Below are 72089 nucleotides of genomic sequence, written 5' to 3'. Positions count from 1 at the left end.
CTTATGAAGAGTATTTATGATATTTAGAAATTAGATTGGATAAATACGATATTTCGATGTTTAAGAATAGCATATACGAAATTATCTCATCTACTTGTCTGAAGTATCAACCAAGCAAAAAATGAAATCACATAAACCTATCGCGTAGAGTCATTGATAGTTGTACCAAATCGGCTTGTTTTGACAAACTATACGAGGACCAAAGGTGTAATTTTGTCTAAAATATATTAATTCAAATACAAACTACCGCTAGTGGAAGACTTCAACATCTTTCTTTATCTATTAAATATTTAAATGTAGCAAAATTGACAATCACAAACGTGTCACACGAACTTCTTTGATTGTATGTATGTTTACTCGTTAGATACTTATAAAATCACAATTCACGAACCAAGGTATTGAATGGTTATGTTTGTTTCGTTCACATATATATTTTAAAATCACAAATCAAGATTTTTACTGCCTCATCAACTTTCTTTTTAAATGCAATTCCGATCATAAATCGTTTTATTGGTTAAGCATAAATGCATAATTGGTGCAATCTTAATTGTTTTATATGAGAATAAGTTAATTTGAATACTAATTTATTGATAATGAAGATAAAAAGAGCCACAAACATTTATTTGGGAGAATGAAAACATAAACGTCCTTTTCGGGGTCGAATCCATACTTTTCATAAAGCAGAGTGAAGCAAACCGTAAAATAACCTAAATTATATTAAGGGGTTGTTTGGTTGGTTGGAATACCTATGAAATTTTAGGAAATTTGAATCTAATTCCACCGGTTTCGTAGGTTTGGTTGTATGGGTGAGCATTTGGACCCAACCGATACCGAAACCAGTTTGGGAGGAATGTAAAGACTCTAGACCAGACAACATTCATTACGTGTGGTGCAATTCGATGAAGTGTATGGTACATTAATTGCATTGGGCCAGTACAACATTCATTATATATGGTACAATTCGAGAACAAACTAGTCCAATACTTGGAACTGTTTAAAAAAACGGAATTGGAAAATTGACAATCCAAGAATTGATAATCGGCCTGACTACATAAAACAGGTATTGATCCAGGTTTAAGGACAGGTTTAGGTCCAGTCTCGATGCTCATCCCTATATGGTTTAAGATAAACTTTCTATTCGGGGTCATTCTATCAAGAGTATAAAGAAATTTTAATTAAGATACGTTTTATTATAAACCAAAACTATATTTGGAGCAAGTTGTAAGAGCTTTTTGATTATCTTCAAGAGGTCGGGAGTTGGACGGTCTTTCTTTTTATTTGACAACCAGCTAGAATTACTCGGACCCAACCAATCTGCCCTACATAACCCGGCCCAAATCCATCCCAACTTGTGCTTATTTATAGCTTTTGACCAAATTTTATTTTTTATTACAATTTGGTCCTTTTATTTAGTTTGCCAAAAACATTTTCTTATTATAATGCCCAAGTTTTAATTTTTGTTATAATTTGTTTTTTTTTTTCAAAATTTGCCCAAATTATTTACAAACTTTATATTCATATGTTCTTTTATTTTTTACAACTTTGTTTTCATCTTTTTGAATCTTTTTACACCTTCTTTTACATCTTTTTTTTACAGCCTTTGTTTTTTTACAAAAATATTTTTCACAAAATTTTTACAAAGCTTTCACATATTTTTAGTTATAAACATTTAGTAAACCATGGTAAACGACTGGCTGGTCTAACGGCTTGAGTAATTTTTATTTGGTTTTACTTGAGGAGTTGGGGGTGGTGTGGGTCGACTCCTCCTTACTTTTATGACAATTTCAGTTTCCTTTATTTATCTTTATCCACCTCCACCTCCTGCTCCTTCCCCTAAAATGCCATTAAATCAACTTATGGACACCTCCACATCTCTTTACCCTTTTCGATTTCTCACCATCTTCTTTATCCCACACAGCCACACTTTGCTTACAAATCGAGCGTCAATGCAACACTGGCTACCACCAGCTCTCCTCTCATGAAGAAATCTGTATGGAGTTAGAAGAAGTGACGACAGAAGAATAGGACAAGTATAATAATGTGGATGTAGAGACGGTGTAACCTAAATCCAAGTTATTGTACCAGGAGGATTTGGTGATAAGACTAAGATGTTCACCGTTATGCACAGGATGAAGTTCTGGTCACCGCCCACCACGTATTCGATGAAATGCCTAGGTCGCTTCTTATGTAATGTTTTCATTGTTCTACCTGTACTTTATGTATGATTCCACAACAAAATTTCGCATTGCTGCTCTATTATTTGTTATCTCAAATCAATAATTGTTCGTTCTTTTAGTTTATATAGAATTGGTTATGTTAATAGTGATTGAAAACATGATAAGTTACAAAATATATCTGCACTTGAACCCACTACTTCAGGTCATTGGATGAAGACACATCAGGTAATTCTTAATGTTACCTTATTATATATATAAAAACTGGCGATATGTTTTATAACAAAAACAAGTAGCACCATTCATTGAATATGAAGATTTGGAGACTGGAGTGCATAATTCACTATTCAAAGACTGCATAGTTATTCTCAAGGGTGGAACCTCTTTAGGGCTTCAGTGTAATTAGTACTAATATCCTTCTCTTCATTCCCTTTCTTTTCCTGAATTTTAAAACTTGAGAACAGGATTTTTAGCTGTAAGTCAAATGAAAGTTTTTGAAATCATGAAAGATAATGGATGAAAACATATTCGTGTGGCTGAATTTGTGTATTGAAGTTTAAAAGGTATTTGTGTAATTTAACTGAAATCAATTGAAACAGTCCGAGTAATAACCTTGATTTATTGTTAAAAGAATTATTAAATTTTATACCAACGGTGAATTTCGCTTATGTAATTCAAAAACATATCATATACATGAATTTCACTTGAAAATATATAATATACATGAATTTCATACTATCACAACCCCAAATCTAAGGTTGAGGTTGAGGTTGAGGTTGTAAATACTTATCAATAGCTTACATAAGAGTCTATGATCATGCCATCATACATCAACGATAAACTTAAACAATGGAACTGTATGATACATCAAAATCTTATAGTGAAAGTCTACTCCAAGAAATGTAATTCAGACAACCACAAACTTAAACGTAATATACACTTACTATACATGGTAAAACAAACTGAAATCCCTTGAAGGTCTTCAACAACTTCTCCATACCCTTCGAACTTTAAGCTATGACGCCTCCTGAGATACATGTTAAGTTAAGTTCATTTCTGTTAAATTCATGATTTTCTAACTATAGAAAATGCTTCATCCACACTCCATAGTAAAATGTTGTCTCAGAAACTATATCATAACTCTCAAAAAGTAACATCCTTGTCATAGATATTATGATGAAGTAATTATAAATACATACCATGTTTAAAACATAGACTGACATCACATAACTAATGGACTCGACAAGTAATTTATCCAAGCTAAAATAAAAAGATTTATTCTTTAATATTTTTAAGTTAAATATGTTAATAAAACTTTCTTTGCTAAAATGCATATTTGACTTGCATATAATTTAACTGAATCTTTTGGCAAATGAGATAAATGACAAAAAACGCAACTAATTGTTGATAATACAAAGTTGAGATGTATGACAATTAATCTCACAAAGATATTGTTAGGATTACTTTAATTTAAAAATATAAGTTTAAAAACATATATAGAAGTATCATACTTTTTTGGATGACATACAGAAAACATTTTCCATTTGGTTGAGACTACATACATATAAACAAATTATTATCTTGAAAAATTGCTACCCGTTATTTAACGAATCATTGTACCTTAGTTTCTCCTTGTGTTACGAAGTGGCCTTACCCATCTGTCCTTCCTCTTTGTGAACCGATAACTATACCTTTCATATAGAAAGTTTCCAATAACAACCCCAACAACCAACCCACTTCCAATTCCACAGAATACAAAGATCCAATCAATTCTTTCACTCGGGAAGAAAGACTCAGACACATTGCTTGCTGGTGGAACTCTTGGCACCTTTAAATCTTGACCTTCCTTGGATAAAGTTCGTCCGTACAGTTGGGGATTCCCTATGTAAGAGCTCTTATCGAATGTATCAAACTGTTTTCCTTGTGGGATACGCCCCTGAAGATGGTTGAATGACACATTGAAGATGGAAAGGAATCCGAGTTGCACCAACTGTTGAGGAATTTCCCCAGATAGTTCGTTTCGAGAGAGATCCAAAGCTTCAAGATTTGTTAGGTTCCCTAAAGATGGCAAGATACTTCCAGTAAAATGATTGTTGGAAAGATTGAGTGATTGAAGGCCTTGAAGATCTTGGAGTGATGCTGGGATTTCTCCTTCAAATTGGTTACAGGATAGATCAATGGACATGACTACGGTTAAAATACGATTGTACTCTGTTTTGACACCTTTGTGTATTAAGGTCACCTCGTATTGCACATTTGTGAAGACGCTTTTGGAGGATATAATTGATTTCATAGCAGATGATATACCAAGATTTTCGGAGCTCATGACATGCCATGTTTGGAAGTAGTTTTGGTCCAAGTGACCACTGAAACTGTTGTTAGAGAGGTCTATGATCCGCAACTTAGGAAACTGTGAGGAACCTTGAATTGGACCATAAAAATTGTTGGACCGCAAGACTAGAACTTGTAGCTCCGCAAGACTTCCAAGCCAAGAAGGAAAGGCGTCATGAAAAGAGTTATCTTCAAGAGAGAGAATCTCTAAATTCCTACAATTTGTCAATGATCTTGGCAGCTGACCCGTAAATCTATTTTCGCTCAATTCAAGTTGTGTCAACTGGCATCCAGGCGTAAGAGAATTCATCATTTTGCCCTGGAAGTTGTTTCGTCTCAGACGCAAATACATCAACGAATTGGTTAAGATGCCCAAACATGAAGGAAGTGTTCCGCTCATGTTGTTAAAAGACAAATCTAACAGTTGAAGAGATTTCAATTCACATATCCACGGTGGTATTTCTCCTGTCAGATTATTATTTGAGACAGAATATTCAACTGTGGTTTGTGGTGGAACTGGTAGTTGTCCTTGTAGCTGATTATTACGGATAAAAAATCCTTCTAAATTTGTCCATGGGAGAAAATGAGGATGCTGATCAAAGCCAGTGATGGAGTTGCCTGAAAGGCTAATGAATTGTAATGTTTCCCGGCTGTTGTTCCAGATCCACACCGGTACCAGGCCATCAATGTTGTTGTGGTCAAGAAGTAAGGCGGTCAATTTATTTTGGAAGCGCAAAAAGGCAGGAAATTCCTTCAAGTTGCATGATGACAGTCCTAACCACTCAAATTCTGGTAAGGTGGTATTGGTGTAGTTGTTGGTGACTATTAATGATATCTTGTTATAACCTAACTCAAGTGTTTGGAGTTTGTTGAGTCCTAGGAACATGTCGAGTTCTACCCTACCACTGAAATTGTTTCTACCTAGGTTAAGATACACAAGACTTTTGAAGCTGGAAAATGTGTTTGGAATTGGTCCTTGCAATTGATTTATTTGAAGATCTAATACTTTTAGTTGGGTATGGTTGAACAACCAGGATGGTAAACGGCCAATAAGAGAATTTTTCCCCATACTTAACACATTAAGGTTGGTTAGGTTGGCAAGAAAGAGTGGGATTTCAGTACTGTTTGTGTTCATATCAGACACATAGAGTTCACTAAGTTTACCCAGCTTTCCAAGCCAATTGGGAAAAGGTCCTTTCTCAAATTTGTTACCATAAAGTGCCAAAACATCGAGATTCAAAAGACTTACCAATGAAGGAACTGAACCTGTGAACTTATTTCCACCAAGAGTCAAGACAGTGAGTTGCGTCAAGTTAGAGAGTGAACGTGGAATGTGGCCCGAGAAAGAGCAATTATAAAGGGACAAGACTGTCAAATGCTTGAGGTGGCTTATGGATTCTGGTATAATCCCAAAGAAACCTGTGAGAGGTAGTATCACTTCTTCAAGTAAGGTGTTGCCATGAAATTCAGGAAAGGAGCCAGTGAGGTCGGTGTTGTTCGCCAGATCAAGAACTTGCAACTTAGGTAACTCAAATATGGCCGCAGGGAATTCATTCTGCAGGGAACAGCTTCTTAGTTTGATTGATCTCAAGGAAGAAAAGTTTGCCAAGAAATGAGGTACAGAGGAACTTATCTCGACCCCAGAAAGATGGAGTTCTGCAAGTCCTGTTAAGTTTTGCACCAGCTTCTTCAGGCTAGGACTATAAAGCTTTAGTGAATTCCCTGACAGATCTAAAGAAGACAATCGCATCAACTGCGAGATTCCATTTGGGATTTGACCACTAAACCCAGAATAAGAGAGATCGAGACTTCTTATTTGCTTTAGACGACCAATCTCAGAAGGGATTTGAGATTCACCAAAGTAATTCATGGCAAGGTTGAGTCTCTGAAGATGAACAAGGTTGAAGAGGGTGCTGCTGGAGTTGATATACCCACAAAGAGAGCTCTCACTCAAATCAAGGCCGATCACATGACCATAGTACTGATCATGGTCATTGCTGCACGCCACCCCATCCCATGAACAACAATCAAAACTAGTGTTCCATGAATGGAGCACTTGAGAACCATGAGCAGCACAAGCCGCATCATGTTGATGAATTATGGTTTGTTTAAACTGAAACAAGGCTGAGCATTCTTCATCATGGCTTGTTGATGATCCAGTGCATGTTAGTGTCACCAACACATATAGAAGGGAGATGGTTTGCAAGAACTTTAAGTGATTCATGTATGGAGCCATGAATAAAAAAGGGGTTTTATTTTATAATTGTTTATGGACATGCAATGCTCATTATATATAAACCATGAGTAAGTAATGTCAACGTACAAGCATAACCAGATAATCACCATGGCTTTGGCCTGTGGGTAAGGGTGAAGGGGAACCAATAAAAGGTATAGCTGAAAATTCAACAAATAAAGCCAAAGAAAAAAGAATTTTGGAATTTTTAAAAATAGACCCAAGTACAAGAAAGAAAGAAAAAAAAAAGATCAGTATGTATTGCTTTTACCTTAATTAGTCGGTTTTTTACTTTCTTTGTCACAAATTTGATGGCAAATTGGCAATATTGAAAACTTTATAAGTTAATATGTGAAAAGTGGAAAAATAAGGGATGAGCCCCCCTTTAAATAACCAGAAGATCTATATCATATCAGTATGGTTAAAAAGGTGGCCTTAATTTATTGAATTGATTAAGTTCAAAACCTCTTTGTGACTAAGATTGAAGAGTTTGGGTTGTATAAGTTGTTTGAAAAATATATATAACGGGTTTTTTTGGAAGTGTTCTACAAAAATATTGTGTTTTAATCGTGTAAGTGATTAACTGTCCATATTTCCGGATTAGTTTAAGATAGATGTAATGATTCTGTCTTTGAAAATTGTCCATACTTAGTCGTAATAATAATATATTAATAAACACTTTAATATGTAAACAAAGTAGCAATTTTACAAACTTTACCGCTCTTATATACACCTTTCTTGTTCAAGAGGGACAAAAATAAAAAACAAAAAATTATTCATGCCGGAATTATAATTTTCAACAAAATAGAGATGAAAAATATAACTTAACGTAAAATAATAATAATTTAAATACAAACAAAATTTGAGTAGACTTATGGAAGACTTCAAAGTCTTTCTTTTGTCCTGTTAATTGTAGCAATAGACAACCACAAATGTGGAGGTAAACATCACCCCAACGTCTTTAATGGTTCATCTGTTTTCTTCTTAGATGTTTTTTCTTAAATCATAAATTAACGTGTCTGGTGGTTCATAAGTTACCATTTTAGATGTTTTTTTATTACAAAATACAAATCGTTGAATTTGTTAGATATTATTAGGGACAAATATGAAAAGAGAAATTGTCAGGAAAGTCATAATATTTTCAGAAAAGTTACACTTTAGCCTTGAGATTTTTTTAACATAAAAGTCTCGATTATTTGTAAAAACACGATAATATGTCATTTCCTATTAAAAGAAAAAAAAATGTTAATTTGGGCCAAAATGAAATAATTGGGACTTTTATGTTCAAAAAAAAACTTGGGACTAAAGTGTAACTTTTCCGAAAATATTGGGACTTTCCTAACAATTTCCCATATGAAAATAAGTTAATTTTGTGTTATACACTCATTTTGATACATCTCTTTACATATTCTCTTTATATATATTGAAGTCTTCATTTTCTCCATAAGAACTCTTTTATAGAGTAATCTATCGACACCGTATATATCTTACAAATATATCATCCATGATCTAAGAGAATGTGTAATCTTTTTCGAAAATATTTAGTTTAAATTAATTTATTTACTCGTTAACAATTGTATGAATGTGGGTTTAATCTATTATGCACCTCCATTGAGCAATTTCTTCCAAAAATAAAACATTGATTTTATATATTTCATATCAATGTAATTGAAATTGCATTAGGTCACTCATGACTACATTTCTTTGTTATTATAGACTTGTGTTGATTTGTATAACCTAGGGATATCAAGAGGGGCAAACGGGACAGGTGTTGCATACCCCTACCCCCCACCCCCCACCCCCCCCCCCCCCCAAAAAAAAATTAATAATAATAATAATAATAATAATAATAATAATAATAATAATAATAAAGGGATTTAATCATGTCCCCACCCCCATTTTTTTTAAACAAATACCCCTATACGTAATCGGGATCCTAACTGGACTTTTTCACATCCCTAGTAGAACCGCGCGGACCATGTTATATATAGGGTTACATTTTGTACTTTGGCTATATAATACAACTTATATCTATGGTTTTTTTAGTTGTACTATCATTTTCAAGCTCATAGATAATAATGCTCTCCCATCTACATGCAGGGGCGGACCTGGTGTGGGTTCCGAGGGGTCTTGGGCCACTACTCGATTTCTTCTCCTAAGGATAAAAACTTTCTACTGTCAACCACCAAAAATATTACCTAAAAAAACATATTAATAGATTATTTTTTATACATAAACTTTTATTTGAAATGATAACTAAGGATGATATGTTATGTCAAGTTCTAGGTTTAAACTTGGTGGCAACAGTTTTAATAAAAAAAAATTACTAATAAAAATGATAAACTTATTTCTACTATCAACAGGTACCAAACAAAACTTACGAATATATTATTTTTTACGCATAACTTTTATTTTTAATGCTAACTATGGCACCAAAAAAATAATTTCGATAAAATATAATAACATAGACCAAATAACGAGTTCAGTGTGATTTATTTTTATTTTTATTCCTAAAACAAATTAAAAGTTATTTTACAAAAGGTGGAGGAAGTAAATTATTGCAAAACTTTATTTTAGGGTCTAAAAACATAAAACTTCTTTTTGGGCCGAAATCTTTTATTTTAAAAGAAGATTATGAATGGAAACTGTAAAATAACCTAAAACACACGAACAAACAGCTACAAAAGACTTTAAAGGTCTTTCTTTTGTCATTAAGTGTAGCAATAGAGAGAACCACAAACAAGAGATAAACATCAACTAGACGTCTTAAATGGTTCATTTGTTTCCTTCTTAGATATATTTTAGAATAATAAATCAACGTCTTTAAGGGCTCATCACTTCTCTTTTAATTAGATGTAATTTAAAAAAGTTAAATCATTGTAATGGTTAAATATTATAAGCGATAATTTCAAATTTTTATATGAAATAAGTCAATTTGGAATATAACTTATTGGTAACGGATCAAATATGTGCGATAATAATAAATTATGAAGAAAAAAGGTCACAACAAGTTAAAAACTCGAAGTGAATCTAGATGCAAACAAAGTTAAAAAAGTCGAAGTGAATCTAGATGCAAACAGTATCATAAATTGTTTAAATTTTAAAAATGTAGATTATTATAGGATTAAGATAACTTTTAGTAATCATATTATTATCATTATCATTATCATTATCATTATATACTTATAAAGGAAGCATTTTTCCTTTCACCACATTCATTTGAAACTCTCATTCATTTTTCCTTTCACCACATTCATTTGAAACTCCCATGACTTTTCAATTTCTTTTAATAATGATTATAAGTTGGTTAATAAGGTTAAATAAATATAAAACCTAATGTGTAATCATATATAAACTAAATTTTAATATTAAAAGAATATATTTTCTTCAACTTGTAAAGTTATGTTTTTAACTTTTAACATATTATACTTAATTTATTAGGTCTAATAGGTTATTGTATGTAAACCATTATCATTTTAAAGCTACAACTTTTGAACAATTTGTATAAAATACTTAAATTGTTAATTTAAATATAACCTTACATGATCAACTTAAATATAAATTTTAGTTCAACTTAAACAATCTAAATAATATTTTGTAAATAGTTAAAAGTAAAAAATTGTAGTGTCTTTCTAATAATGATTATAAGTTGGTTAATAAGGTTAAATAAATATCAAACCTAAAGTGTAATCATAAATAAACTAAATTTCAATATTAAAATAATATTTTTACTGCTACTTATAAAGTTATGTCTTTAACTTTTAATATATTATACTTAATTTATTATATTTAATATATTGTTGTATGCAAACCATTATCAGTTTAAAGCTACAACTTTTGAACAGTTTGGACAAAATACTTAAATTGTTAATTTAAAACAACATTATTGGGTCAACTTCAATATAAATTCCAGTTCCATTTAAAAGACCCAAAGAATATTTTGTGAATGGTTAAAAGTGATAAATTGTAGTGCTAAATGCAAAACTAAATTGTAATATCAATTTAACTAAAATATTTCCTAGAGATATTTTTATAATCGTTAAAAGTTTTCAAATAAGTAACTTAAAATAACTTACAATAACAATAGTTAAAAATAACTCTATATAAATGATTATATTGTTATCTTTAAATTTTAAAAAAAAATGTTTGATGTTTTAAATAATTAGAATAATAGAAATTAAAACGTTAAGCAAATAAATTTAAAAAAATTAATTAACAATAACAACAGCTATAAATAACATTAAACCATAAATTATATTTAATTTTATTCATGAGTAACCCGTAGGTAGAGGTCATTCAAAAATTGAGATTATGCGGTTTTAATAGATGTATATATTATCGTATAATTCAAAATAATCAATATAATATATCAATTTAGTATACAAATTATTATATCAAATTTAACAACAACATTATTGTTATATTTAAAAAAAAAACATATAATTATAAAGATTTCAGCTATATAGTTCACATTCATTTGAAACTTCCATTCATTTGTCCTTTCACCACATTCATTTGAAGTTACCATGACTTTTCAATTTCTTTTCAATAATGATTATAAGTTGGTTAATAAGGTTAAATAAATTTCAAACCTAAAGTGTAATCATATATAAACTAAATTTCAATGTTAAAAGAATATATGTTCTTTTACTTATAATGTTATGTTGTTAACTTTTAACATATTATACTTAATTTATTAGGTCTAATATGTTATTGTATGTAACCCATTATCATTTTAAAGCTACAACTTTTAAAAAATTTGTATAAAATACTTAAATTGTTAATTTGAATACAACCTTACGTGATCAACTTAAATATAAATTTTAGTTGAACTTAAGCAACCCAAAGAATATTTTGTAAATAGTTAAAAGTGATAAATTGTAGTGTCATTCTAATAATGATTATAAGTTGGTTGTAATGTTAAATAAATATCAAACCTAAAGTGTAATCATATATAAGCTAAATTTCAATATTAAAAGAATATCTTTTCTTCTACTTATAAAGTTACGTTTTTAACTTTTAACATATTATACTTAATTAATTAGCTCTAATATCATTTTAAAGCTATAACTTTTGAATAAATTGTATAAAATACTTACAATGTTAATCTAAATATAACTTTACATGATCAACTTAAATATAAATTTTAGTTCAAAGTAAACAACCCAAAGAATATTTTGCAAATAGTTAAAAGTGATAAATTGTTGTGTCTTTCTAATAATAATTATAAGTTGGTTAATAAGGTTAAATAAGTATCAAACATAAAGTGTAACCATAAATAAACTAAATTTCAATATTAAAATAATATTTTTTACTTCTACGTATAAGGTTGTGTCTTTAACTTTAACATATTATACTTAATTTATTAGATTTAATATGTTGTTGTATGTAAACCGTTATCAGTTTAAAGCTGCAACTTTTGAATATTTAGACAAAATACTTAAATTGTTAATTTAAATATAAAATTACATGGTCAGCTTCAATATAAATTTCAGTTCCACTTAAAAAACCCAAAAAATATTTTGTGAATAGTTAAAAGTGATAAATTATAATACTAAGTGCAAAAACTAAATTGTAATATCCATTTAACTAAAATATTTCATAAAGATATTTTTATAATCGTTAAAAGTTTTCAAATAAGTAGCTTAAAATAACTTTCAATAACAATAGTTAAAGATAATTCTATATAAATGATTATATTGTTACCCTCAAAATCAAAAAAAAAAATGTTTGATGTTTTAAATAATTACAATGATAGAAATTAAAATGTTAAGCAAATAAATTTTAAAAAAATAATTAACAATAACACCTATAAATAACATTAAACGATATATTATATTTAATTTTATTCATTAGTAACTAATAGAGTATAATATAGAATATTCTAGATTTATGTATAATTGTTATTTATTTGTATAGATCCTATTATCTAGGATATCTTGTTGTAATCCTTTTATATATATATATATATATTGTTTAATAATATACACCAGAGATACGATGATTCATTCTAAATCTTTCATGGTATCAGCCTAAAACACGATTCTGGTCGTACCCCCTCCTCCTTTTGTTCTTCTTCTTTTGCTATCGCTCTCATGGCCACTGATGATACACCCCTCTATCTTTCAACGATCATTCATATGATCAATATAAAGCTAAACTCCACCAACTATTTGTTATGGAGTAAACAGATGTTGCCCTTACTAACCTATCAACAATTACTGCCTTATGTTGATGGTTCCTCCCCTAAACCGGCAGCCACCATTGTTTCCGGTGACACCTCCACTGAGAATCCTGCCTATGCCAAATGGATCGCTGCTGATCAGAAAGCCTTAATTATCCTTCAAGCTTCTCTGTCTGTAGAAGCTATGGTCGAAGCTCTAGGGTACAATACCTCTCATGCGCTTTGGACTGCCCTTGCCTCCACTTACCGCCATGATTCTCTCGAGCGCACTCACACCCTCAAGGATTCTCTTCGGCATTTAAAAAAAAGGTACCTCTTCTGTTGCTGAGTACTCTCATAAATTTAAAAGCATATGTGACCAGCTTACCTCTATCGGCCACTCTCTTGCTGATGATGACAAGTCCCACTGGTTCTTGTGTGGACTGGGTTCTTCCTTCGAGACATTCTCGACGACACAGCGCCTCATTACACCTCGCCCAAACTTCCGTGATCTTGTCTCCCAAGCGGAGAGTCATGAATTGTTTCTTCAATCAATGAGTGATTCTTCTGTGCCTCCTGTTGCCTTTAATACCACTTCCTCGTACAGGCCCAACAACTCTACCTCTTCACGAGGTCGAGGTCGCGGCCTCAACAATTCCTCTTGTGGCAATTCTCAACGTGGTAGAGGAAGAGGTACTAGAAGACCTCCTCATTGTTAATTATGCAGGAAAGATGGACATTATGCAAATCAATGCCCTGATTTGCAAACCTTTGCTTCACGACCATCTTCCCTTGACGCAAATCTTGCTGAGGCTTTTCAATCCCAATGTAACACATCTACTCCAGATTGGTTTGTTGACACCGGTGCATCTGCCCACATGACACCAAATCCTTCCAATCTTGATGGCGCTGCAACTTATAAAGGTACTGCTTCTGTGTTTTTTGGCAATGGTCAACAGGCTTCTATTTCTCATATTGGAAAATCTTCAATTTCCCCTAATATCTCATTGCTTGATGTTCTTGTGGTTCCCAATATTACCAAAAGTTTGCTTTCGGTTAGCAAACTCACCAAAGATAATGAAGTTGATGTTGTATTTTCTAATCCACATTTTCTTATTCAGAATCATCATTCCAAGGAAACTCTAGCAGAAGGAAGGCGTAAAAATGGCTTATACGTTTTGGATTGTGGTCACCTAGCTTTTTTGGCAAAATTATCTTCTAGATGTTTACATGCATCTTTTGAACTTTGGCATTGTCGTTTGGGTCATGTTTCATATGACATTATTTCACGTTTAAATAAATTGGGTTGTTTGTCTCTTACATCTATTTTGCCACATACGATTGCATGCTCTCCTTGTCAATTATCTAAAAATAAAAGGCTTTCATTTGATCTTAATGACCAACGTTCCTTGCATGTCCTTGATTTGATTCATTGTGATCTTTGGGGACCTTCACCGGTTACATCTCTGGATAGTTTTCGATATTATGTCATTTTTCTTGATGATTTTTCGAGATTTACATGGTTTTATCCGTTGAAGAAGAAATCAGATTTTTATGATGTCCTTGAAGCCTTCATTGTTTTTGTTCAAACACAATTTTCAAGCAAGATTAAGGTTTTTCAATCTGATGGTGGTACTGAATTTGTTAATAGTCGGGTTCGCTCTATATTTACCGCTAATGGTACACATCATCGTATGTCTTGTCCTTATACACCTCAGCAAAATGGAAGAGCATAACGTAAACATCGCCATATCACTGAAACTGGGATAGTTATGATGTTTAATTCTCATATTTCTGCTAGTTAATGGACACATGCCTTCAGCTCTGCTACTTATATCATAAATTGGTTCCCATCCAAGCTTCTTGACACTAAATCTCCATATGAGCTACTTTTTTCAACACAGCCAAATTATGGAGACTTTCGTGTGTTTGGTTGTTGCGTATACCCTTATTTGCGAGATTACTCATCTCACAAACTTGCTCCTCGTAGTTCTCCATGTGTTTTCATTGGGTATCATACCCAATACAAAGGATATCAGTGTCTTGATCCCTCTATGTGGCGTATTTATATTACTCGTCATGCCCAGTTTGACGAAACATTGTTCCCATTCTCTAATAACAAAACAACCACTCCTCATGCGAGCCTCCTGCTGTCCACCTATTGCGATGACTATGTTTTTCCATCTCCTCCTTCTTCGAAACCGGTTTCTTCTACCTCTGACTCGGCATCATCAGCAACCCCGTGTCAACTTTGTAGTGATCATCCACAGCCTCCTCTTGAGTCTGATCATTAGCAGCAAAATCATCCCCAATCGTCGGTCCATACCCCTCCTGCTTCGCCTCAGCACACGCCACCATCTTCTCCACCTGTTGCTACACCTCCACAAGGACATCCTATGATTACTCGAGCCAAATCTGGTATTTCTAAACCACGACATCGTGCTGATTTGTCTTATGTTTTGTCATCTCCTATTCACCATGCATTATTTGCTGCAAAAGAGCCTAAAGGATTCAAAACGGCTGCCAAAGATCCCAAGTGGTTTCAGCTATGTGTGATGAAATGCGTGCACTAAAATTAAACTCCACATGGGATCTTGTACCTAGTCCATCACATACCAACATTGTTGGTTCTAAGTGGGTTTTTCGTACCAAGTTTCATGTTGATGGTTCGATTGATAAATTTAAAGCTCATCTTGTTGCTCAAGGGTTTACTCAAGTTCCAGGGCTCGATTATTCTGCCACCTTTTGTCCTGTTGTTAAGGCTTCTACTGTTCGTATTATCTTATCTCTTGCAGTTCTTAACAAATGGCCCTTGCATCAACTTGATGTCAAAAATGCCTTTTTGCATGGTGATTTATCTGACACTGTCTTCATGGAGCAACCGCCTGGGTTTGTAGACTCACGCTTTCCTAATCATGTTTGTCGTTTAAAAAAGGCTCTTTATGGCCTCAAGCAAGCACCTAGAGCCTGGTTTCAACGCCTCAGTACCTTTCTCTTCAGTCTGGGATTCTCGTGCAGTAGAGCTGATCCGTCGCTGTTTGTTTTTAAAAAGGGTTCGACTCTTCTCTACCTATTAGTCTATGTTGATGATATTATTCTCACTGGCAATAATCCCTCTATTATACAAACTTTCATCACTCGTTTGAATAAGGAATTTCTTATCACTGATCTTGGAAAGCTTAATTACTTTCTTGGCTTGGAGGTATCCTATCATAACACTGGTCTTTTTCTTAGCCAACCGAAGTATGCACATGATATTCTCTCTCGTGCTCACATGTTGGATGCTAATCCGGTTTCTACACCACTTTCTACTACAGATTATTTCATAAGTCAGGGTACTCCATTTTCTGATATCACTTTATATCGGTCTCTAGTTGGTGCATTACAGTACCTCACAATCACTCGTCCTGACTTATCTTATGCTGTTAATCAAGTGAGTCAATTCTTACATGCTCCAATGGTTGATCATTTTAATGTTGTCAAACGTATCTTATGTTATGTCAAAGGCACTCTGTCCTATGGGCTTTCATTTTCTCATGCATCGTCTCCCTCTATTTTGGGGTATTCTGATGCTGATTGGGCACGTTGTATCGAGACACAAAGATCTACTTATGGTTACTCTATCTTTTTTTGGGGGAAATTTGGTTTCCTGGAGTGCTAAGAAACAACCCACCGTGTCTCGCTCCAGTTGTGAGTCGGAATATCGAGCTCTTGCCAACACTGCTTCAGAGGTTATTTGGATTACTCACTTACTTCGTGAATTATATGTTCTGCCTTCTGGACGTCCAACCATTCTGTGTGACAATCGCAGTGCTATTTTTCTTAGTCAAAATCCCGTTGCTCACAAACATTCCAAGCATATAGATATTGATTATCACTTTGTTCGTGAATTGGTTCTTTCTGGCAAGCTGCACACCAAGTATGTCTCTACTCATCTTCAACTTGCGGATATTTTCACGAAAATCTTACCCCGACCTTTATTTGAGGATTTTCGTTCCAAGCTTTGTGTCGGTCCTTGCCCACCTTCGCTTGTGGGGGGGTAATAGAGTAGAATATACAATATTCTAGATTTATGTATAATTGTTATATATTTGTATAGATCCTATTATCTAGGATATCTTGTTGTAATCCTTCTTTATATATATTGTTTAATAATGTACACTAGAGATACGGTGATTCATTCTAAATCTTTCAGTAACCCGCGGGTAGATGTTATTCAAAATATTGAGATTATGCAATTTTAATATATGTATATATTGTCATATAATTCGAAATAATCAATATATTATATCAAATTAGTATAGAAATTATTATATCAAATTTAACAACAACATTATTGTTATATTTAAAAAAACATATATTTCTAAAGTTTTCAGCTATATAGATGTAACGCCCGTAGATCCGGGCTAGTCAATTTAGAGACAATAAGCATCAAAAATGACTTTTTGATGGAAGATTATTTAGAAGGATTAATCTTAACCAAGTTTTAGTATATGTCACAAGGTTTCCGTGTATATAAAGAACGCCAAAATCCGAGTTATAACGAAGAAGTTATGACCTGTCGAAGTTTCGCGACAGAACCGGCACGACCCAGCGCGACGTAAATAGTGAATTTAAGGTAGATAGATATATATATCCTTAGTGATCTAAATTATAATTGAAGATCTCATCGATAGTAGTGCAACGATGGAAAGACGGACGAAAACGGAGTTCAGATTAAGGAGTTATGAATTTCGAACGGAGTTTTCCTGTCCCGACCTACTAAAGATAATATATAAGTAATATATTTATAATATATTAAAAATAAAGTCAAAATTAGCCAATGGAGTCTAAACGATAGTTGTAGAGCATAATCTCACCTTCGCGTCGATATAAAGAACGTCGAAAACGGAGTTCGTATGCGAAAGTTATGAATTTCTGAAATTCAGGGCGCGAAACCCCAAAACTGTCAGAGACCACGACGTGGCAAGTCCTCTGACACCTCCGGGAATCCCCCAGATGCAACTTGCGATGACGCATGCAGTGACGACCAAGCCCACGACATGGAAAAAGGTTGCCACGACGTGGCAAGGGCCAATTTTTCCCTATAAATAGGTAGGGGTGTGTATGGGGCGGTTTGGTTCGGTTATTGGTCAAAACCGAACCATAACCATTATGATTGGTTAATGTATTTTGATAACCATTGGGTATGGTTAATATTGGTTATGGTTAATGGTTTTTGTCGGTTAACGGTTTTGGTTAATGGTTATTATTGGTTAACCATAATATTCAAAATAATATAAATGGTGAAAGTATAGTTGCATAAAAAATGAAAAGAGAATACAAAAAGTCCTCGACACCGATGTTTGTAACCTAGCTTATAGTAATAGAATAAAATATGTACCTTTGATACTCAAAGTGAGATAACACATAGTCACATTCAAAATCAAAAACATTAAATAAAAAGTATAAAACATTAAAAAAATTGACACTAATAATTTCATATATTGATAATTGATATTAACATTAAAATAAAGTCAAACATCCATACACGTTAATAGCGATTAAATCAAAAACTATAAAATAAAATAGCTAAACATTTATATTACGTGTTATCTGGAAAAAAAATCAGTTATATACATTCAATGTGATTAAGTCAAAAACAGTAAATAAAAAGGACAATTTTTTTTATAAAAATTCTTAAAATATCACAAAGTGGAGAAGAACCAAAATTTAACTTACCTAAAAGTTTTGATTATAAATTAAAAAAATCCTTCGAATATAACTATAAAGTCAAAACAATCTTTGATTAGGATTAACGGTGTGAGAAACCTCCGATTAGGATTATGAGTGTGAAAATTAAACTAATTGTGAATAATGTTTACAAATTATAGAATTAGCCGATTAGGAATTACAACATTAATCAATAATATCACTCAATGCATGATTGGAAAATTGTGTGTGTTTGCATGAACTGCGTGATCATCCTTTGATGGTTTGATTGCACGTTCGTCTCTTGATAATTAAGAATTAATGAATTATATTTTTAAATTTTAATGTGTCTTAAATGAGTTTGACTATATTATTTTATATATAATCCATAATTTTTATGTATTAAAATATAAAGTTAGCGGTTCGGTTAATAATGGTTCGGTTAACCTATAAAACCATAACCGAACCGTTTTTTATCGGTTAACAAAAATTAGAAACCGAACCAACGGTTTTTAAAACGGTTCGGTTATTATGGTTCGGTTATATTGGTTAATTTGGTTATGGTTCGGTTTTTCGGTTATTATGCTCACCTCTACAAATAGGTTTGAAGGGCCAGCCGTTTAGGGTTGCTATTTTCTCTTCTCTCTCTCCCGTTTTACCTCGATTTGCATGCAATAAATATCCCGAAGCCCCGGTATTAACCCCGAGACCCGAAGCAAGTCCTGAAGCACCGAAGATCCCGAGAAGAAAAGAGTTTCCGAGCCGAAGCTCTGCCCGCGAGAAGTCCGGTGTGTGAAGAGATCACAGTTTCACTGAAGGATACTACTTTTACAAGCCGTAGTGTTGTCCGATCATCTTCTGATCAAGTGAGTGTGTGGTCACTTTCTTCTAACACATAAATATTAAGTATTTGCTATGAAATACGTGCTATGTGTATAATCTATTGTTGTTTATTTGAGATGATTGTGGAATGGATGAATTATATAAGTTTTAATGAGTTAAACTATATATGTATTTTGTATCTAAAAATATGTTGGGTAGAACATGAGTAGATGAGATTGTTGGTAGGTGATAAAAGGTGGGTTGGACCATGAGATAAAAGGATAAAGAGATAAACTAGTTTTAGATCCGAGAGTATGGATCAGAGCAGGAGGTTAGTTTTAGATCCAAGGGTATGGATCAGATCAAGAGGTTAGTTTTAGGTCCAGGAATATGGATTAGGTAATGAGGAAAATTTAAGATCCGGGAGTACGGATTATGTATTTTAGAACTACGTATTCATTCGATAAGGTATCATGTGTATAGTCCCTTTTAGGAATCGTGATTTTAAATACGAGTATTGATTATAATATGAAATATACATATGTATGTGAAGTATTTGTCATTGTCCGAAATACGTGTTAGATATATTTGATAATATACAACGTGCGAATCAGATATGGTTTAATATGTGTTAAGATGTGTATATATGATACTATTACTTAAAAACCTTGTGTTAAGTATACACTAGTTAGCGTTTCCTAAACGGAGATAGTATCAAAAATTGATTATAAACATTGTAGGTTTGCCTAGTGATGGGTTAAGACTTAAATGGGATGTTTAGTTCAAATAGGATTGGGATTTGGGTAGTCTCTTATTAAGAGTACGTGTGGGATGAGATTGATGATCGGTGGAGTACGTCCTACATACAGAAGTACATTTTATGTACGAAGTATTTTTCAAAGCTCTGTGTCTTGGGTGCTGCTTGTGCCAGGGTACTATTATGTTCTCAGGTACGATTCTTTCGCATACCAGAGTGCTATAGTGTGCAAGAAGTACTATCTTGTACAAAGTCTTTCGACAATTTTGTGTGTCGGTTACGGGAGCCTACGGGAATACTCTATTAGTATTTCCCCATACTTTTATTTTGAAAGAGCTTTAGAGTCAGCGTTTCTTTTATGAAGTGATCGACCGAGCTTCATATGTCAGCGTGTTATTTCACGAAGTAATTAAGGGAACTTCGTAGACTACCTAATAAAGTGTGTTGGTAATAGACCACTGCTAGGTATGTCTGGTGTTATATTGTTGGGATAGGTAGAGTATGGGGGTATAATACCTCATGATAGTCAGACCATGCCTAAGCATTGTTATCTAGATAACTACCCCTGACTTAAAATGTCTTGTGGTTCTTTCTTTTACGAACGGAGGTTCGTGGTGAAACTTATTCCATTCCCCTCATTTGATGTCTTTATTGATCCTCGTTTGCTGCCAGGGAATTTCCGAAGCAGCTTCGTCAGTTGTTATTCATATCGAATCCTTAGGCTAGATCTCGTAAGATCATTGTATAGGGTCAGTATGTGGGGATCAACGGGATGGGATATGTTGTTTTAGAAATATAATATGTGTTCATAATATCAGTGGTTTTGTAGGATCGAGATATACTTTATTATCACGTTGTTTGAATTAAGAGCTTTCATACTCTATGTTCCTTAGATAATTAGGTTCATTGGGTAATATTGGAACTAAATGTTCTTTAGGTGTTCTTAAACTAGGTGTCCATTAATTATTGTGAATTGCGTGTTCACCAGAGGTGATCCAAGAACCATGTCAACACTAGACTTTGTGTCAATTCCTTAGAGCAATCCTTAGGAATGAATGGGAGAAGGGTAATCGGTTCTTAGGATAAATATTTAAGAAATAAATGGAGATAAAGGGGGTGGGTAATTGGATTGATTATTTGATAATTAAATATAATAATTATATTATTGTGGGTTGAAAACCCTATATGCTCACCAGGCTCCCAAGCCTAACCCACTCAGTTTAATTGTATCACAGGTATTGATATGAAGCTGTTTTGCACTGAGAGATTAAAGGAGATGTAAATCACTAGAGTAAATGAATGTATGTTCTGTTTATGCTTTTGTGTCTGTATCGGAACATGACATCCCGAGGTTTTATTATTTAATGAAAATACATTCACTTTGAGAAATGTTTTGATAAGTTTTTATCATATCTTGTTTTGGTAACAAATTCCGCAACCGTTTTCTTTAAACGATTACTCTGATTTTAAAATAAAGCATAAACAAACCGGTCTTTTCTGGCCGTGAAATTTGGGGATGTCATGTGCAACGCGCGAGCATTCGCCTAATGTAATATATTAATGAGTCAAAAAAGTTTAAAATAGACAAAAAAAAAAAAAAAAAAAAAGGGACGGCGTTTCAATACGACCCTTTTGAAAGGCATAATGGTTTACGTTACAAATAAGAATAGTATACTACCAAAAATTAATTGTGCATCTTCATAACATATTGATTGTACTGCTAGCTTTTTTTGTTGATCTTAATTAGGTCGTATAATAAGGGAAAGTGGTCGAACAATATGGTTATTATCTAGTATTGATCGACTTTTTTTATCATTGGTAATAAGAAACAAATAAGAATTAATCAGAATATCATATTAGCTAGGGGTGTGCGTGGTGCGGTTTAGAGCGGTTTAGAGTCAAAAACGCAAACCGCATGTGAGGTTTGAGATTTTTGGAAACCATAAACCGCACCATTAAGGTTCTAAACCGCGTTATGCGGTGCAGTTTGGTTTGGTGCGGGCAGTTTTGGTGCGGTTTAGTAAATAACCAAAGTTATTGTGTATTCAAGTTTTATAAGCATTAGTACGTGACCACGTTAAATGATTTTTTATCATATAACGAATAGCAATTTGTATATAACTGTGGGAAATGATTGTTTTAATATCCCTAACATCGTTATTAATTTGATATATATTAATGTACTTTTCCCACCAATTTTAATAGCCCATTGTGAAAATGAAAGTTATGTACCAACTAAATCCAAAATAGAGTTTGCAATTAATTAAATATATTTTTCCATGATAAATTTAATTTTATTCTTCCAAAGATATTGATTTAATATAATCAATATAGTTTTAATATAGTTTTGATACCTAATTTGTCAAGTATCTTTATAAATGGACAAAAAATGGGTTAGAATTTGTTATAACTGAAACAATGGTTGTATACTGTCCCATTGTTTGCATTTGTTAGAATTTTTTGAACATAATATATATATATATATATATATATATATATATATATATATATATATATATATATATAGGAGTAGGATCAAATGAGAACACCTAAAAGGTTGAGAACGCGAGAACAGATTTCATCCATCTATTATCTTACATCTAAGGCTATAATTAATTAGAAATTTTGTTATTATTAAAATTTTTAAATTCAATTAACTTGAATTAAAAATAAGAAAAGGGTATCATGGTAATTAATCATTCCCTTATTGTAAACAACTCCTAAAATCTCTCAATCTCTCTTTGTATAAACCTACGACTTCATCATTCACTCCACCATTTTCGACTTCATTTTTCTCTCTATACCTAGGGCACGTCTCCTTCATCTGTATCAGCCGCTCCATCTAAATCAGACCCTCCTGGTGGTTATTCTTGGCAGCGAATGAAGAAGAAGAAAGGGAAAGAAAGAGGGGTCGGTGGTGGCAGATTGGTCGCAAAGAGGAGGGGAAAAAAGACCACTGGTTCTCGGTTCGATTAAAGAAATGAGAAGGATGGAAGCAACAGAGCTATTGTCGATCTCAGAGGGGCTAGCAAGGGGATGCTCAAGCAGCTTCCAAACTGCTTCGCTTCTGCTTCGGGAGTTTAATACGAAGGGAAAGGAGGAGGCCGATCCGAGGTGAGGGGAAAAGGCCAAGAGGCTGCTGCCTCTTTTGATTTCTCCGGAAACACAACCCCATCCTGGTGGTTATTCTTGGCAGGGAACGAAGAAGAAGAATGGGAAAGAAGGAGCAGAAATCAGTTCATCAATTTCAGCAGCAAAAAGCGGGTTCAATCGAGGTTTCTTGGGTTTTGATTTACTCGAAATTCAACAACTAACAATGACTAGAAAGGTAATGTTTTTGTAGTTGTTCTTGGTCTTTGATTTCGGCAGCAAATTAAGCATTAAAATGGTGCTTTTGGTGTGATAATTAATTGACAAAAAGGAATGAGAAAAGCGGTGAATTGAGGGCTAAAACCGAGAGGACAACAACTCTTTTCTTATATTCATGTGTGATCCTTTTTTTTTACTTTAGGGTTAAATTTGACTTGAGGCTTTTTTTTTTGCTGACTGGTTGAGTTATTTTTTTGATTCCTCTAATCTCATTTGTGAGACTCTTTAAGTCAGCAATTGGTTTTGTCACGTGCCTCATGGGATCGGCAACTATGGTATTTATTTATGATTAGAGCGGTATTCATTATGATTAGAAGTGTATTCATTTGTGATTAATGATATATATTCATTTATGAATATAATTACAACTATAATATTTCATATGTATTTTATATTTTGTTCATGTCTCTTCATATATAATTTGACGTCATATGTGTTTTTCTAAATCTTTTTCATTTAGTTGACTGTTAATTGTATATATTTCTTTATTTGACTGTGTGTAGAGGAAATCAATATGCTTCTACAAACAGAATGTTGGAGCGCTAATTTACAACCAAACAATACAAAGTAGAACAGGTCTCACTTTATTCATTTACGATTATATAATAATAATAATAATAATAATAATAATAATAATAATTATTATTATTATTATTATTATTATTATTTTATTATATTTTTTGTTTATGTTGTATTCAAATGTGATTATAGAAAAATAGATATGTATTACATTGTAACTTTTTGTGTTATTATTTATGAATAGATGTATAATCTAGATATAAGTATCCAATATGTTTTATTTAATTATGATTATAGTTGTATTGTAATTTTTCTCTATAAATTATGTTATATTTGTTTATTATTATAACTTAATTCATCTTTTCATTCACGATTACAACAGATTCATATATGACTACAAATATGTTTTTATTTTTGTATAATGATACATATTCGGTTGAAATTAGTAATTCATCAATCTTTTTGATATACCGGTAAAAAAATTAAAAAAAAACATATTTTAATCATGGTAAAAACGTTTTTTTTTATAATCTGATTGAATGAAAATAAATTGAATTTATTTCTAGTATTTAGGTAAAAAAAAATCAAATAATTAGATAACATCCCATGAATGTAGGAATTAATTAATTATCCATATTTAATTCCATTGTAAATTTCCTTTTACGCCTTTATGGAATGATTGGTCTACAATTATTCTCGCATTCTCAACCTTTTAGGTGTTCCCATTTAATTATATATATATATATATATATATATATATATATATATATATATATATATATATATATATATATATAATGCGGTGCGGTGCGATTTGAACCGCGTTTGCGTAAGCATAAACCACAAACCGCACCACATATTGCGGTTGACAAAAACTACAAACCACGAACCGCACCGCGAACATTGAAAACCGCATTATGTGGCGCAGTGTGGGCGGTTTAATCTTGATTTCCTTACACTGAAATTGAAAGAAAACTTTTCCCTCCTAACTTTCCTTCTAATTTGAAGGATTTGGAGAGAAAGTAACAAAATGTTTAATTTTCCTTTCACTTCTTTCTGACTTGGGAACACAAAATACAACTTTCTTGCCCTTTCTTTTATCTTTTTTCTCTCGTTACTTTCTTTCACTTCTTTTCTTTTCTTTGCTAAAACTCTGGAACAAGACGTTGGAGAAGGAAATGAAGCCGAAATGGCATAATTGTCCTTGGCGAGTACAAGGGCCTTGGGCCCTCACCCGAAAAAGCCTAAATGCTATCTATCTAAGGATATGATCCTTCCTTCGGTAACCAAATGGCATGCCTCTTAATCCACGATTTTGAAGGGAGTTATCGAGGGATTCTTTTGTTTTTCTCACTTTTAATCGATTCATGTAGAGTTCTAACCTTAAGCCCAAGTCAGGCTACTGTTGCATGAAGATCAAGTATCGTGTTTAGAGGCGTTAGAGATAACATAATCACTACTAATCAATTGAAATAAAAACCTATAAAATCCATATTAGTCCACACGCTTATCTAATGGCAGATAATGATTTCAGTTTTATTTACTCTACATGTTGTGAAAATGTTGTTTTTGGTGCAAATCAGTGGTATATTATCTGACGATACAACTTTAGTGTAATGTTAATGTTTGAAAATGTTGTTTTTGGTGCAAATCAAGTCCATATCATCATATTCGACTTTGGACTTGGCATAAACGTTCTAGGGTCTGCTATGCATGATATAGCATGATCACGTCTTTCTTTGATTGGCTTCAATAGATTTGGTAATTTTAGTAATTAACTTTATAATTTATTAATTTGGTTATAGATTATAACACAAAAAAAGTATTTATATGAAATTTACCAAACTGTTTTGAAATTATATAAACTATACTTGCATTGTTTATAATACCTTTATAATATTTTTAAAATAATAAACATGTTGAAACAATTAAAACAAATCTATGTTGAATAATATAACTTAAAATACGTTGGAAGTGGTTTGAAGAGGAGGGTCATAGATGCGTCGTGCAACACACACTCAGTGGTTTTTAAGTCTATAGTCTTTAAAAAAAAACATTTACGAATAACCAAGTGGTGCACATGTTCTGCGCGGCACAACCAGAAGTGGTTATTGTAAAAAACAAACAAACAACCCATTTTGTTTACATCGGCTTACTCTTTGCATGTCATAACATTGTATGTACCATTAAAGGTGCATATATTTCTTATACGGGAGGTCATAGTGAAAGCAACTATTATGCTCCACCCACCATCTGGATAGAGGCATGGGTCATCTATATATGCGTACCCTTTCCCACGTTAACATGAGGTGATGGGATATGCTAATGTTTTTAATGTCATCAAACATTTTGGTAATTTATATTTTCACGAGTACGTATGAGGATTTGGGATGCTCAAATATGAGTCACGAGGTGCAAAGTGCACATTTGTATACACTAATTTGATAGCGGTGAATGATGAGTGCCTCATCTTGAAGGGTCGCCGCTACTAAGACTTTGGTGCAAGTATCAAGGCCAATTGTCATTCACCAATTTTTTGTCAAACGCCACACAATTGTCATTTGTGATGTTTATTCATTTTTCATCCTTCGATTCTATAAGGAAAAAAAAAAAGAAAAAAAAAACAAACTTCGTGTTTGAGGCGCTAACTTTTAGCTTATAACATACGATAAGCTACTTTTACGGTTTTACCAAACGCTAAATTACAATAAGGTAGCTAATTTTTGCCAATCTTAGTTATCGACTTGCTTGCACTAGAGTTATTGTTTGTTTCGATTATCCCATAGAAGATTTCTTTACACCCACCAAATTAGAGTCAAATTATTACTTGAAGACAATGTCTAACACCATAACACATTCCGTGATTTTCGGCATTTAATCAATAGCTAATCCACATATAAAACTCAAAAATTTATATATATAGAACTTTAATAACGGATGGAATATGCATGCACCAATTAAGCTTTTTGGTCTTGCAGAAGCAAATTCCAATTTCCAATACCCTCTTCTAACAAAAATTTGGTCAAACTTCATAAAGTCAAAACTAGTTTAGTGACCTATTGAACACAACTAAAAACAGTTTACCTGTATCAACTTTTGTGTGTTAATACTTAATACAGCAAGATAAAACCCTGGCTCATCAACGAATTCCACCATTATAAACGAGTGATGAGATGCAACACTTTCTAACATTACTTTATCAGGCAAATCCGACACCACAACATCAGGGTACTCCACTTTCTGTTGTTTAAGCATCTCTCTTCCTTTCGGATGACTAATCACAATTCTTGCACCTTCAAAAACATAGAAACACTAATAAATTTCATGAAAAAAATAGTATAATTTTACTAAAATATGAAACATACCTGGTGAGCAAATCTTGGATAGTGCTTCAAAGATTTGATTGAGTTCAAATGGCAAAGCAGGAAGGAAGTAGATGAACACAACATCAAAAGGCGCCCATTTTTCAGGGACAAAAATCACTTCTCCTTGCCAACATTTAACTTTGTCATATTTTTCTTTAATGCAGGCTAATACGAATAGAGAGTCATGGACAACAAGCAACTGTTTGCAAGAATGTGTATCAATCACCTGATCAACAAACCCTTCTGATCCTGTTGAAATTAGAACCTTTGAATCCTCAGAAATTTTCCCAGAAGATATGATTCGGTCAGTGTGTTGTTTGTAAACTTGGTTGGAAGATATATCATCAGCATCAAGAAATGACCAATCTTTCTCCACGAAATCTTCAAAGTTGATCACAGGGATTGATCCTTCAGTTGGAGTTACAGCAGGAATGGAGGATTTAGGTGAAGTGGATTGGATTGAAAGGGGAGAAAACAGGGGTGAAGATGAGAAGGGTTTATAGTTAGGCCAGGATTGAAAGAAAGGTGTAGGATTATGGTGAAGAGATGGGAGGCATGAGAGGGAAGAAGATGGTAAACAGATCGACTTCATGAGAGTACTGTCAATTTGTCAGAAGTCAGAACAACCAACATCAGTTCATAAGAGCAAAATACAACAAATTCGTAAGGATATGTTTGGTTATTGGTTGATGAAATTAGAATTTGGGCAAAATGATATCAAAAACTGAGTTATGGAAACCAGCGGAATTGGAGCACACTTAATTATAAAGTTGAACTTCTTTTGCTCAGACTACGATTCCATCCATGTAATTGTAGCCCTAAATGAGCTTCAACCGAGTCCCGACCTCCAATTAAGTGCTCTCAGTCATCCACTCATCCATGGAATTGTAACCCTAGATGAGTTTTTAGCTTAAAATATAAGATAGAAAAATCACTCCATTTCATCACAAAGCCCTAGCGTTCAAAATTTGTATTGTTCACAACTCATAGAATCAGCTCAAATGTGCTAAGAATTTCTAACATAAGCGAAATTCGAGACGCATTCATCAACACAATTTATAACTACTAATCATTCAAAATTACAAACTTTAAACTAAACTCGAACCTCAGCACTAAGAAAAGATACTAATACTCAAGAACAAAAGGAAAGGGGAGAGAAAGCGTCTATGTACATGATACAGAAGAACCTGTGAGCCGAGAAGGCGTTTACCACCGACGCGCCACCTTCAAACGGAAGCAAGCAGTCGCCGTCGTCTGAGCAGGAGGAAGTGGGAATATTATCTTCAAGTCCGTTAGAATGTCAAAGATTGAAAAATAAGATTATAAATGAACTAAGAAAATTACAGTTTGGTCCTGTAAATTTTTAATACGTACACTTTTGATCCATTTCGTCCAAAACTTGAAAATTATGAACTTTTAATTTCCTTTTGTCCTAAAGCTATATACCACTTCTAAGTTCTAACTTCTAATTTAAGTCCTACAAAAAGAATTTTTGCTTTCTATTTTTGTACTTATTTATTGTCAATTATATATGTGTTTCTTCAAATATCGTTATAGAATAGTAGTAAGATTAGTTTTGATAAATGTTTATCTATTTATTTCTTGAAATCGACATAACTTCTAAATGTGGTGATAGGAGGGCCGCTAGTTGTGGTGGCATCGTCATCTTCCCATGGTAATCAACCATTTGCATTTAGTACAATATGTGCCCAACTTTACCATTCTCATAAACATTAAAAAAATATATAATCACAAGTATAAATTCGGTAAGCCGCACATTTGATTTAAAATAAACCACATGTCTACATATTATAATTCATGATATTGCAGCAAAAAAAAACTTACTAATGAAACATGAATTGACACGTTTATTTTGACAGGGTGATGAAATCTAATTGCAAACAGTGTGCCAGCATCGAAGTACACACTAGCATTCATGGGCAGCTCAACCATTTTAAGGGCTCTAAGCAAGTCAAAAATTTGGGGCCATTTGACATTTACTATACTCGGAAATCAAAAACAGATGAGATGAATATGTCACATAAAATAGGATCGGTAGAAGAATGCAATGTCGTTTCAGTTTCATGAATGCAACGATCATTGATTTATTCTTCCGCTTAATGGACTAAACTTTTTGATTTTAAAAAATATGGGCCCCTTAGAATTGGGGGCTCTAAGCCCTAACTTAAAAAACATCCACATAGAGTCGGCCATGCTAGCACTACCACAATAGTCGGCATCACCACTCCTCTACCATCTCTCCCAAATACCCACCACTACCATATTGAATTGTGTCGAAGAATCTGTACACAAGATATGAAATTCGTCGTTGCTACTTAAAGAAATTTAATTCCTTTTATTTTATTTTGTTGTTATATGTTGATATATTGGTAGCCGGATCCCAATAAGAGACCAACATATTTGGCATGATCATAATCAGAGATAGAGATATAGGTTGTGTGTTGTACGTCACAGCTAACTAAAAAACTAGTTTATTTTTTGAGTTTTTTTAAAATTGTCATGTTTTGCATGTCGTTTAAAATGCTAGCTTTTTTATGTCTTTTTATGTTATTTTATAATAAGTTAACATAACTGCTAGCTTTTTATTTTTATTTTTATGTTATTTTATAAAAACAAAAAAAAAAAACAAATTCTTCTAAATGTCTTTTTAGATTTTTAACTAGCTTTTTAGATTTTTAACTAGTCTCTCAAACATAGTCATAGTAGGGAGGTAGTTTAAAAGTTTCCTAAAAATATCTGAAGGATAAAATGTTAGAATTCGCAACAAGGGATCGGGTCGTTGTGGATAAATCTGATTCGGATCCCAATGTTGGATCACCACAGTGACAAAGATCTTAACTAAAATAACATCCATAGACGTTTATATTCTCACTTCAGCTGTTGAACTAAATCTTTTAACTATGCTCTTCTTCTGATCTGTTGTACAATAGTATGTCATCAAAGAAACCAGCACAAACTGGTAAAAAAAACAAAAGAAAATAATCTTGATTATCTGATATTTAGTTTGTAGAAAACCCGAAGAAGATGATGATTTGTCTATAATTGCTTGCTATAGAAAAACAATACAAAAGCCATCAAACTGTGACACTTATCAAACTATCTCTACACCATAACAAGATAACAAGTAAGAAAAAAAAACAATCAAAACAAAAAGAAAAAAAGAAAAGCTGAATTTGTTTCACAAGATTATTGCATGCCAAATATAAAAATGGATCTCAGGTGGTAGTAATAGTAGTAGTAATAACCTCTCACCAAAATCTTCTCAAAACTTTAAAGTGTTTTTCAGAAGAAGGAAAACTTTATCCCGTTGCTTGCTGCAAATAAGTTATATTCTTCCACTTCCTTCTCTCCCGAACAAACATTCACATTCACATCAATCTCTTCTCTTGCTCCAAACCCATTCGAAACATCCACAGGCCCACCAAAATGAAATAGTGAAAACCCCGTATTACCCTTCTCCGCTCTCTCCAAATTCCCATTTTGTCCTCCGGCACCCGGTGAGATTCCTTTGTGTGTCTTCTCGGAGTTCTCATTTTGCATAACCGGCACGACCTTGGTGTTGTGGTCTTTGATTCCGTTGGTCGGTGGAATCGGTTGGTAGATTGGAATCTGACCCGGGTTAAGTAATGGTGGAGTTAACGGTTGGATTCCGCCATACGGAAGGAATCGTGAATTCCCATTCAAATTATACCCAAAAGGCCTAGTGAACAGATAGTGGTTTGGATGTGGTAATGGCATGGCTGTGGTCCAAGGAACCGGGGTTTGATGGTAATACCCCATGGAAGGAGCTTGAAACACCGGAAAGTGTAGGCTTGGAGCTTGTAAAGGCGGCGGAATCACATTCCCATGTTGGTGAGAGGTTGTAACATCGTTTCTCTTTCCGGTTTCACAACTTTCCGATGCTTTTGATGGTAATTCCTCCGAGATTATGGTTTCTTTGATTACTTCGGATTGATGGCTCGCGTATTCCGAATCCGATGTCGATGAGGATTCCGGATTCTGGGGGTTTGAGGAAAACGAAGTGTTTCCGTCTCCTTCGCTTAGACACGACGAACAGCTATCGGAATTGGAATTGCTGATTCCGCACGTCGACAGATCCGTCGCCCCACTTACCGAATCAGCCTCGTTCTCCACTATTTCTTTGGCTTCAGCTTCGGTTTTTGATTCCTTGTGATTGTTATCCTCAACGTTAGTCTTTAATTCCTTGGAATCATCTGATGAAGAATTAATAACCTTGATGGATTCGCTTACGGAAACAGTAACATCATCGGAATCAGGATTGCTTCTGGGCTCCCATACTTTCTTTGTATATGGTGAACCACTGATTCCGTTGGCGATTTTACTTTTAGGTCTTCCGTATTCCATTTGATTATTGTACTTGTTTCCACGGAAATACGGTTTCGAGACATCGGAATCAGATTCCGGCTTTCCGACTTTGGGTCTATAATCATTGTGTTGGTAACAATTACAAATCCGATTATGACAGCAATTGAATCTCTCGTTGTACCTCGATCCATTCACCCTTCTTACGGGCTTATTTACTCCACCATTGAAATTATCACTGTGAAACCGTTGACCGGGTTTGACCATGGGCCCGCTTTCAAACCGCCGTCTCTCGGACCACTTTGACGATTGATCAATTTGGTAATCTTTCCATGGTTTCAATCTCCTTCGCGGTTGTTTGGAATCACTCCCACACATTCCATTCCCTTCTTTCCCATAGCTGAATTCGGAATTGGAATTGGAATTTTCATTGTCGTCATAATCTAATATTTGCTCCTCGGGTGTATAATCTTCGGATGCGGGCATTGCCAACTGAGTATCTTCTTCTTGTTCATGTTCATGTTCTTCACTGACATCATCGTTGACACTTGTCAATTCCTTATTCTCATCAGAAGCAGGAGTTTGACCAGGTTGACTTGGACTTTGACTTTGACAACATTTTTTCTCTTTTTCTTTTTCTTTACTTCTGAGTCTCTCTTTCCTACGAAGTTTTTTTTCTTTTTCTTTCACTCTTCTTCGCTCCCTTCGTTCTTCCTCATCACGCTTTTCCTTCTCTTCTTCTTCAAGGAGTTTAAACTGAGAAAAAATAGAGTTTAAAAAACAGGGCAAGTTGCAGGAAATAGCAACCTACTTTACTCTTTTTAACAATATATGCATTATAGATTAAAAAAAAAAGTATATTGTTACATTGGAAGCGAGAGTAAAGTACATTGGTTAAATAATAATCAAATGTTATTTATTATTATTTATTATTATATATTATATTACCTGTTTTTCCAAAGTAATGATGTCCTTGCATGCCACCATGACACGTTCTTCCAACAATTTAAGTGCAAGTGATACAAACATGCTATGTGCATTTTGACGTGCAGTCCCTTCTCTAAAAGCCTTTTCAACCTATAAAAAAATAATACAAAAGATTAAATCATATTAAAAAGATATAAGAAAATACAATTTTGATTTTACCTGTTCTTTAAAAATAACTGTTGCAGCATCTAAGAGAAACTCTCGAGCAAGTTCTGGACTCTTCGCATGTTTTTGGGGACGTGAGCATTCACCATCTAGCTCATTTCCATCCTTGTCCATGGAATCATCATCCTGAAATTTTATAAAAAAAAAAATTATGTAAGCAAAAAAGAGTAGCTCAAATGCAAGATATAACAATGTGCTTTCAATTATTTGTGTAAGTTGCTATTAAAAACCTCTTCTTCCTCAGCTTCTTCTGCATGTTCAAAGAACCTTCTAATGCTTTCTCCTCTTGTGATTGTAACAAAGCCATCACCAACAACAAGTCTTCCATGGACACAATGTTGACCCTTCAAAGCATGGGCTTTGACCGAAACTTCATTGCATCGTCCATCTGTTCTCCATGCTCTTAGAGTGATATAGCATGCATTTAAACCAGTTAAATCCAAACCATTCACTTTCACCCTTGAATTTGAGCCAACATTTTCAAACTCTAAAATGTCCGATTTGCCCTCGCCAGTCCCAACCGCCCATTCGTAGTGCTCGTATATTCCTGTAGAGTCTGCGTAGTTTTGACGCCAATCGGCTTGGATTGTGTCAAGAGTTACCTGCAAGAAGAATTTACATTGTCTCATTGAGTTAAAAGTTTTATTCCTCACCTACTTTGTCAGCAGGAGAAAATAAGTTGTACTGTGTTTGGTATGCATTAGACCGGAACTCAGACGAATGTCAATAAGACAAATATTGACATGACAAAACAGGTTGTACTGCTTTTATGTCGATGGGACAAAAACTGTTGCACCAAAAAAGGTGGGACAGAGATTTGCTCTAATTTTTCATTAGTGCAAAAGACAAGAATGCCCTCCTATCTTAATAATTGAAAATAGCCCTAGAAAGTTGTGACACACCTCATATTGGAAGCTTGTATCAGCCACACAAAACCAGCTTGTGCAACGAGCTTCTCTTCTCATGCGTTTAAGTTCTTTTAACTCCTTAAACTCACGGATTACATTCTTTCGGCAATCTCTACAAAATCTCTTGCTGTCAAACCTGTGAAATGTTGAGTCAATTGTTTGAGGGGATGCTAGAGTTTATCAACATCTCACAAATTCTTAGGTGATTGTATATTAGAACATCTTATTCTCCATTTAAATGATACCTACCTACTTTAGATGTTCTAAGAAATTGCACACTTCATTTGTATCTCGATGGGATACAAATAGTTAATAACTAAACCAATACATGAATAATGATTCCTATAGAAGTATGTGGGATGTTTTCACACTACCTTATCATGAGTTTCCAGAATTTTAATGAAGAGTGTCTTATATTTTAAACAATATGCTATTAAAGAAACAATGCTTCATGGTCAACAACAGGGCAAAGGAGTCTTATAGTAAAACAAATGAAGATAACTATTGGTGTTTTCAATATGGAAAGAACCCCATATCATTCTAATATATGTATTCAATAATGGGCACTTCAAATAACCACACAGATGAAAACAGACAGTTTATAACAAAGACTTACCTATACATTAATCTTTCCATAAAATCTTCTTCCTTCATTCTTAAAAGTGAATAGCGTGTCTCTTCTCCAAGTGCAGACCAAAAGTCAACCAAAGTGTCAACAGAAAGTCTTGCAGTATGCAAAGCACAGGTTTCCCGGGTCCCATGACCTCTGCCATACCCCACCATCCCTTGACTAATCCACCCACGACCTCCACCACCACACGCGTCAGGATAAAGTAATTCCCGCTCCCTCTCTCTTGCTCTTGCACTATCAAACACCTGATTTGAGCACAATGTGAGATTACAAAAATACCCCTCAAAGAAAAAGAAGTAGAAAGGATAATGAATGATAGGTACATTTTGAAGACCCTTTAAGTATTTTGAATAAATATAGCAGTCCAAGAGGGTGAGTGTTCCATCTCTAGTAGTGGTTAAACCTCCCCATGGGTGGACAGATGGATCTTGAACATCATCATTACGCCCAGTTGTCAAGCAGACATCATCACCAGTTTGACATTTTGAGGTTCCAAGTTTATTCTGATTAATTGTTCCCTCTTGCTGCAATGACTTTCCATACATGATGATCTGCAAAAAACCTTCTAGAAGTAACCCATTGCATCTGGAACAGTACATGTTCTTTCGAGCTTGTTCAAAAAGAGTTTGCTTGTCTATCCTCAAGAGGTCCTGCCTAGCTTGCAGTGATAGTTCACTCCAGAACTACAATGAATACAGAAAACCAATAATTAACAAACATTGTTCAATATGTATCTCATTCATAAGCAAGCTCTTTAGTCTTTCCTATATAACTAGTTTGAAACCAACAATAAGAACTCGATGGTTTTCAATATTGCATTACCAACTTCAATTAACACATAAAGGCATAAATCATAAATCCTTGTTTCTAGCATTAGGTAAGCAATTAATCATCCAGTAGTACACCAGTCACATAATGAGCCTTAGGTAGATATATGCAGCATTGATATTGGGAGATTAAGGAAGTCATCTAGAGGAACTCAACTCAAATGTGTTAGTGTAAGCTACATAAGTGGTGTATTGCAGTTCTGAAATGTAACAGGGCTTCAAGAACAAGCATTTTAGTTTTGCCAGCATAGTTTAATTTTCTATTGCTCTTCCTTACTTTCACACTTGTAAGCCTTACAGTATGTGCTTCTGTTTATTGAAGCAACTTTCATAAACAATCAAAATTAAGCCTAAACAACGTCTAATTAATCCTGAGAAAACCTACTCACAAGTAGCGATCTAAATAAGCCACAAAACTGGAATATCGTTAAGATCTATGAATAACCTCAATCTGCTTCTACAGAGATTTCAAACAAACAATTAAAACGAAGGAAAAAACAAAAATTACATCTGAGAATTGAAAACTAAATCTAATTAAGTACCTTCTGAAGCTGATTATAGCTAACATCATCCCGATGCTTAGACCAAAAGCCAGTGGACGAAACTGATCCATATGACGTTGTCGTATCGCCGCCACTGAATTGACAATCATGCGCTAATTCCGGCATCCTTTTTCTCAATCTCTCATACATTTCTTCATCGATATTTCCATTTACCAAATCCAGTCGACGATGAAGAACGCTATTTCCAACCGAATTCTTACACTATCAACAATCTGATCCAGGAAAAAGCGAAAAAGGGAAACAAAACAAAAGAACAAAAATCCGGTTTAGATCATTACCGATGATTATTTGAGTTGCTATAATTATATATTGAATCTGAAATTGCGAATTACGTATACCTGATGAATTGATTCGTAGAAAGGATCTCTGAGAATTTAGAGAGCGATAGAGACGAAGAACGTGAGGGTTTTCGATGAGATTTGGTTGTGTGTGTGTATTTATATTGTTGTATGTTGAGAGATGGAGGCTTCAGCATTTGTCACGGTTAAAAGAAGGGGATACTGTTACATTACCATCTTCGTTTTCATTTTTTACTATTATTTTCTTTTAACCTATTGTCCTTAGTCGACTTTATTTTAGAAAAATATGCTTATTTTTTGTATTATAATTGTATAATCAAGTAAGAAATATGGTTGCCAAAAGTGAATTTCAATTATAAATAAGCATAATTTTGATTATACATTGCTATTGATGGTGTTGGTTTTTGTCTTTAATACATGTTTGATTTAATCTAAACTCCAATGAATATGAAAGGTGTAGGATACATGGAACGGATGTGTATGTAGTTTTAGAAAGAAAAAAAAAAGTTATCGGTTGTAATTATATTTTATCGTGAGTTTGGATGTAATAGGCATGTTGCTTGTTTGATTTTTTATCCGAAAAACTTGACATAATTATTATAAGTTGATATTATGGTTAAATATTGGTGAAAATAGGCAATGTGCACGTCGGTGCGGTTACTAAACATTGAAGGGGATTTGATCATGTTCCGTAGTCATTTTGTATACGAAAGATAATCTAACAATAGGTATACACAACCTAAACAGACGTATCCATTTTGATGTATGCAGCTTGAGTAGTGAGTTGCGTCGCATTTCAAGTCTCTTTGGGGACACGAGCGACTTGCTACGTGGCGTGTATGTACGTAGCATGTTGTATACGTGGTCTAACAGCTTTTAATTGTTTATTTCCAAACCAAACTTCATTTATTGTGGTTTTCACTTTAAGGATACGGTTTTAAGAGCATTCGAGGAAATGGTTAGCGACATTAAAGCGGTCATTCATTAAGATTCCAAATTTCATAATTAGTGAGTCTTGAATTTGTAGATTTAGCTTATTTTCTCATCAATAACAAATTAGGATTTATAGTTAGGGTTTTGGGATTCTATCGGGTTTACCAAATGATAAGGTAATGGTAAATTTTAGTATACATGTATTTGGATTCATGGGATACTATTTTTGAGTATATGATGAAATTAGGTTTTTTAAATAAAAAAAATGTAAATCGCACCATCGTAGTGGCTCACATCAACCCTGCTTCAAGACTCACATAGGAGGTCATTCGTAGAATACTAATAATATTATGGGTGTGCGAGGATTTGAACCATTAACCTCCTATGTGGAGCATCACTCCTCAACCACTAGGCTCTCATCATGGGGCTAGGTTTTTAAATACAAACATGATAAGGAGATATATGGACAACTTTGGGTTTTTTTTAACTATTTAATGATCCTAATAGTGTGCATTAATGTTATATGTGTGGATTTAGTGATGAAAATCACTTGTGGTTAATTTTAGTTATTGGGTGAGGGGAATCTTTGGTAACACCCATATAATCACGATAAGTTAACTAATGGAAAGTCATGTAATGTTTATACGTTTTTATGTTATATACATAATGTGATGACTATGAGTGTATGTGTAAATGACTATTTTACAATAATTTAAACATTGTTCACAAGACAGATGAATTCCACAAGAATTACATAATATTTTATAACTTTGAAAGTATGTTGTTATTATGAGTATATTGGCCTCCTTTTACAATGGAACTGTAAAGTATATTCTCCATTAGCACATCATATGGAGTTAAAGGTGGTAAACATGGAATATGGGACCTTAACCCCACTATTATTCAATTATTAATTTGATAAATAAGGTTAACATGTTTTAGGCAGTTACTTGAATATATATTACGTCCGTGTTTCTCGCTAGGCATAGTTATGAATTTGTATTTATGATGTTCAACGATTGGAATTTTTTGAGAATAAATAAAAGTGAATTATTCAAATATATATATATATATATATATATATATATATATATATATATATATATATATATATGTGTGTGTGTGTGTGTTGTGAAATTTTATAGATATTATGTGTAACACCGTGAATTTCAAAATAATTTTTCGCAATATAAAAAAAACATTTCTCATTTAATTTCATAAAACATTAAGTTTCAAATTCCAATCTGTATCATACAAATCCCAAGATCATATAAATGTATCAAAAGTCCCCTGCGTGTCTACAGATCAAGCCGGCGCCTTCCCACGGTCATCGCTAGTACCTGAAACAACAACACTAACACTGTAAGCACGAAGCTTAGTGAGTTCCCCAAAATACCACACATAAAACACGTATTAGCCACTCGAGGCTATAACTCTATGGGTCCGTGCACCCAACTCTGTGAACCCTCAGGTTCTAACTCTAGGAACCTTCCGGTTCCAACTCTGAAGTCATGCACAGCATAAATCACATAGAAATAATGCAGTACAACACATAGCATACACATAACATACATACACTGACACATAGCTCTGATTACCTACTCAAGGTAAAGTATAATGAGAAGACTCACCTCGCGTGTCTCAGTATCTCACGAATCCTGGAAATCCCTCGCGCTCGATCCTCCGAGCTCTAATCCTCCTATAACATCACATGACTCTAATTAACACTTTTTATCTCTAAGGTTGACTATCCCTAAGAAGTCAACACAGGTCAACGGTCAACGGTCAACAGTCAACGGTCAACTTTGACCGGACTCGGCGAGTGCACACGGCAACTCGGCGAGTCTAGACGTTCTCACCAACTCTCTAGGATTCCCTTTCTACACGTCGAGTGCTCCCCTGACTCGACGAGTTTCACCTGGCAGAAAACGCGGGGCCACCCCGACTCAACTCGCAGAGTCTCAAGAACGACTCGGCGAGTCCCAGCTCGACTCAGCCCACTGACAACCCTCTCTAACTCGCCCTGACTCACTGAGTCAACCCATGACTCGACTGGACCACTCACTGGCCGGTCCAAGGCAATCTTCAAGCTACTCGCCGAGTCTGCTCATCGGACTCGGCGAGTCCATGCCATGCAATCACTCAAACTTGCTTCTAAGGTCAGATCTATTCCAACACTTCATAGATCTGGCCTTCCTAGACTGATTCACCACGTAAAGCCCCAGACTTGGTGCATAAACAATCTCTATATGACCATATATGAAGAATTATCAACAAATCTCACTACTCAAGGTCATAACCTCCATTGTTCTCTATAAAGCTTGATGAATGAGGCTCTCTGGACCTCTATGGATCCAGATCCGAAATCTCATCACTAGCAAGGGACTATTTGGCCATTCAATCAACTCAACAAGGTCACAAGAAACCCTAAAATCAATTATACTACACAAAACAGAAGATGAGCCGAAATCATACCTTTAGATTGAAGGGCTAAGCTTCAAATCCACCGAATAGCAGTCTCCTTTGCCTCCTCTTGGCTAGAACCTCCCTCTTATTTGCTAAACAACACACAAATGTCAAGAAATGCTTCCTTTATCTCTCAAATCGCTAAAGCACTCTAGGGTTTCTCTCTATGGACTGTTGGGTGCAAATGACGTCCATAAGGCCCTTTAAATAGGTCCCAAACCCGAGAAATTAGGGTTTCATTAAACAGCGTGGACTCGCCGAGTCCATATCCTGGACTCGCCGAGTCCAGGCGAATCCCGCGTCCAGAATCGCGACCCTACTCAGCGAGTCTAAGCTCCAACTCGCCGAGTCCCCTCTCAAAACACCAAAAAAAATTAAAACAATAAAATACCTGGAATTCCGGGCTGTTACATTATGTGTATATAATCATTGTGTAGAAACTTACGTCAAAACTTAAGAAATAAGGGTAAAATAGATATTAAAAATAAAAGATTATTTAGGATAAAAAAAACTTAAACAAAAATCGTAGTGATCGAAAAAGCGAAAGCGTGCATATAAAGAACGCTTAAATTTGACTCTATGTGAGAAAGTTGTGATTTTCCGAAGTTTCGATATGACACAGTACACCAGTGTGCGACACAGAAACCGAAATTAAAAATCGGTCAATTGTCAAGCAAAACAATCTAAACAAGAATCGAAGATATCGTGAATAGGAATCTGTCGATATAAAGACAGATGAGAACGGATGTTTTATGGAAGAGTTATGATTTTTATACGGATTTTAACAGTCTAAGCCTATAAGTATATAACTTTAAAAATAAAGTGAGGATTATCCGAAAGAGTCTAAACAAAAGTTGTAGTACTCATCGATATCTATGTGTGGATATAAACAATGTCGAAAACAAAACTCATATAAGAAAGATATGAATTTTTGAAAATGTTAAAAATGTGTTCGCACCGACAACATGTGTGGCGCGCACTGAGGGCAGAGTTATGCGGCCCACCTGGTTTGTGACACATGGTTGCATTCTAATGGACCACATCAACGTCCCCGACAAAGTACATGGGGCGCACCAACCTCTTGAAACGATAAGGTGTTAGGCAAGGCGTTGCCCTAACCTCAAATCGCACACTCTTGTCAAGTGAGTGCAATATACGAGATCTTCTTATGGAAGAGTCTCATAAAACCATGTATTCTATACACCCAGTCAGCACCAAGATGTATTTGGATTTGAAGCTCTATTACTAGTGGCCAACTATGAAGGTCGACGTGGCAACTTTCGTGGTGAATGTGTAACTTGTTCAAAAGTAAAAGCACAACATCAGAAGTCGTATGGGGACTTGGAATCTCTACCGACACCTGTGGGTAAGTGGGAAGACATTACCATGGACTTCATAACCAAGTTTCCAATGACGAAAAAGGGCCAACATGATATGGGTGATAGTAGACCAATTAACGAAGAGTGCGCATTTCCTAGCCACACGAGAAAACCGGTCAATGGAAAAGTTAGCAGAAACCCATGTAAAGAATATTGTCAAGATCCACGGTGAAACCTTATCGATCGTGTCAGGCAGAGACAATCGATTCTCTTCCAAATTTTAGAAGAGTAGGCATGAAGAAATGGGTACAAAATTGTTTTTAAGTACTACCTACCATCCGTAAACAAACAGACAGAGTGAAAGAACTATCCAAACATGGGAGGATATGTTGTGGGCATGTGCTTTAGAATTCACCAGTAGTTGGCATGATCACCTCCCCATAGCAAAAGTTGCCTACAACAATAGTTATCACTCAAGCATCAAGATGCCTCCTTACAAAGCATGGTATGGAAAGAAGTGGCGTACACCATTTTGTTGATTAGATATAGGAGAGAAACACTTTACGGGTCCTGAGATAGTTCAACAGACTGCTGATAAAGTAAAAATCAACCGAGATAGAATGTTAGTTGCACAAAGTCGTCAAAAGAGCTATGTAGATATGAAATGACGTGGTAACGTTTGAGGTCGGTGATCAAATGCTACTTAACGTCTCTCCATGGAATGGACTTATCAGATTCGGAAAACGTGGAAAGTTAAGTCCTCATTTTATTGGACCATTCAAAGTACTCTAGAAGATAGGGAACCGGGCTTACTGTGATATCCTCAAATTCACAGTCAATTTAAAATTTTTATTTATGCTTATTTTAAAATCAGAGTATCTTTTTTTAAAGAATAATATTGAGGAATTTGTTTCTAGAAAACATGATAACGATGTTATTAAAACATTTCCGAAGAAATGTATTTTATTTATATTAAAACATTGGGATGTCATCGTCAATACAAAAACATAAGCATAAACAGACCTTACATTCATTTACACGAATGATTTACATCTCCTTTAATCTCTCAGAGTAATGTATCTTCGTATTGATACATGTGATACAAATAAACTGAGTGGGTCAAGTTTGGAAACCTTGTGAGTACATAGGGTTTTCAACCCACAATAATGTAATTATTATGTTTAATCATCAAACAATTAACCCAACTTCCCATCCCCATTATCTTCTTTATTCTTAAGGATCTACCCTAAGAATCATTTATCCTTCATTCATTCATTCCTAAGGATTGTCCTAAGGTATAGGCACGAAGTCCATCGCTTCTAGGGTTTATCTAACAGGCACTAAGTCCATAGTTTATGATGTTATCTATTAGGCACTAAATCCATAGCTGCCAACGTTCATTTGTAAGGCACTAAGTCCATAGCTGTCAACGTATATTTGTAAGGCACTAAGTCCACAGCTGCCAGTGTTCATCTATAGGGAACTAAAGCCATAGCTGCCAAGTTATTTTAGAGTACATCTGGTGAACACGTCATTCACAAACACCTACAAGTTGCGAGCCTGCTAGCATTGTCTAGAATAGTTTGTGGTCGTCATCTATACTCTGCTAGATGACTAGATCATCGATAAAGTCAAGGTTTCTCATCGTCTTTCACCTCTCATCATCTATATCACCTTTCATCACTCATCATTCATATACTCATCTTTACCCAATATATTTATAGGTATAAAAATACATATACAGTTTAAATCACGTAAAACATGTATAAATCTTTCATCTAGCATAAATATCAGGAACACAGATAATAAGAACATATAGCATGTATTAATATTAAATACTGCATATCTATGTGTAAGATGAAAGTAATTATGCACTCACATGTTAAAGTGACGACTCGTAGTTCGGGCAACGCTTCACTTCTAACAATCATCTTTTCCTTTGACGGAACCTAGTATTATTATTACTAGATTTTAGACTAATATTTATTGCGACTAACTATTAATCTAAATTTATCATTAACTCAAGGTCTACGTCATGAACTATCAAGTAAGGAACAACCAGGTAGGATCGTATTGGAGGTAGGTTCCGTTTGGTATACGAAGTATACTGTTTGAAAATCTCACTTTAAATACCTCACTAAATCACAACCTAAACATCATTCCCGTAAGTAGATCAATCAGTATAATGACTTTGAATCACTGATAAATATTGTTTATAGGTTCATAATAACGATAATGAACTTAAACATAAGTTATACTTGAAGTAAGGTAAGCATAACTCACTTACAAGGGGGTTTAGGGAGGAACGGGGCTCTACGTGAGTAGAACTCCTAAGTCGAAAGCACTTCTTCTCGGGGCCTTCTAGCGCTCCGATACTCGCTACTAACACCTAGGAGGTGCTTGGGAAAAGCCTTGAGGGTTTTGGGAGGTTTGGGAGAGAGTTTGATAGAAAGGTGTGAGAAATGAAGTGATTTGCACCTCTATTTATAGGTTGTGAATTGGTGCAATATGGAGTGTTTTTGGGCTGAACACGGAGTGTTAAAGTGTCAGGTGTCGCGATCGTGTGCGAAGCCATGGGGAAGAAGGTGTGGCTGAGATGGTGCCACATGTCACCTTCGTAACTTAATAAAAAAGTTAAATATCTTCTAAAATCTATGACTTTCACATACGAGCTCCATTTTTTGACGTTCTTTTTATCCACATGTAGGTAGCGATGTGATCTACAACTCTCGCTTAGACTATGTCGGCTAATTTTGATTTAATTTTTAAAGTTATATTTTAACATGATTAGATAGTTAAAGTCCGTTAAAAATTCATAACTTTATCATCTGACGTCCGTTTTCGGCTATCTTTATATCGTTGAGCTCCCATTAACGAGATCTTCAATTCTCGTTTAGATTGTGTCGGCTAAAAACTGATCGATCTAAAATTCGATATCCGGGTTGTGTATTACTATGTTAAATCTTAGAAAAATCATAATTTCCTCAAACAAAGTCAGATTAAGACGTTCTTTTTATATACGTTCTACAATGTCAGATTTCTGAGTTGTGTACAGCTATGCTAAATCTCGGTTTAATGTATACAACGAATTTCATTTAGATCGCTAAGGCTAAAAAGTAGTTTATCAAAAATTCACTTTTTAGGATACGCGGTGTCGTGTCGGTTTTGTCGCAAAGCTTTGACGGTTCATAACTTTTTCGTTGTAAGTCGAATTTCAGCGTTCTTTATATATACGAAATCCTTGTGACATATACTATAACTTTGGTTAAGAGTATTTATTCTAAATAATTTTCTATCAAAAAGTCATTTTAACGCTTATTATCTTTAAATTAATTAGTCTGAATCTGCGGACGTTACACTTACAAGGTTGAATTGTCACTTGAAATGGAAGGTAGTCATAACACCTTTCACGTATGTTATTTGAGAAAGTGCTTAGGAGAGGAACCTAATATGATTCCACTTTCAGAATTGAGAATTGATAAAGATATAAGGTTGATTGAAGAGCTTGAAGAAATCATTGACCGCAAGACGAAGAAAATTACGACATAAGATGACTGACTTAGTGCTAATGCAATGGGAACATTCAGCAGCGCCAAACCTCACCTAGGACACAGAAAACGAAATGAAAAGTCGCTATCCACATCTGTTTGATGATGTATCTTTCCGGGACGGAATCGCCCAAAGGAGGAAATAATTATAACGCCTACATTTCTCGCTAGGCATAGTTATGAATATGTATTTACGACGTTCGACTATTGGAATCTTTTCAGAATAAATGAAAGTGAATTATTCAAATATATATGTGTCATGTGAAATTTTATTGATATTATGTGTATATAATCCTTGTGTAGAAACTTACGTTAAAAATTAATAAGTAAGGATAAAATAGATATAAAAATAAAAAATTATTTAGGATAAATAATTTAAACAAAAATCGTAGTGATCAAAAAATCGAAAGTGAGCATATAAAGAACACATAAATCTGACTTCATGTGAGGAAGTTATTAATTTTATACGGACTTTAACAGTCTAAGCCTATAAAAATATAACTTTAAAAATAAAGTGAGAATTATCCAACGAAATCTAAACGAAAGTTGTCGTACTCATCAATAGTTATGCATGGATATACAGAGCGTCGAAAACGAAGCTCGTATGAGAAAAGGCATGAAGTGAAAAATGTTAAAAATTTGTGCGCACCGACAGCACGCACGTCGCGCACTGGCAGGGCCGGTCCATTGATTTTCAATGCCCGGGGCAAGATTCTATGCCTTTATTTAATTAAAAAATAGCAAAAATGAAATAAATTTTGTAGTCAAACCAAAACAAGGTTATTAAAACAAAAGCATACATAAAATTCATCTAAATCGATGCATCCTTGCATTTTTTGAAGCGAAAACATCTATTATTTTATCATAATCAAGACTTCGTAGGAATTGACTTTCAATACTCAAAATTGTTGATCCATTTAATCTTTTTTGAGTCATGATACTTCGAAGATATGATTTCAAAAAACTTCTTTCCGCGGAAGCAACCGTGACCGATACCGTCAACAAAATCCTATATGTCACCAACACATTGGGAAACATGTCCATTTCCTTTGCAAACTCCATAATTTGAATAGCTGTCCATTGAAGTTCACATTTGTATGCTTCATCCGGCAACATTTCCTGCAAAACTTGTAATTCAATAAATAAATCTTTTCCATTAATATCAAGGTCCTCACCATTTGTCAAACTAGTTTCAAGTTTCTTACAACATTTTTTTAATTCATCATCAAATAAAGATTTTAACTTTAAACCACCAAACAAAAAATTCCAAAAATAGATTCAAAATGTTGCGTTTGCTCAAATCTACTTCTCAATTTAATTAGAGTCATATACTATAACAATAAAATAATCAGTTCTAAAATTTTCTTGAGATGATTATTGTTCTCTTTCGGTATTTGAAACTTCATCAAATTGTTTTTTTCTACTATAAACATGTTTGATAGGAAATTTTGGTTCGACTCCAATATTTTCTGCTATTTCTTTAGCCTCATTAATAGCAGAGTCAAACTCATTTTCCCTATATTTTTCAAAATAATTAACTAATCCCTTTAAGTTTTTTATTGCAACATCAAAAATCATATCTTTGGATTGTAATTTTCTACTTACCAAATTAATTCTAAACAAAATTTCATGTCATATCACTAAACTTAAAACAAATTCAAAAATAGAAAATTCATCATTTACTAGTGATTCCGCATCTCTACAAACCTTACCATCATCACTCACTTGAGCTAATTTTGTTAATGCTTCTTTTATTTGAAAAAGTTGAGTTTTTATTGCTTTAACACTTTCAATGTGACTTTCACAATGAGTAGTAGACAATGATTTTAGGGTTAATTCATCAATATAATCAACTAAAACACTCCATCTATGTGTGGAGCTAGAAAAAAACATTATATATTGTTTGACATGTACCAAAAAAAAGTTTTAGCTTTATGACAAGAATTTGCCATATCACACAAAACTAAGTTTAAACTCTTACATCCACAAGGCATATAAAAAGCTCTTGAGTTTATATCAAGCAATGTTTTTTGTACACCTTTATGTTTGCCTTTCAAATTTGCTCCATTATCATATCCTTGTCATCGGATACAATTAATATTCAAGTCAAGAGATTTTAAAGCATTTTGTAAAACATTAAAAAGTCTTAAACCAGATGTATCTTCTATAATTAAAAACTCTAAAAAAAAACTCTTCAATTGATATTCGAACACTTGCAACATTAACACATCTAATAATCAAAGTCATTTGTTCTTTATGACTTGCATCCGGAGTGCAATCTAGAATTATCGAAAAACATTTTGAATTTTTTATTTTTCTAAGGTGTTGTTTGGTTCGGAGAATGTTGCTGAAGGAATCTGAATTGGAATTAGAAAAGGAATCTGTCAGGAATTTGAATCCAATTCCATATGCTGTTTGGTTGGCAGGAAATGGAATTGAAATTAATTCCATAATCTGTTTGGCTCGAAAGAAATGGAATTGGAATTCATGTAAAATGACATAAATACCTTTTTTTCCCTATTTTGCTTAATTTTACCTTATTTTCTAACTTATTTGTAAAAATACATAATGAAAATTATAAAAATAGTAAAATCTCAGCGGTGGTGGCAGTGGCGGTGGTGGCGGCAACAATGGTGGGTGGCGGTGATGGTGGCTGCGACGATGGTGGTGACGGTGGCTCCGACGTTGGTGGTGACATTGATTATGGTGGTGGAAGTGGTGATGATGGTGACAATGTCAGCTGGTGGTGACATCGATGGCAGTGATGGTGTTGGTGGTGGCAGTGGCGGCTGGTGGCGGTGGCGGTGGTGGTAGCAGCGACGGTGGTAGCGTTGGTAGTGGTGGTGGTGGGGCGGCGGTGGTGGGTGATGGCATTGGTAGTGGTGGTGACGGAAATAGTGGTCGTGGTGGCGAGTGGGTGGTCGTGGTGGTGGTCGGAGACGGCGGCGATGGTGGTAACGACGATGATGGTAATTGTGGTGGCATTGCAGGCAGTAGTTGTGGGTGGCGGCGGCGGTGATGGTGGGTGGTGGTGGCGGTGACGGTGGTGGTGAGTGATGGTCATGGCAGTGGTAGTGGTAGTCGGTGGCAGTAGCGGTGGTGGTGGCAACGATGGCGGTGGTAGTGGTTTTGGCGACATCGGTGGTGGTGGTGGTGGTGGTCGGTGGGCAGCAACAGTGGTGGTGGTGGTGGTGGCGGTGGTAGCAGAGGTGGTGGTGGTGGTCAGTGATAGTTGTCACAACTAGCATTCTAGCTAGGAAATTCTATACTCTTGTAAACATTATCTACTGTAAACTCATAACCCTAATTCATGTTATGCTTGAAGTTCAACCTATGGAAACACATTCAAACCTAGATTCATCAAGTAAAGTTGAAAAACCCTAGAAATCCCGGTTTAAGTCCTATATGGACTACGATTTCCTTATTGGGCCTAATGGGCCAATAAGCTGCCAATTTGACTATTTTAGGCTTAGAACTCTTAAATGGGCTCTCATTGGACCCACTCTCATGAGACTTAACCTTTTTGGGCCTTATAAGCCTAAAATGGACTAGTTTATCTTTAATGGGCCTTATTGGGCCATAACAAATCCAATTAGCTTTAATGACTCAAATCCATTCTCTTGTAGCCAAAAATTTCTTTTTTTAAATACGTCATTATAAAACCAACAATGTAATAAAACGTTTGTAATATCATGTCATGACAAAACCAAAATAGAAATAATAAAAAATGCTATCATAAAACAATATCAGAGTGTAATCCCAAAGATCTCATGTGCGGAAAACCATAGTGTGATGCGCTGCGATCAAGCCGGCTCCTTTCCTTTAAACGTGAAGTACCTGAAACCAAAACTAAAAACCGTAAGCACGAAGCTTAGTGAGTTCCCCCATCATACCACATACCACACAATCACATAACATACATACTGCCAGGCATTTCTGGGGTGCCCGACCTACCCGGTACGGCCTTTCTGGGGTGCCGACCTACCCATGCGGCCATTCTGGGGTGCCGTCCTACCCGTGTCAAGCCATTCTGGGGTGCTGACTACCCATGTCAAGCCATTCTGGGGTGCTGACTACCCTCCGGTCCTAACGACCGAACCTCGGGGACTATTTCACCCCTACTACTACTACTATCACATATCATAACATAACATATTATCAGACATATCTGGGGTGTCTGAACTACCCTTCGGTCCTAACAACCGAACTCTACAACTAGCACATATAACATATCATGCTAGCATATAACATATCAGGTAGTAGCAAACCTAGATGATATCACAGAGACAATCATCTATCATACGTCTCCTATTGGTGGGTCGGCATTGTGGCCTTAGACCCACCGCTACTGGAAGGTAACTCACCTCACGCTGCTGAAGTCCCGCAGACACAATCCCACACTGCTGAAGTCCCGCAGACTCGACCCCAGCTGTTAGCTGACAGATTCCCGAACTGTCAACACCAAAATAACACCCAATTAATAATTGGGTCTCAATACATAACCATAAGTATATTCTTTGGGTAATTACTACATTACCCCTAACTTGGCTTATTCAAGCCCAAGGCCCAAACCATAGGCCCAAAGTCAATTAGAAATCAAAGCCCAACACATGGCCCAATTTTCCAAATTGGGCCTAGGCCTATTCATGGTCTCATTCTAAGGCCCAACATCATATACTCATTAAGGCCCAAACTAAGGCCCATCTATGGCCTAATTTTCTAAATTGGGCCCAAGCCCCTTACATGGGCCTTACCCTAGCCCCATTAAATTGCTCTAGACCATTTGCTTGATCCTGGATAGCCCATTTGATATCCCAATCATTAAGGCCCAACAGACAGGCCCAACAATAAACCCAAGTGAAATTAGGGTTTCACATAAAATGATGGTTGGGGTTAAGTTTCCTACTTAACCCATTAAGCACTTAATCCATTAAGTCTCATATTGCTTAGATTAGTCTTTGCCAATGATTATTATTTAATATCTCCAGTTATTAAATAATTCCCGTGTGTCCCGATTAATTTCCCCCAATTAGGGTTTCATGGCATTAGGGTTTTCCAAACCCTAATTAGGGTTTCCAACCCAATACTAGTACATTAATTAATTTGTTGGGCTTTTAGATCAATTAGGGCTTTATTGGGCCAATTAAGCCCACTAGAATATCATTAAGCCCATTAGGGTTTTATTAGGGTCCATTAAGGTTTTATTAAGCCCATTAAGTCTTATTGGGCCCATTAGGGCTTCCTTGGTCCCATTAGGGTTTCAAACCCTCCAAACGAATCAACACAATCGAGACAAGGCACACCGCCACCCGACACGACGGCCGGTGGCGGCGGGAGGCGGCAGCCACCACCTCACGGTGGTGGTTTTGATTTTTCCTTTCATTATTCCGATTTGTTACAGTTACAATGTCCATCCGATCAACACACGCACACCCTAATCTAATTACAAACACAGACGCACGAAAAATACACCCACCCATGGTGGTACACGGCGGCAGCCACCACCTCACGGTGGTTGCAGTGGCGGTCTTCCTCACTTTCTGGCCTAGCATCTCCCTTACAACGTCCGAACACTGCATACATACAACCCCACGAACACCAAACACAGCTAGCACACCCGAACACACACCCAAAACGCGCACACAGCCACCCTCCTCACAGTGGCCGATGGTAGCAAACGAAGTGACAAGGCAGCAGCCACCATGGCTAGCGGCCATGGTGGTTCTTCGCGGTTACCAGCCAACAGTTATCACAGCGCACAAGGTCCAAAAGCCACTACCCACCAGGTGGCGTAACGAATTGGTGGAAATGGCACCCTAATAGCCGACGGCCGTCGCTGGATCACAGCAGCAACAAACGCCAAGCGTCCAGCGACGTCTTTTCTTCGATGGGGACGGGTTACACAGAAGAAGAGAAGAAGAATAGCGGTGGCAGCGCCGGTGGTTTAAGGCAGCAACCCATAATGAACAACAACGGCCTTCACGAATGAGTTTCCCGATCACTTCGTGCCTCTCGGACTTTGTTAGCGACGGAATATGGTAGCTACTCGGTGGTCCTTTGGTGATGGCGATGGGATGACGGCTCAGAGAGAGAGCTATAGGGTTTGCGGCTGAAGGAGGAAAAGGGAACGGGTGCGGCCGACCTTCTCTTAGAGTTAGGGTTTGGCAACCCTTAAATACCCACTTCATTTAAATGTTCACCATAATGACCAAAATGGTCCCTCCAGCTCCTATTTATTTCAAAACAAGTCCATATTTTACCTTTTTAACCCTGTCTCTTATAACCCTTAACAAATCAAGTCCGATTTTTACTAAAATAACCTCTCTTCTACCAATTCTTTTCAAATGAAGTCCCAAAAATTACCAAATAATCCTTGCCCTCATAATTCTTTACGGAACCCATCCAAAACTTACACTTTTAACCCCCGACTTCTAAAATTGTGATAATTAGCAACTCGAGACCATCCTTTGATATATAATTATTTATTTTAGGGCTACCATTTGCTCATTAATTAATTTATTTATCTAAAAATAAACAGGGTATTACACAAATATTAGGCCGTGAGCTACCCTAAGGGCCCAATAGGCCGTAAGTTTTCCTTATGGGCCTCATGAACTTGATCCAAGGAAAGAATTTGTAACAACGGAAATTTTCAAACAAATTTTTCATTTCAAAATAAAGTGTTTTCATCCAAAACAAGGCATAAACATTCCACGTGTCATGTCAAAGTACAAATCATATAAATCCCAAGATCCTAAATCATCCATCAGTGTGTACAGATCACGCCGGTGCCTTCCCACGGTCCTCGCTAGTACCTGAAACACATACACAACAACTGTAAGCATAATTGCTTAGTGAGTTCCCCAAAATACAACTTACGCACATACGCCTTTCCAGGCCCTGACCTTCCGGTCCATGTGTCTCAGGGGACTTCCGTCCCTGCTGGGTAAACCTTCCGGTCCTACCCACGCCAACCTTACGGTCCGCATTACAACGCCTTCCGGCCCATAACATATTCGCCTTCCGGCCCATAACATAATGCCTTCCGGCCCATATCAAGCATATCATACATAGCACATATAACAATTAACTTATCACATAAAACACATATGTCTCATATCGTATCCGACCTTCCGGTCGTACAGTCAAACCCTTCCGGGTACAGTATAGTGAGAAGACTCACCTCGTGAATATCGATAGCTAGCAAATCCCGAAGTCACTCGTGCTCGATCCGCCGAGCTACAATCTCCCTATAACATCATACATCTCTGGTTAACACTTTTATCTTCTAAGTTTGACTATCCCTAAGAAGTCAAACATAGGTCAACTCTGGTCAACGGTCAACGGTGAACTTGACCGGACTCGGCGAGTGCACGAGGGCAACTCGGCGAGTCTAGACGTTTTCGCCAACTCCCTAGGATTCCCTTCTTACACGTCGAGTGCTTCCTCTGACTCGACGAGTTCCACCTGGGAGAGTCGCGGGGCCACCCCGACTCAACTCGCCGAGTCTCAAGAACAACTCGGCGAGTCCCAGCTCGACTCAGTCCGCCTGTCGACCCTCCCTAACTCGTCCTGACTCACTGAGTCAACCCCTGACTCGACTGGATCACTCACTGGCCGATCCAAGGAAATCTTCAAGCTACTCGCCCAGTCTGCTCATCGGACTCGGCGAGTCCATGCCATGCAATCACTCAAACTTGCTTCTAAGGTCAGATCTGTTCCAACAATTCATAGATCTGGCCTTCCTAGACTGATTCACCACGTAAAGCCCTTATCTTGATGTCCACAATACACTCCATGTCTCATGAATGGCATTTTGGCCCAAGGCATAAGGATTCCAATCCAAAACCTCCATTGATTCACAGAAAGCTTGGGCAAAGGGACACTCTGGACCCCCAAAGGTCCAGATCTATGGTCCAAAACGCTTAAGGGACCAAGGGAGCACTAGATCTAGCCACATGAGGCCTTAATAAGCCCTAATCAATGAAAACATCAACATAGAAGAGGATAGTTCGAAGATATTACCCCAATAACGATGCTCTGGACTCCAAACCCTCAGAAACGGCTCCTCTTGCTTTCCCTTTAGCTGATCCTCCCTTTCCCTTGCAAGATGACACTTCCAAAGTCAATAATGGCCTCCTTTCTTTGCTCCAAACACTCACACTCGATTAGGGTTTCACTCAAGGGACTGGTGAGCACAAATGACGTCCATAAGGCCCTTTAAATAGGTACCAAACCCGAGAAATTAGGGTTTCATTAAACAGCGCGGACTCGCCGAGTCCATATCCTGGACTCGCCGAGTCCAGACGAATCCCGCGTCCAGAATCGCGACCCTACTCGCCGAGTCCCCTCTCAAAACACAAAAAAATCAAAACAATAAAGATACCTAGAAATCCGGGCTATTACAGAATGGGCCAAAGTGATTCCTTCCTCCTTCCTTAGCCCATTTCGGCCCAAGTAAAACAATAAATAAATAAATAAATAAAAGAAAGGATGAAATGAGGGTTGACATTTGTGGTGCCACCTCATAAATGTACATAGGATATCCATGCACCATTCTCATATCTCTTTGCATGTCAACTCAACTCACTCTCTCCCCTCTCTTCTTCTACTCTCAGCCGAGGATCACCAAACACATACACACACACTTAATTCATTTCCAAATCCTCTCAAGAACACCATCATTCATTCTTCAAAATTTTCCAGATTAAGGGTATTCAAGAAGGTTTTCATCCAAGAATCACTCCAAGATACATACTTGTGGTAAGATCTTGACAACATACTTGCTTTTTACAACTTAATCACTCTTCTTACCACCTTAAATTCTTAATCGTACTCCTAGAGATCTTCTTGAGTTTGAGATCTACTCAAGGGAGTGGCTAGGGCCGGAAAATCACTTCATCTTTCCACATCTTCTTCAATAACCAAATCCACAAACTCAAGGTGAGTTCATAGCCCTTTATTTTCGGTTTTCATATGATTTGTGGGGGAGAATACAAGTAAAATTGTGAAGATGAATGTGTATTTGTGTGTTATGTGTGATTTCTTGTGTTTATGTGGTAAATATGTGCTAAAAATAAAATATATTTTTAGATCAATAGTTCAAGAAGGAAAAATATGTGATCTAGGTTATATTTCACTTAACATGTCAAGATAAACTACCATACAAGCTTTAAAATAAACACACTACAACATAAAATTTATTATTAGTCCAATTTTGATAAATAAACAAAAGTTGGGGAAAAAGATGCCATTCATGGTTTCTACAAGGATCAAAAGGTCAAAACAGCTAAAATAAGAGTTTTATAAATATTAGGCTTTCTAAAGGACTAAAAATGTAAATTTTAGTTTAATAGGCTAAAATTTGGGCTTTTCGGCTATTTAGGCCCAAAAATGCGAAAATCCAAATTTAAGGGGGCCGAAATGGAAAATTTTCTCCAAACAGGGGCTATAAACGTAAATAAACCCATTTCAGGGGTTAAAATGGACTTATTTATCAAAAGGGACTAAAAATGAAAAGATTTTGGATTTTGGGTAAAAATTGTAAAATTTGCGAAAAATGTGGATTTAAATGCAAATCTTTTAACTAAGGGGGCTGAAACTGTCCTAAAAAAAATTTTGGGCTTAAAACATCATTTAACTAAGTGTTTAGGTCAAAAATGTCAAGAAAAATGGTTCAAGGACCTAATGTGTCATTTTTCATAAAAAGGGCTAAAAATTGCCAACTTTACCAAACTAAGGGGCTGAATTGGTCAAAATAATATTTTTAGTCAATTATGTTAATAATGAAGTAATTGGGTCAAGATATATGAAACTTTATAACTTATGGGTTAAATAGAAAAATATCTATTTTTTTTAAATCTATGAATCGTTATAAAACAGTTTGGTGATTATTACGACATATCGATTAAACAATTTCGCAACACTAATACTATACAAAACAACTAAACATTCTAATTGATGGGCTTGAAAGATTCTAATCATGCTTATTGGGCCTTCGTGACCCATTGACATGACTTTTGGGCCTAACATAAATAATACATGTTATTGGGCCTCCTGTGACCCAATTACATGCTTAAGGGACCCTCAATGGCTTTTACGTGCTATTGGGCCTCAGTGGCCTATTAGCATTGCTAGTAAGGTCCAAATAAATCTTATACGAAATGGGCCAGCGCATCTTTCGTATACTAGATAGCCTTAAATAACATACGTAATTAGTAGGGCCTAGTAATCCTCTTCTCCTCGTCTTTTCGGCTTACCTTCTTGTAACAACTCAAATTTTTCAAACAAATTTTTCATTTTTAAAGCATAATTAATTCCATTTAAAACAAGGCATAAATAGTTTAAGTACTCTGTCAAATATATATATTCAAAATCCCAAGATCATAAAAACAATCTTCAGTGTGTATCGATCATGCCGGCGCCTTCCCACGGTCCTCGCTAGTACCTGAAATACATGCACAACAACTGTAAGCATAAATGCTTAGTGAGTTCCCCAATATACAACTTACGCACATACGCCTTTCCAGGCCCGACCTTCCGGTCCATGTGTCTCAGGGGACTTCCGTCCCTGCTGGGTAAACCTTCTGGTCCTACCCACGCCGACCTTCCGGTCCATCACACAACATATCGCCTTCCGGCCCATAACATATTGCCTTCCGGCCCATAATATAATCGCCTTCCGGCCCATAACATACATAGCACATATAACAAATAACTTACCACATATAGCATACATATCACATATCATATCCGACCTTCCGGTCACACAGTCAAACCCTTCCGGGTACAGTATAGTGAGAAGACTCACCTCGTAAATGCTGAAAGCTAGCAACTCCTGAAATCACTCGTGCACAATCCAACGAGCTACAACCTTCCTATAACATCACATATCTCATTAACACTCATAACTTCTAAGTGTGACTATCCCTAAGACGTCAGACTTAGGTCAACTCTGGTCAACGGTCAACGGTCAGCTCGACCGGACTCGGCGAGTACCTTGGCGACTCGGCGAGTCTAGACGTCCTCCAACTTTCTGAGATTCCTTATCTACTCGTCGAGTACCCTCCTCGACCCGACGAGTTACTCCTGGAAGAATCGCGGGGCCACCCCGACTCCACTCGCCGAGTTTGAAGAACAACTCGGCGAGTCCCAGTAAATCTTCAAGCTACTCGCCGAGTCTGTTCATCGGACTCGGCGAGTCCACGCCATGCAGTCGATCAAACTGCTTCCTGAGATAGGTCTCGTCCCGAAATACACATGCATGGGACCTTCTGGACCTCTAAAGGTCCTACTACAAGATTATAGTCGTTGGGTAACAAGGCACTAATTCATTTAATCACCAAATGGGTTCTATAACCCTAAATTCATAAACACATCAAACAACAGAAGGGAATCCGAAATATTACCTAGAATATGTCCTCTCTGTGTCTCCAAACCGCAGAACTCGAATCCCTTGCTGTTCCTTTAGCCAAAACCCTTCTCCTCCTTGCCCAACAATTTCTTCAAGCCCTAATATCCTCCAATCTTGCTCTAGATGCCCACAGCCGTTTAGGGTTCCTCTCAATCGACTAAAGACGGACGATGACGGCCTATAAGAGCATTAAATACGATCCAAAACTGAACGGTTAGGGTTTCTGCTGAACAGCGTCGACTCGCCGAGTCCATATTTGGACTTGTCGAGTCCAGTCGCGGACCCGCGACCAAGTCTGCGATCCTACTCGGCGAGTCTAGGCTCCAACTCGCCGAGTCCCCTCTCACTCACCCCAAAAACATAATTAAACAATACCTGAGATTCCGGGCTGTTACAACTCTCCCCCACTTGGATTAGACTTCGCCCTCGAAGTCTCACTCTGCAAATAGTTCCGGATGCTGCTCCCGCATTTCGCGCTCCGGTTCCCAAGTCATTTCTGATCCCTTACGGTGTTGCCATTGAACCAACACCAGAGGTACCTCCTTGTTCCTCAGAACCTTGATCTTCCGATCTCTGATAGCCACTGGTCTCTCCGCATAATTCAGGCTCGCATCCACCTGGATATCCTCCAATGGAACCACTGCCGACTCATCGGCTATGCACTTCCTCAACTGCGACACGTGAAAAGTGTCATGGATCTGACCCAACTCCGCTGGTAACTCCAACCGATAGGCTACCCGGCCTATCCTCGCAATCACACGAAATGGTCCAATATACCGGGGCCCCAATTTGCCCCTCTTCCTGAATCGAATCACTCCTTTCCAAGGAGAGACCTTCAGGAGAACGAAGTCGCCGACCTGAAATTCAAGCTCGGATCGGCGCCTGTCTGCATAACTCTTCTGTCGGCTCTGGGCAGTCAATAACCTTTGTCTCACTTGCTGAATCTGCTCTGTCGTCTGGAGCACGATCTCCGTGCTGCCCATCACTCTCTATCCCACCTCTCCCCAGCAAATGGGGGTCCGACACCTCCTACCATACAACAGCTCGAAAGGTGGCATACCAATGCTCGAATGATGGCTGTTGTTGTAGGAGAACTCTGCCAATGGTAAATACGCATCCCAACTACCCCCGAAGTCTAACACACACGCTCGGAGCATGTCCTCCAGCGTCTGAATCGTCCGCTCGCTCTGACCATCTGTCTGGGGATGGTATGCGGTACTAAAATGCAATTTAGTACCCAACTCCTCATGGAATTTCTTCCAGAATCTGGAAGTAAAGCGCACATCACGGTCTGACACAATCGAGATCGGCACCCCGTGCCGAGATACCACCTCTCTCACATATATCTCCGCCAACTTCTCCGCTGAAGAACTCTCACTGATGGCAAGGAAGTGTGCATTCTTCGTCAACCTATCCACGATCACCCAAATTGCGTCAACTCCCCTAGCAATCCTCGACAATTTGGTGATAAAATCCATAGTGATCTGTTCCCACTTCCACTCGGGGATCTCCAATGGCTGTAACTTGCCATGCGGTCTCTGGTGCTCAGCCTTAACCCTACGGCAGGTCAAGCACCTCTCAACGAACCATGCCACGTCCCTCTTCATACAGGGCCACCAATATTCCTTCCTCAAATCCAAATACATCTTTGTAGCACCGGGATGAATCGAGAATTTCGATCTATGAGCCTCTTCCATCAAAGTAGTACGCGTACCGCCCGCGAACGGTACCCAGACCCGACCCTGAAACGTCATAAGCCCTCGACTATCCTTAACAAACTCTGAGATTAACCCCACAACCCGCTCTTTCTTCTGCATTTCTGGTCGTACAGCCTCTGCCTGTGCCCTACGAATATCATCCAATACAAGAGTCATCACAGTCAGTCTCAAGCATACGTCTCGCAATGGAGTGCTCTCCGCCCTGCGGCTCAATGCATCGGCTACCACATTAGCCTTGCCTGGGTGGTACAGGATCTCACAATCATAATCCTTGACCACATCCAACCACCTCCTCTGACGCATATTTAGGTTGGGCTGATCCATCAAATACTTCAAACTCTTATGGTCCGTGTAAATCGTACATCGAACCCCATACAAGTAGTGACGCCAAATCTTGAGAGCGAACACTACTGCCCCCAACTCTAAATCATGCGTGGGATATCTCGCCTCATGAGGCTTCAGCTGCCTCGACGCATAAGCTATCACATGACCCCTCTGCATCAACACTGCACCCAATCCCGAAATCGATGCGTCGCAATATACCACGAAATCTTCCATCCCTTCTGGGAGAGCTAATACCGGGGCTTCGCACAATCTCTAGCGAAGTGTCTCAAAGGAGGTCTGTTGCTCGGGCCCCCATGAGAATGCAACACCCTTCCGGGTCAATCTGGTGAGTGGCACTGCGATCTTGGAGAAATCCTTGATAAATCTCCGATAATACCCTGCCAACCCAAGGAAACTTCTGATCTCAGAGGGTGACTTCGGCACCTCCCAACTCATCACCGCCTCAACCTTGGTCGGATCGACCAATATCCCTTTCTGATTAACCACATGTCCTAGAAACTGGACCTCCCGCAACCAGAAGTCACATTTGGAGAACTTTGCATAAAGCTTCTCCGACCTCAATACCTCCAGGACCTCCCTCAAATGCTCCTCATGCTGCTCTCTAGATCTCGAATACACCAGAATGTCGTCGATAAATACGATCACTGACCGATCCAACATCGGCCTGCATACCCTGTTCATGAGATCCATGAACACAGCCGGGGCATTGGTGAGTCCAAAAGGCATCACCACAAACTCATAATGCCCATATCGCGTCCTAAACGCTGTCTTCTGGACGTCTTCATCCCGTACTCTCACCTGATGGTATCCTGACCTCAGATCGATCTTGGAAAACCAAGATGCTCCCTGCAACTGATCGAATAAATCATCGATCCTCGGCAACGGGTAACGGTTCTTGACCGTTAGCTTGTTCAACTCCCGGTAATCAATGCACATCCGGTGTGAACCATCCTTCTTTTTGACGAACAGAATAGGTGCTCCCCATGGCGAGCTGCTCGGCCGAATGAATCCCTTCCCCAGCAACTCCTGGAGTTGCGAGGACAACTCTTGCATCTCTGGAGGTGCAAGACGATAGGGCACTTTAGCAATAGGCGCGGCCCCCGGAACCAGATCGATACTAAACTCTACTTGCCTCACAGGAGGTACTCCCGGCAGTTCCTCGGGAAAAACATCTGAAAACTCACGCACCACAGGGACCTCCTCAACTGACTTCGGTTTCTCGGAAACCTCCCGCGTATCCATCACATACGCCACAAAACCCTTACAGCCCTGCCGTAGACACTGCCTCGCCCTTGCGGCCGAACAAAAAGCTGATCCTGAACGGGTACCCTCACCGTACACCGAAAGAACTCCCCCTCTAGGGTCTCGTATAGTCACCAACTGACGCTCACAGTCGATGACAGCGCCGAATCGGCTCAGCCAGTCCATGCCCACGATGACACAGACATCCCCCATCGCGATAGGAATCAGATCAATCGGGAATCCAACCCCGAAAATCTCTAGTACACATCCCCGAAGAACCTCCGTAGCACAAATCACTTTCTCGTCAGCTATAGAAACTCTCAAAGGTCGACTCAACGACTCACAACTAACGCCGATATGCTGACTAAAGGCTAAGGACACAAAGGACCTACTCGCACCCGAGTCAAATAACACTAAGGCAGGCACAGAGTTCACAAGGAAAGTACCTACGCGCATAATAACATAAGCATAACATATCGACATTAAAATAATTACATGAATTACAACATACCTGCCACAACATCGGGCGCAGCGCGGACCTCCTCCGCAGTCAGCTGAAAGGCTCTTCCCCGAGCCCTCGAGGCCTCGGCCTTCACCGGTCGAGTCGCAGTAACTCCGGCAGCAGGTGCAGATCCCTGAAGAAGCTGAGGGCACTCGGCCTTCCTATGGCCAGTCTGGTTGCAATGAAAGCAAACCGTAAATCCCTTGGGACACTCCCTAGCAATGTGCCCCTCCTTGCCACACTTGTAGCAAGCACCAGATCGACATACTCCATCATGACTCTTGTTGCACTTCCCGCAAGTGCGACCCTTCGAACCTCCTGTCCTCGAATCAGCGGACTTGGTCCGCTTGGCTGCCGGCTGGAACTGAGCCGGTCGCCGGTCCACCCGCTGAGACTCGGCCTCCTCCCTAGCCTGGGTCTCCAACTCGATCTCGCGCTTCCTGGCATTCGCCTGAAGCTCAGCAAAAGTATGGTAAGTGGAGTTTGACACAAACTCCCGAATATCCCTCCTCAAGACACCCAAGTATCGGCTCATCCGAGCCTGCTCTGAGGACACCAGCTCAGGGCAAAACATCGCCCTCTCATGAAACTTCCGTGTGATCGCCGCCACCGAATCTGTACCCTGCTTGAGGGTTAGGAACTCCTGAACCAATCGTTCCCGCTCCACCGGAGGAACGTACTCATCCCTGAACATGGCAGTAAACCCCTCCCATGTCACCGCTATAGTCTCTGCCAAAGTGAAGTTCGCCGTCACGAACTTCCACCAGTCCTTCGCTCCCAGACGGAGCTGGTTCAAAGCGAACCGTACCCTCAGGTGCTCCGGGCATGAACAAGTGTAGAAGCACCCCTCTATATCCGCGATCCACCTCATCGCAGCAATCGGATCCTGCGTCCCATCGAACTCCGGTGGCTTCGTGTTGCTGAACTCTCGGAACAGCAACGAGTCACCTCCCTGTGGCCTAGCAGCGACCACAGCTGCGGTAGCTGCAGCGGTTGCAGCCTCAGTCAACGCGGCGTACCGCTCATCGAATGTCTCCATCAGGGTGGTCTTGATAGACCCAAACATCTCCGGGATCTCAGCCCGGATCGCCGCCGCCACCTCCTCGTGAATCATCTGACGAATATCCTCGTCACTCACACCGCTCGTACTCGCTCCGTGGCGTGGTCTAACCATGATGTCTCTGAAATGCAACATAAAACTATCAGAGACTCCATCAAGTGTAATCGCACTCGATAACGCAACCCTACCCCGTCCCCGATATCCAGGGATTCTTACTTGGGTCTCCCACTGACCCGGTGTCCTCGGTAGTACGGGCCCAATACTACCGACCACACCGCATCAGTGTTCATCCCAAGTCCTCCTCCCCAAACTTCGGATAGTGAGTACTCTACTTCTGATATGCACTATCTACCCGCATACTAGCAAAGCATCTCATATAAGCAAACTTCCCTAGACTAAGGCATCACAAATCAGGCCACTCTAGTCCTATCATGAATACCTAGTCTTCTAGCATGCATAACAATTCACATCATATAATATTGTAAGGTATTTTGGGGATCTTTACCGTTCGGGCGCTGACTGATCGTACACACTGCTTCTTTCTTGCTTACCACAAAACCATTTACAAACGTTTATGCCTTTATTTGAAAAGTTTCCTCAAATCCTCGGTTTGAGTTCAGTTACCCCCGAAGGTGCACCCGAATCCCTCAAACCAAGGCTCTGATACCAATTGTAACAACTCAAATTTTTCAAACAAATTTTTCATTTTTAAAGCATAATTAATTCCATTTAAAACAAGGCATAAATAGTTTAAGTATTCTGTCAAATACATATATTCAAAATCCCAAGATCATAAAAACAATCTTCAGTGTGTATCGATCATGCCGGCGCCTTCCCACGGTCCTCGCTAGTACCTGAAATACATGCACAACAACTGTAAGCATAAATGCTTAGTGAGTTCCCCAATATACAACTTACGCACATACGCCTTTCCAGGCCCGACCTTCCGGTCCATGTGTCTCAGGGGACTTCCGTCCCTGCTGGGTAAACCTTCTGGTCCTACCCACGCCGACCTTCCGGTCCATCACACAACATATCGCCTTCCGGCCCATAACATATTGCCTTCCGGCCCATAATATAATCGCCTTCCGGCCCATAACATACATAGCACATATAACAAATAACTTACCACATATAGCATACATATCACATATCATATCCGACCTTCCGGTCACACAGTCAAACCCTTCCGGGTACAGTATAGTGAGAAGACTCACCTCGTAAATGCTGAAAGCTAGCAACTCCTGAAATCACTCGTGCACAATCCAACGAGCTACAACCTTCCTATAACATCACATATCTCATTAACACTCATAACTTCTAAGTGTGACTATCCCTAAGACGTCAGACTTAGGTCAACTCTGGTCAACGGTCAACGGTCAGCTCGACCGGACTCGGCGAGTACCTTGGCGACTCGGCGAGTCTAGACGTCCTCCAACTTTCTGAGATTCCTTATCTACTCGTCGAGTACCCTCCTCGACCCGACGAGTTACTCCTGGAAGAATCGCGGGGCCACCCCGACTCCACTCGCCGAGTTTGAAGAACAACTCGGCGAGTCCCAGTAAATCTTCAAGCTACTCGCCGAGTCTGTTCATCGGACTCGGCGAGTCCACGCCATGCAGTCGATCAAACTGCTTCCTGAGATAGGTCTCGTCCCGAAATACACATGCATGGGACCTTCTGGACCTCTAAAGGTCCTACTACAAGATTATAGTCGTTGGGTAACAAGGCACTAATTCATTTAATCACCAAATGGGTTCTATAACCCTAAATTCATAAACACATCAAACAACAGAAGGGAATCCGAAATATTACCTAGAATATGTCCTCTCTGTGTCTCCAAACCGCAGAACTCGAATCCCTTGCTGTTCCTTTAGCCAAAACCCTTCTCCTCCTTGCCTAACAATTTCTTCAAGCCCTAATATCCTCCAATCTTGCTCTAGATGCCCACAGCCGTTTAGGGTTCCTCTCAATCGACTAAAGACGGACGATGACGGCCTATAAGAGCATTAAATACGATCCAAAACTGAACGGTTAGGGTTTCTGCTGAACAGCGTCGACTCGCCGAGTCCATATCTGGACTCGTCGAGTCCAGTCGCGGACCCGCGACCAAGTCTGCGATCCTACTCGGCGAGTCTAGGCTCCAACTCGCCGAGTCCCCTCTCACTCACCCCAAAAACATAATTAAACAATACCTGAGATTTCGGGCTGTTACACTTCTATTCAAGTAAACACAAATCATGTCGTTAATCAAGGTTAATCAAATTCATTTGGAATAAGTGAGTAATAACGGGCGATACCAATAAGTGTCGGTCGTAGTCTGTAGTTATAATCAAAGTCTCCTGGAAGGAGAGCAAGAGTTTGTGTATAGATCTATACGAGGGTGACTCCCCCACGCCTAAGTTGTTCACTACAGTTAGACTCAGCCAGTCTAGGATGACAAAATTTTAAGATCAATTCCGGTGTTCATTAGAATGTCAAGACAGACGAACTAGTCATTATCATGCATGGTTATAACGACTCACATAAAGATCGAATTCCATCTAAGTAATCATGGGAAATCATATTCATTCCCTGTGACGATACAATAATACAAAACAATCATACTATTTTATCGGAAAACATCGGGTTTTCCGGGGAAACCAATCTTATTCACTTGTACTTTCAATAACTATAATGCAAAACTTCTCATTTATACACGTTTCGAAATCATTCACACATATACTTACAGGATCATCACAACATTTTCATGAAAAGTCTTATTACAGAAAATATCGGATTTTTTGGGTTTTACAAACGACATAAACTATTTTACATCAAACATACTTATGAACTCACCAACATTATATATGTTAACCGTTTTGAAACTAATTTGTATTCTCAGGAAATCGTTAGAACGAGGAAGCATTCAGTGTGTTGAAAGTTTCTTTTGTAGTTGCTAATCATCAAACACTTTATATTTTGGGATCATGTAATGTAAACCATGTACTTTATGTAAACAATGCCAGTTGTACTATGTAATGTTTGGTGATGAATATGTTATGTTTCATATATACTCATTGTGATGATATTTCAATTTAAGTCACGCGAGCCCTCGGGCGTTTCCGTCGTCTGGTTCGGGGGTGTGACAATAATGGTGGGGGTTTTCTGATAAGTCAAGGGGTATTTTTGTAATCTTCCACTTTCCTTGATGAGAATGAATGTTTTCCATCCAATGTTGGAAGGAATTCACTTTCCTCAATATGGTGGAAAGTTTCTTTCATTTAGGAATCCTTTTCCCTCCTCTAAGTCCAACCAAACGCATGAATTCGAGGGAATTGGAATCCTTTTCCCTCGAATTCCATTCCTTTCCTGCTAACCAAACGCACCCTAATAATTGCACTTTTTACTTCGGATGCCAACATTTCAATTAATTCATTTTGAATTTTATGACTAAGGTAATGAAAATGACATTTTTTTATCTTGAATAAGTTGAAAATGGTGTTTCATTATAGGATCAAACTCAGCAATCATTTGAAGTACACCTAAAAAGTTACCAATAGATTTCTCATATATTTTTTTCATTAGTTCCACGAAAAGCCAAGTTATATTCAACTAAACATTTTACAACAACAATAATTCTTATCAAAACTTCTTTCCAATGTTGAGTATCTTTTTTTATTCTTTCTTGTAACTCTTTATCAATTGTTTTATTTTTCCTTAACTTAAGTCGTGTTTGTGTCCAAAATTTTAAATTAATCATGTGTTCAGAACTATGTTCATGTTTATTTAATTTTTCACTAAGATGTTTCCAATCATTAATTCCTTCGGTTGCCAAATTACTTCTAGATTGAGCTGTTTTAAATAACTTACAACAAAAACAAAACATTTTATCAAGTTCTTTCGAATACACTACCACTTTCTATCATAAGAGTCACCATTCCTTAATTTACGAACATAAAATTCACAAGAAAAATGTCTACCTAGTGCATCTTTTGGAAAAAATTTGTTATTTTCAATTTCCCTAATAGACTATTTTTCTACAAGCAAATCTTTCATTTTTAAATCTAACTTATCCCATACTCTTTGATCAAAAATATTAATATCATTAGATTAGATTTATCAACAAAATCATTATTTTCATGATCATTAGAATTTTCAGTAGGTTCATTAGAAGTTTCAATTGAACCTTTAGAATTATTAACAAAATCATTATTTTCAACATCATTAGAATTTTCATCATTATTTTCACTTCTAACAAAATACTTATTTAAAGATCCTTGTAATTTATTAGTAAGATCTTGTTCTCTTTGTTTTCGTTTTCTATTTTGAGCACCAGATGGTTGTTTTTTAGGAAACATATTTAAACTTCACAAAAAAATTAAAAGTCAAAAAATGTAGCAATAACAAAGAAGGATACAACCTGAAGTTACTTAGCAATCCGTATCCACAACTTGAAGTTAACAATCCGTATGCACAACTTGAAGTTAACAATCCGTATCCACAACCTAAACAAAAAAATAGTACCCTTTAGATTTTTAGAAATTAATCTAACATATTATTTAAAAAAATCAAAAACAGATAACTTTTTCAACATCATAATTTACATATCAAAATTTAATTTATGATTATATATAACAAATTATTTAGAATTCAGAAAGCCATATCATTATTCCAAAAAAAAATACATTAGTTTTTTAATATAAGAATTTTGAAATCATCATTTACATATCAGACTTTCAAAAATCAGAATTAAAAAAACTAATCACTTTAGCAAACTATATACATGCAGTCATTCAGAATCAGAAAAATCAAAATAAGAATTCACATATCAGATTTCAGATTATATAAAACAATCAAAGTTATTTTGATCATAAATAAGAGCAGTTACAAAAAATAGAAGAAAAAAATTACCTAGAAAATTAATGAAGCTTAGTGTAGTTAAAGATCAACAAGACTGCAACCTTGATCGAAATTTCACTTCTCCAGGCAGTAAGCTATATAAGAAAGTTGAAATTTCATAAATTTTAACAAGTAATCACTATTAGATTTTCGAAACTTCAAGTAGGTTATGCAAGAAATTTGAAATAATAGAAAAAACTTACTGGATTACAGGATTAGGACTTCAGGAGGACGAATTCAATCAATCACAACATCGCACCTTTGAATCTTCACTTTAACACAACAGATTTATAGCAATAGATAAACTATTACAGATTTAGAGTAGTAGAGGTCGATTCAGAAAGAAAGAACATAGGAGAAGCTATCGAGAGAGAGGGCGAGAGAAGACCGAAGGCTGAAGCGGACGAGAGAGGCCGAGAGCGATGAGCGATCGATAGAGCCATAGATGAGATGATTTTAAATTCTAATCGAGTAGTCAAAGGTCCATATAGATGTGGCCCAGTATACAATAATACCTATAACAGGCTTTAAAATTGATTTCCCACTAGAACTTGATGCCCTGGGCCGTGGCCCAGCTCACCCTGGGCTTGGGCCGACACTGCGCAGTTGAGGGGGGGGGACGCGGCCCACCCGGTTTTTGACATGTAGCAACATTCTAATGGACCAAGAAAACATCAGGAAGGCTTGTGATAAGAAAGCTCTTCATGAATTGAGAGATGCTCTTCCTCCTGTCATCTATAACTATGTTCATGGATGCACAACTACTAAGGAAATATGAGATACTTTGAAAGAGAAGTATCAAGGCAATGGAAGAACAAAGAAAAGTTTTGTGACAAAATGTTTATCTGAACTTTATGATTTCAAACAGAAAGAAAACGAAAACATTGAAGTTTACTATGACAGGATGAATGATCTGATCTTCATGTGCAATCGATATGGGGTAAATCGTACATCTCTAGAGTTCAATCTTACTTTCGTGTATGGACTCAGAAAGGAATGGTGAAACATATGCTTGATGATCAAGACAAAGGAGAATTTTGATACACTTTTGTTATCAAATTTGTACAATGTTCTTAAAATGCATGAATCAGAGGTAATGGAGATTGTTGAGGAGATAAATTTGAACTATGGTGGTCTAATGGTGTTGGTGTCGAAAGCAAATGTGAAGGAAGATGAGTCTGAGGTTGAAGTGAAAGAAGATGAGGAAGGATTTATGATAAATTCTGATGATGAAGCATTTGCATATTACTCTAATAATAAAGTGAAGAAGTTTTTCAAGAAACCAATCAGTGGAAGTTTCAAGAAAAAAATTTAAGAAGAAACAAGTGTCGAATGTTGGTGGGAATCAGAATGTGATGTCAAAAGCTGAGAAGAAAGAAGATGAGAAAAAGACTGAAGTGAAACTAAAAGGAGATTTTGGATACAACTGCAATTACTGTAATGGACACAATCAGATGGCTAAGGATTGCATGTTGAGAAAGATGGAAGAGAAGAAAGAGAAGGTGAAATATGAGGCTTATTATGCGAAAAGACTGGAAGAAGTTTGTGCTCAAACGAAGAATCTTTCGCTAATGGCAAAAGGAGGTGATGAGATTGATGGTATTTATCAGATATGGTCATTTGGATCTGACGATGAAGAAATGCATCATCCTACTCATGGTGTGTTATTTGCAAAGTATAAAGAAGGTGAATCTTGTGAAAAAAGCTTGGTTGAGAAAGGCATGGAGGATAGTGATGAGGAATTGGAGGAGTATGTGAAAGTTGATGAGGAAAGTGATGAAAAAGATTATGAGACCAATGGGAGATGTTTCGTTTTGATGACTCCAAAAGCTCCAATGACTGCAAAGGTACGTGATCTTCTTATCTCATTTAATATTTTCCTTTGAATTCTTATCATATTGTTTTATGTGAATTTAACGAAACTTGCTCTTACTTAAACAACATGCTTATTTCGATGAGTAGTGAAGTAGAGACATCTAAGGCATCCCTTTATGAAGCTTGTAATAGATTGGAAGAAAAGAAAATTAAAATATAGAGTTTAGATATTTACATCACAAATCTTTTGTGTGATAGAGATACTTTAAGAGTGGATAAAATGTTAGTCAAACGAAGTAATATCTATTGTAATACGGCTAAACATTTGTATACCAAGCTAACTGATCTTTATCATTCTGCTGATATTCGTGTTGAACAACATAGGAAGTTGCTTCCCTTTATTACTTTCAAACAAGAGTTAGTTGATGAGACTACTTTCGATTGTGAGGGTAAAGTAGTTGACTATGACACCATTCATAACGATTCATATGCATATGGTGTAGTTAACATAAATGATTGTTTAAATGCAGATGAGCTTGTTAAAATTGTGGATAAGACCTTGACTAAATGTGAAGAAATCAAAATTTTGAACAAAACCGATAAAACGACACAAAGTACTCAACAAAAATTTGTTGATATTGAAGATGATTATGACAATATTAGTGAAATTGAGGAAGAGGAATGTGTTAATTGCTCGAAATTGTGAGTCATTAATATCACTTCATTGGCCAAGGACAAAGTTAATGTTGATTCAAATGAGAAATTAAATGATGAGTTCTATTCAACAACCAAAAATTGTGATTCTAAAAAAGAGGAATTTGTTGTTGAAGATATTACAAATAATGAAAGTGACAGTGATGATGATTCAAGTGAGAATGAAATTCCTCGAGTTGTGGAAATTCAAGTGTATGATGATACAAAGGTATTCTCAAAGGTTTTGAAAGAAAATGAAAACATTATTTGGAAACAAATATTGTTATTTATCCCTCATGCATCAAAGGTCTTCCAAATCAAGTGTTTGTGACGAAAAGCAATGCTGCTGAAATTGATCCCAAAATAAACAAATTGCTGAAAGAGGATAATCAAAATGTGACTAAGGCAGGTTTTTATTTGAATCAAAATATGGAGGAAAACAAGTTAAACAAAAGATTATGTGTTTTTCAACGTCAAAAGAGTCAAAACTCTTTTTCTAAAAACAATGAAAAGAAATCTAACAAAGTTTAGGGTGGTGAACAAGCGAGTTCCGACATTAAGCTCCCATTTTAACGCCATGGCAAAGAAGCTCTGCGTAGAGAGAATCATTCTCATGAATTAATGCCTACATCGTAAATTGCTATGAAACTTAAAATATATATATATATATATATATATATATATATATATATATATATATATATATATATATATATATATATATATATATATATATATATATATATATATATATATATATATATATATATATATATATATATATATATATATATATATATATATATATATATATATATGTGGGTCTAAAGCATAATTTTCACGCCAACCATGATCTTGACCAAACTTGAAGGTATAGTGATTATTCGTATAATTTAAAATAACCGATTAATGGAGAATATTTTAACAAATAAAAACTAACGAAAATGACTTAATACACAGATAATTTATAAATTTAACAACATGTTAGCTTAAAAGCATATTTTAATGACCAAATCAAGTCATAGGCATAAATTTATTGTGCTATAACGATATTTTCTATAAAATCAAATACTTCAATAACTAAAGTGGACAAATGACTAAAAATGATCAATTATTCCATTGAGTATTTAACTTTTTTCAATTACTCGGCAAACAACATACTAATTTACATAAAAGAGTGAACCTTCTAAAAGAAGCAATCGAAAAAATTACCTCACAATAACAACAGTACACACAATCTTACAAACCCTAAATTTCTAATCCAAATCTTTACTCGACTCCGACGGCTCAGTCTCCGCTCCTTGCAGCCGCTTCAATTTGGCCACCATAACCCACATATTCGCAAGCTCGTTTTCAAGATACGCTTCTCTCTGCTTCGACTCCTCCAGTCTCCGCCGTAGCTCCGCTTCCCTCTCATCCTTTTGCGACAACAACGTCCCATACGACATCTCTCTTTCCCTACTCAACGCAAGTTCTCTTTTCATCTCCACCTGTTCTTTCGTCCTCGTGTTAACGTTCTCTCTCCGCCCGTTTTTAGCAGGACCGGTCGTTTTCCGGTTACCCGGAGAGTTCTTCGGCGTGGTGGCGGTGGCCGCGGCGGCTAACTCCGCCATTAGTCTCTCGTTTTGGTTCATCAGTTTCGCGACCTCATCGGACAGAGCCGTGAGCTCGACGGCGGCCGCGGAGGCTAATCCTTTGGCGTATTTACTGTCATCCGCTAGCTTTTTGTTCCGGGATTCTAACTCGGTCTTTGACTCGGTGAGTTGGGTGACTTTCTGTTGAAGTTGTTCGATCTCAAGCACCTGGTTTTAGCGCAAAATAGTATTTAGTTTGAAGTTTGAAGTTTGAAGATTAAAGTTGTTAAAATGATGAAAAATGGTGTACCTTTTGGTTTAACTGTTGTTGAAGTAGTTGATTATTTGCAACTTGGGCTTCCAAGAGGGAGATTTGTTCGTTTTTGAGTTTGATTTCGTGGTTCAATCTGGTAATCGAAGGGGATGATATTGATACTACAGGAGTGTCGTGTTGCGATGAATTGTCGTCTTCGATGATTTGCTGTTGATTGTCTTGTTTGGGGTCGAATAAGAAGTCGACAGATTGTGAATGTGAATGTGAATGTCTGGATTGTTGGATAGGAGGATGATGATTATGATTAGACGTTTTAGGAGTGGAAACTGGACTGCTAATCGATTTGGCTCCACTTGATCTATCGCTTGTGATCGTCAAAGCGCCATAGCTACCATCTCGTTTCTAGTGATCAAACCAATCAACAATTATGCTTTTTCGATGCAAAAGTTTTTTTTTTTTTTACAAACATTTTGGGTTTCGATAAAAGAATAAAATAATCAGAAAGTTAAAGAAAACGTCCTAAATGTGTTTCGATAAAAGAATAAAATAATTAAAAAGGAACAATTAAGGAATTTTGAAAAAAAAATGTTTCGTTTTTACTAAAATATAACAAAAAGTTAAAGAAAAATCACAAGCACAAAGTACATTCAATACAAGAGTTTAAAACAAAACATTTTATTAAAAAATAATGATTACACTTTGAAATGTTAATTTCCGACAAGAGGACAAAGAGATTTTTTTTGGTTAAATTGAAAAAAAAAATACACATTATACATTTTATCTATCCGGAATATGCTTATTTCGGACAAAGATGTAATTTTCCTTGAAACACATAAAAACTTAGGTTGCGTTTAGTTACGGAAAAACAATTTTCATTTTCCGTTTTTTGTTTTTCCTTTTCGATTTTCATTTTTCGTTTTTATTTTTCATTGAAAAATTTAGAAAACGCGTTTAGTTAAACTTATTCGTTTTTCATTTTCAGTTTTAGAAAATTAGAAAACATATTTAGATGTGTATTTTTCCATCGGTTTTTATTTTTAGAAAACGGTAGCGGTGGTAGGGTGTGGATGTGGGTGTGGGTGGGGGCGGTGACGGTAGCGGGTCGACGACGGTGGTGGTGATGACAGGCGATGGTGGTGGCGGCGGCAATTGTGTCAGTAGTGGTGGTGATGGCGGCGGCAGCGGTGGTGGTGGTGCTAGTGACGGGTTAGTGGTGGTGGTGGTGGTGATGGTGATGGTAGGTCGGTGATTGTCGTGGTGGTGTTAAGGTGTTAAGGTGTGTGTGTGTGTGTGGGTGGCGGTGTTAAGGTGGGGGTAGGTAGAGGTGGATGGGGTGGAGTGGGTGTGTGTTTATATTTTAGAAAAATTTTGGAATTAGAAAAATATGGAAAACAATCATTATCAGTTTTCCAAAAATTTCCAACTTCTTTGTAATTTTAGAAAATGGAAAAATTTCATTTTCCGTGAAAAATTTAGAAAAATAGACGAACTAAACGCGTTTTCAAAATTCTCATTTTTCTTGGAAAATTTTTCCGGAAAACGACCCATTTTTATGCAACTAAACGCACCCTTAGTTATTTTTATTGATTTTTTAATTCATAATGGTTGGTAATTAACTTTTCGGTTTGTTTATATTTAGTCATTTTTTGTTTTTTTTGTACACATTTAACAATTTAACTTGATAAATATGTTCACATATTACCATTATTACATGCGATAGCCGGTGACAATGATAATATATGAACACATTTAATAAATTAAATGGTCAAATGTATAAAAAAAAAATTGTCTAAACGTGAACAGTCATTTCCCTGGTTTTAATGGGATATTTTGACCCTTCATGAATTAAATGGGTAAATTGGCATTATAATATCAATATGAGAAACCTATAGGAGAATCATAAAATCATATAATAAACCAAGTAGACTCACCCGAAGTTTTAACCATTTAAGTAATCCCGTTTTTTTGACCTTTTTGTCCTCCTTAAGCACATCATTGTTAATTTCCTCACTTGTGTCAAGTGAAACATATAACTCCATATTTTCTTCATCTAAACTTAAGTCACGCCTTCTTTGTGGTAAATATGCAAGCTGTCAAATTCCAAGAAAAATCATTATTTTACAAATTCTATTTCTTCCCACTTCTACTTTCAATTCTT

The 72089-nt window shown here is 36.7% G+C and overlaps 5 protein-coding genes across 7 annotated transcripts in view; all 5 read right to left on the bottom strand.

The window, feature by feature from the left end:
- Positions 1 to 2864: 2864 nt before the first annotated feature.
- On the bottom strand, positions 2865 to 6842 carry LOC111916679 (receptor-like protein 7). The gene is made up of 2 exons (XM_023912354.3): positions 3795 to 6842; positions 2865 to 3201 (listed from the first exon to the last, which is right to left on the bottom strand). The coding sequence occupies exon 1, from the start codon at positions 6739 to 6741 to the stop codon at positions 3796 to 3798; it is 2946 nt and encodes a 981-aa protein (XP_023768122.1). The 5' UTR covers positions 6742 to 6842; the 3' UTR covers positions 2865 to 3201; position 3795.
- Positions 6843 to 26954: 20112 nt separating this feature from the next.
- LOC111916678 (uncharacterized) lies at positions 26955 to 28753 on the bottom strand. Of its 2 annotated transcripts, none has more exons than XM_023912352.3 (3): positions 28597 to 28753; positions 27425 to 28023; positions 26955 to 27352 (listed from the first exon to the last, which is right to left on the bottom strand). In XM_023912352.3, the coding sequence occupies exons 2-3, from the start codon at positions 28014 to 28016 to the stop codon at positions 27129 to 27131; spliced, it is 816 nt and encodes a 271-aa protein (XP_023768120.1). In that variant the 5' UTR covers positions 28017 to 28023; positions 28597 to 28753; the 3' UTR covers positions 26955 to 27128. The 2 variants fall into 2 exon arrangements, with proteins under 2 accessions (XP_023768120.1, XP_023768121.1); XM_023912353.2 differs by having other exon boundaries at positions 28612 to 28743.
- A 1711-nt stretch (positions 28754 to 30464) lies between these two features.
- LOC111916677 (uncharacterized) lies at positions 30465 to 36327 on the bottom strand. Of its 2 annotated transcripts, none has more exons than XM_023912351.3 (9): positions 36188 to 36327; positions 35829 to 36061; positions 34783 to 35142; positions 34445 to 34704; positions 33823 to 33964; positions 33151 to 33522; positions 32915 to 33046; positions 32717 to 32845; positions 30465 to 32524 (listed from the first exon to the last, which is right to left on the bottom strand). In XM_023912351.3, the coding sequence occupies exons 2-9, from the start codon at positions 35976 to 35978 to the stop codon at positions 30728 to 30730; spliced, it is 3342 nt and encodes a 1113-aa protein (XP_023768119.1). In that variant the 5' UTR covers positions 35979 to 36061; positions 36188 to 36327; the 3' UTR covers positions 30465 to 30727. The 2 variants fall into 2 exon arrangements, with proteins under 2 accessions (XP_023768119.1, XP_042757482.1); XM_042901548.2 differs by having other exon boundaries at positions 33823 to 33955.
- An 8894-nt stretch (positions 36328 to 45221) lies between these two features.
- LOC111916552 (uncharacterized) lies at positions 45222 to 46307 on the bottom strand. Its single transcript, XM_052765967.1, has 4 exons — positions 46127 to 46307; positions 46020 to 46029; positions 45846 to 45930; positions 45222 to 45656 (listed from the first exon to the last, which is right to left on the bottom strand). Exons 1-4 carry the CDS (start codon positions 46305 to 46307, stop codon positions 45222 to 45224), a joined length of 711 nt encoding a protein of 236 aa, XP_052621927.1.
- A 22870-nt stretch (positions 46308 to 69177) lies between these two features.
- The window catches only part of LOC111916675 (kinesin-like protein KIN-7K, chloroplastic), a 7447-nt gene continuing 4535 nt past the window's right edge, over positions 69178 to 72089 (bottom strand). Inside the window, exons 16-18 of the mRNA XM_023912348.3 lie at positions 71863 to 72021; positions 69968 to 70333; positions 69178 to 69885 (exon numbers count right to left, since the gene is read on the bottom strand). Coding sequence (XP_023768116.1) covers positions 69340 to 69885; positions 69968 to 70333; positions 71863 to 72021 — 1071 coding nt within the window. The 3' untranslated portion in view covers positions 69178 to 69339. The remainder of the gene's footprint in view (positions 69886 to 69967; positions 70334 to 71862; positions 72022 to 72089) is intronic.

The sequence above is a fragment of the Lactuca sativa genome, chromosome 1, assembly GCF_002870075.4.
Source record: "Lactuca sativa cultivar Salinas chromosome 1, Lsat_Salinas_v11, whole genome shotgun sequence".
NCBI classification, from domain to species: Eukaryota; Viridiplantae; Streptophyta; class Magnoliopsida; order Asterales; family Asteraceae; genus Lactuca; species Lactuca sativa.
The sequence above is the reverse complement of the archived record's forward strand: the minus strand, read 5'-3'. Positions and strand labels throughout refer to the sequence as shown.

What these genes read in the sequence shown, in the direction of transcription:
- LOC111916552 (XM_052765967.1), bottom strand. Translation starts at nt 46,307, where the DNA reads ATGTTTTTTTCTAGCTCCACACATAGATGGAGTGTTTTAGTTGATTAT. An exon ending in CAAAATTTCCTATCAAACAT is followed by an intron (nt 45,657 to 45,845) that starts GTTTATAGTAGA and finishes GGTGGTTTAAAG; the next exon opens with TTAAAATCTTTATTTGATGA.
- LOC111916677 (XM_023912351.3), bottom strand. Translation starts at nt 35,978, where the DNA reads ATGTATGAGAGATTGAGAAAAAGGATGCCGGAATTAGCGCATGATTGT. An exon ending in ACTTAAAGGGTCTTCAAAAT is followed by an intron (nt 34,705 to 34,782) that starts GTACCTATCATT and finishes TGCTCAAATCAG; the next exon opens with GTGTTTGATAGTGCAAGAGC. An exon ending in ATGGAAAGATTAATGTATAG is followed by an intron (nt 33,965 to 34,444) that starts GTAAGTCTTTGT and finishes AACATTTCACAG; the next exon opens with GTTTGACAGCAAGAGATTTT.
- LOC111916679 (XM_023912354.3), bottom strand. Translation starts at nt 6,741, where the DNA reads ATGGCTCCATACATGAATCACTTAAAGTTCTTGCAAACCATCTCCCTT.
- LOC111916678 (XM_023912352.3), bottom strand. Translation starts at nt 28,016, where the DNA reads ATGAAGTCGATCTGTTTACCATCTTCTTCCCTCTCATGCCTCCCATCT. An exon ending in ATCCAAGATTTGCTCACCAG is followed by an intron (nt 27,353 to 27,424) that starts GTATGTTTCATA and finishes ATGTTTTTGAAG; the next exon opens with GTGCAAGAATTGTGATTAGT.